The 72,089-nt window shown below is 44.6% G+C and overlaps 1 protein-coding gene across 1 annotated transcript; it reads left to right on the top strand.

Moving 5' to 3' along the window:
* The first annotated feature begins 30,093 nt into the window (after window positions 1-30,093).
* Window positions 30,094-69,240, top strand: PSMB2 (proteasome 20S subunit beta 2). Its single transcript, XM_069756833.1, has 6 exons — window positions 30,094-30,306; window positions 33,028-33,150; window positions 34,392-34,462; window positions 60,295-60,457; window positions 66,679-66,728; window positions 69,037-69,240. Exons 1-6 carry the CDS (start codon window positions 30,216-30,218, stop codon window positions 69,136-69,138), a joined length of 600 nt encoding a protein of 199 aa, XP_069612934.1. The 5' UTR covers window positions 30,094-30,215; the 3' UTR covers window positions 69,139-69,240.
* Window positions 69,241-72,089: the final 2,849 nt, after the last annotated feature.

Genomic DNA, 72,089 nt, shown 5'->3' with positions numbered 1-72,089 from the left:
GGGGGCAAAGTTTGTAGGACCTTTCAAAGTGGTTCACATTGTTAACTCGGCAGTGGTGAGATTAGACATTCCTTCATCCAGAAAAATTAATTCAGTTTTTTATGTATCTGTATCTGAAGCTGTGGACGTCTCAGCCTCAAGGTTCATTAAGGCTTTTCACAGGAGATTTCCGAATAAAGCCCAGCCTAGAGTACCCGGGGGATCCTCATTAAAGAGAAGGTACTGTTAGAATCTGTTTAGTTTGTTACTATCTGGCTGCTGGTCTTTTTCCTCTGGTGCTGAGTTTGTTTTGGGTCAGGTGTTTGTATCACTCTTTATTAACCAGCACCTGCCTCCCATTCCTTGCTGGACAACAGTGTTAATCTGCTTGAGCTCTAGCTTGGTGCTTTGCTTTGTGTTCTGTGTGTGTCATTTGTGCAGAGCTGGTACCTCTAGTTCAGCTAGCCTTAGTTTCTGTTTTCTATTGGTTTCTGCAGCCTTCCCTGTGCTTTTTTTACTAGGAGGTGACCCGTTTTTGTACCCAGTCCTTAGTTCTTTTAGGGAACCCCTTCCCCTTATCTATAGGTCTTCGCTTGAGATTAACCTAGGATTGTCAGTGGGTCTATTCGCAAGAAATGGGTCGCCCACTCCATCGTAGGGTTTCAGCCTAGTCATAGTGCAGGGTCAGTTTTCCCCCTTCTACCTTAGTCCTTTGTTCCAGATCCGTAACAGTATCCACAGATAAGAAGATTTTAGACAGGCATTCAGCTCATCCGCTGGTGTTGCTCCCTTAAGAACAGGTAATGCCTGGCAGAAGTCACCTGCAAAAATTACAACAATTCCCCGCATTAAACGATCAGTTCCCCACAGATCTTTCAAGGTGCGATCAAGGGCCTCGACCGCTTTCTTGTATGCCATGGTACATTCATCCCAAATAATTACTTTGAAAGTTTGTAATGCCTTACCTTTCCCAGAGCCCTTAGTGATCTTACAGACAGGAGTTTCTGACAGCGCTAGATTAAAGGGCAATCCTAGTGCTGAAAGAGACATGCGCCCTCCATCTACAAGAGTGGCCGCAATCCCAGATGATGCAACAGCCAAGGCAATGTCATTGTTTAAGCGAATTTCTACAAGCAGCAAATTAATTAAAAATATTTTACCAGTACCTCGTGATGCATCTAGGAAAAAGAGTCATAATTGCCATATAGGCCAATCTTTCGTCATCAACCAAAAGAGGCTTATTTAATATGACAAATTATTTACATTTTTCCAAATCATAGCTTTTTTCTTGCAGAATATCTCTGTTCATAATATCAAAGTCTGGTCGATTTGGTGCTGGTAAACCTAATTCTATTAGAGTTTTACTATTGATAGATATGCACCTTTCTAACATCCAGAAGGCTTTGTTGAATATGTCAGCAGTGAAATTGAAGTCTGAATCTGGATTAACTCTCCTTTGCACTCTAAGAATATCTTCACTAAGATATTCTTTGTATTTGTCCCAAAGCGCACATGGATTGGAAGGTAATAATAAACAGGAAAACACATAAAACTATGGGACATCATATTAGTATGGCGTATCGTAAGTATACACATAGCCCATAGTGTATCATAGGACATACACGGACACACTGAAGTCCATAGAAAGAGCACCACAAACACAAATCAGTGTACAAGCGTCCAGAGACTAACACCAAAGTCAAATGCAAAAGTTTATTAATCATACACAAAAAGACCTACAGACAGAACATATGGTAAAAGAGTGACAAATCCTCCTACAACAAAGACCGGCGGTGAGGGAGCGTGTGAAATAACCTGGGAAACCAGGGATTCAAGCTTCAGGAGGCTAATTTGCATATTCCAGGTGCCTTCTGGGAGAAGCGAAGTCTCCCTAAGCTAGAAGATCGTTGGGTGCAGCCGGGACCAGCTGCTTCGAAAGCATCACCAAACCGCGCGCCGTAATTTTTGCCTGTAGGACATTATTGCAAGAGAGCTTGGCTGAGTAGATTACACAAGAAGGAAAACACACAGCAAGTCAGCAGGATCTAGGAGCAACATGGCAGATGTGACAACCTACATGGTGAGCTGCAGCATGTGCTACATGTTCACAGATCGACCAGAAGAAGAATCCAATTTCACCTGTCAGAAGTGTAGACTAGTGGCCCTTTTAGAAGAAAAGGTGCGGGGTCTGGAAGAAAGAATAGCAACTTTGAAACTCATCAAAGAGAATGAAGACTTTCTAGACAGAACAGAAGCATCTCTACTGGTCACAGAAGGTGCAAAAAGTGTCAGAGAACCTCCAAAAGCAGATGAGTGGAAGCATGTGACCAAAAGAAGCAAGAAGACCGTGGAGAAATCACCAACCACACAACTGAAGAACCGATATCAAATCTTTGTAGAGGATGAAGATGGCACACCTAAGAATGAAGCAATACCAGCAAGCAAAAAAGAAAAGGGCACACAGCAACAAGTGACAGCAAAAAGTACAGCCAAGAAGCAACGAAGAGTGGTGGTGGTGGGAGACTCACTACTGAGAGGCACAGAAGCAGCCATCTGCAGACCGGACATAACTGCAAGAGAAGTATGCTGCCTTCCAGGTGCGATGATCAAGGATGTGACCGATAGGATACCAAAGCTCTTCAGCTCCAAGGACGTCCACCCATTTCTTCTGATACATGTTGGCACCAATGACACGGCAAGGAAGGACCTACCGACAATCTACAAGGACTTTGAAGAGTTGGGGAAGAAAGTAAAGGAACTGGATGCACAGGTAGTTTTTTCTTCTATCCTTCCAGTAGATGGGCATGGCACCAGGAGATGGAACAGGATCCTTGATGCAAACAACTGGCTAAGACGATGGTGCAGACAACAAGGATTTGGATTCCTGGACCACGGTGTGAATTACTGGTATGATGGACTCCTTGCCAGAGACGGACTACACCTCAACAAACCTGGGAAACACACATTCGCCAGAAGACTCGCTACACTCATCAGGAGGGCGTTAAACTAGAAGAAGAGGGGACGGGAAGAAAAACATTAGACTCGAACAAAGACAACCCAGGAAAACATACTCAGAAGGGAGGTAAGAACATTTCTAAAACAATCCACAGTGAGGAGATTGGAACAAAAAAAAATCCTCTAAACTGCATGCTCGCAAACGCCAGAAGCCTGACAAACAAGATGGAAGAACTAGAAGCAGAAATATCTACAGGTAACTTTGACATAGTGGGAATAACCGAGACATGGTTAGATGAAAGCTATGACTGGGCAGTTAACTTACAGGGTTACAGTCTGTTTAGAAAGGATCGTAAAAATCGGAGAGGAGGAGGGGTTTGTCTCTATGTAAAGTCTTGTCTAAAGTCCACTTTAAGGGACGATATTAGCGAAGGGAATGAGGATGTCGAGTCCATATGGGTTGAAATTCATGGAGGGAAAAATGGTAACAAAATTCTCATTGGGGTCTGTTACAAACCCCCAAATATAACAGAAAGCATGGAAAGTCTACTTCTAAAGCAGATAGATGAAGCTGCAACCCATAATGAGGTCCTGGTTATGGGGGACTTTAACTACCCGGATATTAACTGGGAAACAGAAACCTGTGAAACCCATAAAGGCAACAGGTTTCTGCTAATAACCAAGAAAAATTATCTTTCACAATTGGTGCAGAATCCAACCAGAGGAGCAGCACTTTTAGACCTAATACTATCTAATAGACCTGACAGAATAACAAATCTGCAGGTGGTTGGGCATTTAGGAAATAGCGACCACAATATTGTGCAGTTTCACCTGTCTTTCACTAGGGGGACTTGTCAGGGAGTCACAAAAACATTGAACTTTAGGAAGGCAAAGTTTGAACAGCTTAGAGATGCCCTTAATCTGGTAGACTGGGACAATATCCTCAGAAATGAGAATACAGATAATAAATGGGAAATGTTTAAGAACATCCTAAATAGGCAGTGTAAGCGGTTTATACCTTGTGGGAATAAAAGGACTAGAAATAGGAAAAACCCAATGTGGCTAAACGAAGAAGTAAGACAGGCAATTAACAGTAAAAAGAAAGCATTTGCACTACTAAAGCAGGATGGCACCATTGAAGCTCTAAAAAACTATAGGGAGAAAAATACTTTATCTGAAAAACTAATTAAAGCTGCCAAAAAGGAAACAGAGAAGCACATTGCTAAGGAGAGTAAAACTAATCCCAAACTGTTCTTCAACTATATCAATAGTAAAAGAATAAAAACTGAAAATGTAGGCCCGTTAAAAAATAGTGAGGAAAGAATGGTTGTAGATGACGAGGAAAAAGCTAACATATTAAACACCTTCTTCTCCACGGTATTCACGGTGGAAAATGAAATGCTAGGTGAAATCCCAAGAAACAATGAAAACCCTATATTAAGGGTCACCAATCTAACCCAAGAAGAGGTGCGAAACCGGCTAAATAAGATTAAAATAGATAAATCTCCGGGTCCGGATGGCATACACCCACGAGTACTAAGAGAACTAAGTAATGTAATAGATAAACCATTATTTCTTATTTTTAGGGACTCTATAGCAACAGGGTCTGTTCCGCAGGACTGGCGCATAGCAAATGTGGTGCCAATATTCAAAAAGGGCTCTAAAAGTGAACCTGGAAATTATAGGCCAGTAAGTCTAACCTCTATTGTTGGTAAAATATTTGAAGGGTTTCTGAGGGATGTTATTCTGGATTATCTCAATGAGAATAACTGTTTAACTCCATATCAGCATGGGTTTATGAGAAATCGCTCCTGTCAAACCAATCTAATCAGTTTTTATGAAGAGGTAAGCTATAGACTGGACCACGGTGAGTCATTGGACGTGGTATATCTCGATTTTTCCAAAGCGTTTGATACCGTGCCGCACAAGAGGTTGGTACACAAAATGAGAATGCTTGGTCTGGGGGAAAATGTGTGTAAATGGGTTAGTAACTGGCTTAGTGATAGAAAGCAGAGGGTGGTTATAAATGGTATAGTCTCTAACTGGGTCGCTGTGACCAGTGGGGTACCGCAGGGGTCAGTATTGGGACCTGTTCTCTTCAACATATTCATTAATGATCTGGTAGAAGGTTTACACAGTAAAATATCGATATTTGCAGATGATACAAAACTATGTAAAGCAGTTAATACAAGAGAAGATAGTATTCTGCTACAGATGGATCTGGATAAGTTGGAAACTTGGGCTGAAAGGTGGCAGATGAGGCTTAACAATGATAAATGTAAGGTTATACACATGGGAAGAGGGAATCAATATCACCATTACACACTGAACGGGAAACCACTGGGTAAATCTGACAGGGAGAAGGACTTGGGGATCCTAGTTAATGATAAACTTACCTGGAGCAGCCAGTGCCAGGCAGCAGCTGCCAAGGCAAACAGGATCATGGGGTGCATTAAAAGAGGTCTGGATACACATGATGAGAGCATTATACTGCCTCTGTACAAATCCCTAGTTAGACCGCACATGGAGTACTGTGTCCAGTTTTGGGCACCGGTGCTCAGGAAGGATATAATGGAACTAGAGAGAGTACAAAGGAGGGCAACAAAATTAATAAAGGGGATGGGAGAACTACAATACCCAGATAGATTAGCGAAATTAGGATTATTTAGTCTAGAAAAAAGACGACTGAGGGGCGATCTAATAACCATGTATAAGTATATAAGGGGACAATACAAATATCTCGCTGAGGATCTGTTTATACCAAGGAAGGTGACGGGCACAAGGGGGCATTCTTTGCGTCTGGAGGAGAGAAGGTTTTTCCACCAACATAGAAGAGGATTCTTTACTGTTAGGGCAGTGAGAATCTGGAATTGCTTGCCTGAGGAGGTGGTGATGGCGAACTCAGTCGAGGGGTTCAAGAGAGGCCTGGATGTCTTCCTGGAGCAGAACAATATTGTATCATACAATTATTAGGTTCTGTAGAAGGACGTAGATCTGGGGATTTATTATGATGGAATATAGGCTGAACTGGATGGACAAATGTCTTTTTTCGGCCTTACTAACTATGTTACTATGTTACAACACATGATCATATATACTTGTAAATAGTAACCATACTGCACAGTGGCCGTGTCTCAGATAGCATACCTGTAAGTACAGCAGGGTCACACACTTACACTCCCGCCCACCCCGACGCGCATTTCGGAAGTGCTGTACTTACAGGTATGCTATCTGAGACACGGCCACTGTGCAGTATGGTTACTATTTACAAGTATATATGATCATGTGTTGTCTCCCAGGTTGTTTCACACGCTCCCTCACCGCCGGTCTTTGTTGTGGGAGGATTTGTCACTCTTTTACCATATGTTCTGTCTGTAGGTCTTTTTGTGTATTATTAATAAACTTTTGCATTTCACTTTGGTGTTAGTCTCTGGACACTTGTACACTGATTTGTGTTTGTGGTGCTCTTTCTATGGATTGGAAGGTGCGCAGGTTGTAATTATTATAGCGAACAGGTCTCTTAGTTGAGGTGGAAAGCGAGTGAGATGCTTCCTGCAATGCCATGTCCCACTGTTGATCATCTTTGATCAGACCACACTTTTGGCATGCTTTCCTATAAGTTTGACACAGCTCTCCATCAACTATTTTCAAATCTATGAAAGAAATTGGCCCACGGACAGTGTGAAGCAGTAATCGGAGGTAGTAACACTCTGTGTTGTTTGGATGCACTGTTATACGCACATCCAAGAGCATCACTAGAACATCCGTCCCATCCTGGGACCCTTGCACCTTGTTTCCTCTTGCAAAATACATTTCTCGATTTATACCATGTATAATATTTTGGAACATCTGAATATAATAAAGTCCTTACAAATGGATCTGCTTTACATAGGAGAAAGATAGCTGTCAATGTTGTATTGGGTGGTCGAGCAGCTCTTTCCTCTGCATTGTTGGGAGTAAAATAAACTCGTAAATTTTCAAGATGGACAGAGATGAACTACAGTCAGATGTATTTCATGGATGGGAAAATTTAGAAATCGCCACACAGCTTCATTACGACTTATATACCTTCCCATCTGATACAGCATAATCTCATCAGATGTACATTTTGGATTCACTAGCTCAGTGTTTCCCAAACTCCAGACCTCACAGGTCATGTTTTCAGGATTTCTTTAGTATTGCGCAAGTAGTGGAAGTATCATCAAGGCATCAGGAATTGTCTCACCTGTGCAACACTATGGAAATCCTGAAAACATGACCCGTGGGGTCCGTGAGGACTGGAGTTTGGGAAATACTGTTCTAGCTGGAAAACTGCCATATCACTGCCCTTGTTAACATATTTGCAAATGTATTTAATTGACTTAACAGAGTTTCAATATTGTCAAATCAACAAATGTCTATCACTCGTATCAGGGCACTTCACCTTACTACCAATACCTAATCCCATATAATTGCATATGGGAAGAAGAAGCGGTCCCATAAGATTAAAACCAGTGTTTATTAAATAAATTTAAAAATAACACAATACAAAAGCAAAATAGACCGTTGGGGTTTATCTATTTCAATATCTGAGTTTTGTTAACCCTTTTAAATCTGATTCTTGCAGTATATCCTCCCTGTTCAGGTGTACTGTTGTGAATTCTGTGGCAGAGCTCCCTCCTGTGGTCACAAGTGGTACTTCGGCTGATTCTCTCTGTGAGCTTCCGTTGGTGGAGGAGAGTGGTACTGCGGCTTCTGAGTTTCCTTCCTCAGGTGATGTGGTGAAGTCATTAGGTGCTGCTCTATTTAACTCCACCTAGTGCTTTGATCCTGGCCTCCAGTCAATGTTCTAGTATTGGACCTGTTTCCTCCTGGATCGTTCCTGTGGCCTGCTGCTCTGCATAGCTAAGTTCTGCTTTGCTATTTTGTTTGCTGTTTTTTTCTGTCCAGCTTGTCTATTTGTTTTTCTTGCTTGCTGGAAGCTCTGGGACGCAGAGGGTGTACCTCCGTGCCGTTAGTTCGGTACGGAGGGTCTTTTTGCCCCCTTTGCGTGGTTGTTTGTAGGGTTTTGTGTTGACCGCAAAGTTACCTTTCCTATCCTCGCTCTGTTTAGTAAGTCGGGCCTCACTTTGCTAAATCTATATCATCTCTACGTTTGTCTTTTCATCTTAACTCACAGTCATTATATGTGGGGGCTGCCTTTTCCTTTGGGGTATTTCTCTGAGGCAAGGTAGGCTTATTTTCTATCTTCAGGCTAGCTAGTTTCTCAGGCTGTGCCGAGTTGCATAGGGAGCGTTAGGCGCAATCCACGGCTGCCTCTAGTGTGGTTGGAGAGGATTAGGGATTGCGGTCAGCAGAGTTCCCACGTCTCAGAGCTCGTTCTATGTTTTTGGGTTATTGTCAGATCACTGTATGTGCTCTGACTTCTACGTCCATTGTGGTACTGAATTACCTCATCATAACAGTACTGGAGGCCCAAAGTACTAATGATTCTCAATAGAGGGAAAAAAGAAGTTCTGAGACCATTTTTTTTTTCTCTGCACTGTGTTTTGCCTTTTTTTTCCCCTAGACATTTGGGTGGTTCAGTACACAGGTGTAGCGATGGAAATTAAAGGTCTGTCTTCATGTGTGGATCAGCTCTCAGCAAGAGTACAAAAGATTCAAGACACTATTGATCAGAAATCTATGTTAGAACCAAGAATTCCTATTCCTGATTTGTTTTTTGGAGATAGAACTAAATTTCTGAGTTTCAAAAATAATTGTAAACTATTTCTGGCCTTGAAACCTCGCTCCTCTGGTGACCCAGTTCAACAAGTTAGGATCATTATTTCTTTTTTGCGTGGCGACCCTCAGGACTGGGCATTTTCTCTTGCGCCAGGAGATCCTGCATTAAGTAATATTGATGCGTTTTTCCTGGCGCTCGGATTGCTGTACGATGAACCTAATTCAGTGGATCAGGCAGAGAAGAATTTGCTGGCTCTGTGTCAGGCTCAGGATGATATAGAGGTATATTGTCAGAAATTTAGAAAGTGGTCCGTACTCACTCAATGGAATGAAGGTGCGCTCGCAGCTATTTTCAGAAAGGGTCTCTCTGAAGCCCTTAAGGATGTCATGGTGGGATTTCCTATGCCTGCTGGTTTGAATGAGTCTATGTCTTTGGCTATTCAGATCGGTCGACGCTTGCGTGAGCGTAAATCTGTGCACCATTTGGCGGTATTACCTGAGCTTAAACCTGAGCCTATCCAGTGCGATAGGACTTTGACCAGAGTTGAACGGCAAGAACACAGACGTCTGAATGGGCTGTGTTTCTACTGTGGTGATTCCACTCATGCTATCTCTGATTGTCCTAAGCGCACTAAGCGGTTCGCTAGGTCTGCCACCATTGGTACGGTACAGTCAAAATCTCTTTTGTCCGTTACCTTGATCTGCTCTTTGTCATCGTATTCTGTCATGGCATTTGTGGATTCAGGCGCTGCCCTGAATTTGATGGACTTGGAGTATGCTAGGCGTTGTGGGTTTTTCTTGGAGCCCTTGCAGTGTCCTATTCCATTGAGAGGAATTGATGCTACGCCTTTGGCCAAGAATAAGCCTCAGTACTGGACCCAGCTGACCATGTGCATGGCTCCTGCACATCAGGAGGTTATTCGCTTTCTGGTGTTGCATAATCTGCATGATGTGGTCGTGTTGGGGTTGCCATGGCTACAAGCCCATAATCCAGTATTAGATTGGAAATCCATGTCTGTGTCCAGCTGGGGTTGTAAGGGGGTACATGGTGATGTCCCATTTCTGACTATTTCGTCATCCACCCCTTCTGAGGTTCCAGAGTTCTTGTTTGACTACCGGGATGTATTTGATGAGCCCAAGTCCGATACCCTACCTCCGCATAGGGATTGTGATTGTGCTATCGATTTGATTCCTGGTAGTAAATTCCCAAAAAGGTCGACTGTTTAATATGTCTGTGCCTGAGCACGCCGCTATGTGGAGTTATGTGAAGGAGTCCTTGGAGAAGGGGCATATTCGCCCATCATCGTCGCCATTAGGAGCAGGGTTCTTTTTTGTAGCCAAGAAGGATGGTTCGCTGAGACCTTGTATAGATTACCGCCTTCTAAATAAGATCACGGTTAAATTTCAGTACCCCTTGCCGTTGTTATCTGATTTGTTTGCTCGGATTAAGGGGGCCAGTTGGTTCACCAAGATAGATCTCCGTGGTGCGTATAATCTTGTGCGTATTAAGCGAGGCGATGAATGGAAAACTGCATTTAATACGCCCGAGGGCCATTTTGAGTATCTAGTAATGCCTTTCGGACTTGCCAATGCTCCATCAGTGTTTCAGTCCTTTATGCATGACATCTTCCGAGAGTACCTGGATAAATTCCTGATTGTGTACTTGGATGACATTTTGATCTTCTCGGATGACTGGAAGTCTCATGTGAAGCAGGTCAGAACGGTGTTTCAGGTCCTGCGTGCTAATTCTTTGTTTGTGAAGGGATCAAAGTGTCTCTTTGGTGTTCAGAAGGTTTCATTTTTGGGGTTCATCTTTTCCCCTTCTACTATCGAGATGGACCCTGTTAAGGTCCAAGCCATCCATGATTGGACTCAGCCGACATCTCTGAAAAGTCTGCAAAAGTTCCTGGGCTTTGCTAATTTTTATCGTCGCTTCATCTGCAATTTTTCTAGTATTGCTAAACCATTGACCGATTTGACCAAGAAGGGTGCTGATGTGGTCAATTGGTCTTCTGCTGCTGTGGAAGCTTTTCAAGAGTTGAAGCGTCGTTTTTCTTCTGCCCCTGTGTTGTGTCAACCAGATGTTTCGCTTCCATTCCAGGTCGAGGTTGATGCTTCTGAGATTGGAGCAGGGGCTGTTTTGTCACAGAGAAGTTCTGATTGCTCGGTGATGAAACCATGCGCCTTCTTTTCCAGGAAGTTTTCGCCTGCTGAGCGAAATTATGATGTGGGCAATCGAGAGTTGCTGGCCATGAAGTGGGCATTCGAGGAGTGGCGTCATTGGCTTGAAGGAGCTAAGCATCGCGTGGTGGTCTTGACTGATCATAAGAACTTGACTTATCTCGAGTCTGCCAAGCGGTTGAATCCTAGACAGGCTCGTTGGTCGCTGTTTTTTGCCCGTTTTGACTTAGTGATTTCGTACCTTCCGGGCTCTAAAAATGTGAAGGCGGATGCCCTGTCTAGGAGTTTTGTGCCCAACTCTCCGGGTTTATCTGAGCCGGCGGGTATCCTCAAAGAGGGAGTAATTGTGTCTGCCATATCCCCTGATTTGCGGCGGGTGCTGCAAAAATTTCAGGCTAATAAACCTGATCGTTGCCCAGCGGAGAAACTGTTTGTCCCTGATAGGTGGACGAATAAAGTTATCTCTGAGGTTCATTGTTCGGTGTTGGCTGGTCATCCTGGAATCTTTGGTACCAGAGAGTTGGTGGCTAGATCCTTTTGGTGGCCATCTCTGTCGCGGGATGTGCGTTCTTTTGTGCAGTCCTGTGGGATTTGTGCTCGGGCTAAGCCCTGCTGTTCTCGTGCCAGTGGGTTGCTTTTGCCCTTGCCGGTCCCGAAGAGGCCTTGGACACATATCTTTATGGATTTTATTTCAGATCTTCCCGTCTCTCAAAAGATGTCAGTCATTTGGGTGGTCTGTGATCGCTTCTCTAAGATGGTCCATTTGGTACCCTTGTCTAAATTACCTTCCTCCTCTGATTTGGTGCCATTGTTCTTCCAGCATGTGGTTCGTTTACATGGCATTCCAGAGAATATTGTTTCTGACAGAGGTTCCCAGTTTGTTTCGAGGTTTTGGCGAGCCTTTTGTGGTAGGATGGGCATTGACTTGTCTTTTTCCTCGGCTTTCCATCCTCAGACTAATGGCCAGACCGAACGAACCAATCAGACCTTGGAAACATATCTGAGATGCTTTGTTTCTGCTGATCAGGATGACTGGGTGTCCTTTTTGCCTTTGGCTGAGTTCGCCCTTAATAATCGGGCCAGCTCGGCTACCTTGGTTTCGCCGTTTTTCTGCAACTCTGGGTTCCATCCTCGTTTCTCTTCAGGGCAGGTTGAGTCTTCGGACTGTCCTGGTGTGGATACTGTGGTGGACAGGTTGCAGCAGATTTGGACTCATGTAGTGGACAATTTGACCTTGTCCCAGGAGAAGGCTCAACGTTTCGCTAATCGCAGACGCTGTGTGGGTCCCCGACTTCGTGTTGGGGATTTGGTTTGGTTATCTTCTCGTCATATTCCTATGAAGGTTTCCTCTCCTAAGTTTAAACCTCGTTTCATTGGTCCGTATAGGATTTCTGAGGTTCTTAATCCTGTGTCTTTTCGTCTGACCCTTCCAGATTCTTTTTCCATACATAACGTATTCCATAGGTCATTGTTGCGGAGATACGTGGCACCTATGGTTCCATCTGTTGATCCTCCTGCCCCGGTTTTGGTGGAGGGGGAGTTGGAGTATATTGTGGAGAAGATTTTGGATTCTCGTCTTTCAAGACGGAAACTCCAGTATCTGGTTAAGTGGAAGGGTTATGCTCAGGAAGATAATTCCTGGGTCTTTGCCTCTGATGTCCATGCTACCGATCTTGTTCGTGCCTTTCATATGGCTCATCCTGGTCGTCCTGGGGGCTCTGGTGAGGGTTCGGTGACCCCTCCTCAAGGGGGGGTACTGTTGTGAATTCTGTGGCAGAGCTCCCTCCTGTGGTCACAAGTGGTACTTCGGCTGATTCTCTCTGTGAGCTTCCGTTGGTGGAGGAGAGTGGTACTGCGGCTTCTGAGTTTCCTTCCTCAGGTGATGTGGTGAAGTCGTTAGGTGCTGCTCTATTTAACTCCACCTAGTGCTTTGATCCTGGCCTCCAGTCAATGTTCTAGTATTGGACCTGTTTCCTCCTGGATCGTTCCTGTGGCCTGCTGCTCTGCATAACTAAGTTCTGCTTTGCTATTTTGTTTGCTGTTTTTTTCTGTCCAGCTTGTCTATTTGTTTTTCTTGCTTGCTGGAAGCTCTGGGACGCAGAGGGTGTACCTCCGTGCCGTTAGTTCGGTACGGAGGGTCTTTTTGCCCCCTTTGCGTGGTTGTCTGTAGGGTTTTGTGTTGACCGCAAAGTTACCTTTCCTATCCTCGCTCTGTTTAGTAAGTCGGGCCTCACTTTGCTAAATCTATTTCATCTCTACGTTTGTCTTTTCATCTTAACTCACAGTCATTATATGTGGGGGCTGCCTTTTCCTTTGGGGTATTTCTCTGAGGCAAGGTAGGCTTATTTTCTATCTTCAGGCTAGCTAGTTTCTCAGGCTGTGCCGAGTTGCATAGGGAGCGTTAGGCGCAATCCACGGCTGCCTCTAGTGTGGTTGGAGAGGATTAGGGATTGCGGTCAGCAGAGTTCCCACGTCTCAGAGCTCGTTCTATGTTTTTGGGTTATTGTCAGATCACTGTATGTGCTCTGACTTCTACGTCCATTGTGGTACTGAATTACCTCATCATAACAGTGTACATCTTCTGTAAAGAGGATAACCATCATGTCCTGTTTATGTTTCTATAATCAAGTTGTGAGGATACTTTTTAGTACATTTCCCTTCCTTCATACATGGCGATCTTGGGTTTAGTGGCCCACATGGGTCATGGATCATATTTTTAGAAATAGTTTCAAAAAGTACCGAGTCCTCTTCTGGATTTGGAAGCTCAGCAGAAATAACACTGTCAATTTGATCAGGGCGTATCTTATCCTTTAGCCATATCAGTAAATTAGCATGTGGAAGACCTCTTTTTTGCCAATCAATTGAATACATCCAACACTGACTTTCACCAAAGATGTAACACTTTGTAATTACGTCCATGAGCTTGATCAGTTTTTGTTTAAAAACCCTTGCTGTTAAATCATGTCGATCAGAGGGGTCCTGACCATTCAGGAGCTCTTCCCTTATCTCTGGCCAAGTTGGATTACATGTAACTGCAATAAACAAATCAGGACGACCATATATCCGAACATATGTCATGGCGTCCTGAGCATACTCATGCATATGTCTGGGGCTTCCAGTAAATGTAGCTGGTAAAATAAACATACGCCCAATGTCACAACATGAAGAGCAGACTCACCAAAAACCTTGTCAGATGACAAATGCACTCGCAGGGTGCAGCAGGCCCCCGATTATAAATGCTAAAGCAGCACAGGTGCAAGCTACTGATGAGAGCAACCACCCACTCACCCAAACATTGGAGGGGTTGGCTACCTAGTAGCAAAAATGCACACAGGTAAGGCTTACATAAGACACTATTCACACAGAGAATAGAATAGAGTGATGCACAGTGTCTGGACAACCTATTGATCACGCCCAAAGTATTAGCAGGTGGGCTGTCCAGCACTATATATATATATACATGCAACACACAAGAAACAACATAAAGGGGCCCTGCCGCACCCTGCAAAAAGATGATAAAAAGTGCAAAAAATATGAAAAATTAAATAATGTATATAATACATTAGATGAGGTATTAGTTACAATTTTGGCCAAAATGGATAAGCTTGCAACCCAACATCAAGGGTCCTCATAAACTTGCAAGTCCTACTCTAATATCAAAAACAGTTAACATAGAAAAACTTAAAAAAACACAACATGAAGAGCAGACTCACCAAAACTTTGTCAGATGACAAATGCACTCGCAGGGTGCAGCAGGCCCCCGATAATAAATGCTAAAGCAGCACAGGTGCAAGCTACTGATGAGAGCAACCATCCACTCGCCCAAACATTAGAGGGGTTGGCTGCCTAGTAGCAAAAATGCACACAGGTAAGGCTTGCATAAGACACTATTCACACAGATAAATGTGATGCACAGTGTCTGGACAACCTATTGATCACACCCATAGTATTAGCAGGCGGGCTGTCCAGCACTATATATATACAGTGGGGCAAAAAAGTATTTAGTCAGTCAGCAATAGTGCAAGTTCCACCACTTAAAAAGATGAGAGGCGTCTGTAATTTACATCATAGGTAGACCTCAACTATGGGAGACAAACTGAGAAAAAAAAATCCAGAAAATCACATTGTCTGTTTTTTTAACATTTTATTTGCATATTATGGTGGAAAATAAGTATTTGGTCAGAAACAAAATTTCATCTCAATACTTGGTAATATATCCTTTGTTGGCAATGACAGAGGTCAAACGTTTTCTGTAAGTCTTCACAAGGTTGCCACACACTGTTGTTGGTATGTTGGCCCATTCCTCCATGCAGATCTCCTCTAGAGCAGTGATGTTTTTGGCTTTTCGCTTGGCAACACGGACTTTCATCTCCCTGCAAAGGTTTTCTATAGGGTTGAGATCTGGAGACTGGCTAGGCCACTCCAGGACCTTGAAATGCTTCTTACGAAGCCACTCCTTCGTTGCCCTGGCGGTGTGCTTTGGATCATTGTCATGTTGAAAGACCCAGCCACGTTTCATCTTCAATGCCCTTGCTGATGGAAGGAGGTTTGCACTCAAAATCTCATGATACATGGCCCCATTCATTCTTTCATGTACCCGGATCAGTCGTCCTGGCCCCTTTGCAGAGAAACAGCCCCAAAGCATGATGTTTCCACCAACATGCTTTACAGTAGGTATGGTGTTTGATGGATGCAACTCAGTATTCTTTTTCCTCCAAACACGACAAGTTGTGTTTCTACCAAACAGTTCCAGTTTGGTTTCATCAGACCATAGGACATTCTCCCAAAACTCCTCTGGATCATCCAAATGCTCTCTAGCAAACTTCAGACGGGCCCGGACATGTACTGGCTTAAGCAGTGGGACACGTCTGGCACTGCAGGATTTGAGTCCATGGTGGCGTAGTGTGTTACTTATGGTAGGCCTTGTTACATTGGTCCCAGCTCTCTGCAGTTCATTCACTAGGTCCCCCCGCGTGGTTCTGGGATTTTTGCTCACCGTTCTTGTGATCATTCTGACCCCACGGGGTGGGATTTTGCATGGAGCCCCAGATCGAGGGAGATTATCAGTGGTCTTGTATGTCTTCCATTTTCTAATTATTGCTCCCACTGTTGATTTCTTCACTCCAAGCTGGTTGGCTATTGCAGATTCAGTCTTCCCAGCCTGGTGCAGGGCTACAATTTTGTTTCTGGTGTCCTTTGACAGCTCTTTGGTCTTCACCATAGTGGAGTTTGGAGTCAGACTGTTTGAGGGTGTGCACAGGTGTCTTTTTATACTGATAACAAGTTTAAACAGGTGCCATTATTACAGGTAATGAGTGGAGGAAAGAGGAGACTCTTAAAGAAGAAGTTATAGGTCTGTGAGAGCCAGAAATCTTGATTGTTTGTTTCTGACCAAATACTTATTTTCCACCATAATATGCAAATAAATTGTTAAAAAAACAGACAATGTGATTTTCTGGATTTTTTTTTTCTCAGTTTGTCTCCCATAGTTGAGGTCTACCTATGATGTAAATTACAGACGCCTCTCATCTTTTTAAGTGGTGGAACTTGCACTATTGCTGACTGACTAAATACTTTTTTGCCCCACTGTATATATATATATACATGCAACACACAAGAAACAACATAAAGCGGCCCTGCCGCACCCTGCAAAAAGATGATACAAAGTGCAAAAAAGATGAAAAATTAAATAAGGTACATAATACATTAGATGAGGTATTAGTTACAATTTTGGCCAAAATGGATAAGCTTGCAACGCAACGTCAAGGGTCCTTATAAACTTGCAAGTCCTACTCTAATATCAAAAACAGCTAACATAGAAAAACTCAAAAAAACACAACATGAAGAGCAGACTCACCAAACGCCCAATGTCAGCCACGTTGCCATTATTAGCAACAGCATCCCTTAAATGAATGTATTTGTCCACTCTAAGTTTTTGTTGGTTCAATCGTATGTACAAAAGACGCTCACTTTCCACCTTGGCATACATATCAACTATAAATTGATGAAAAAGTTACCTACATTGTAAAATGTGGTTAGAAGACCCATGTCTGATCATTATTTGGTAGGCATAAAAGTCCATAGCTGATATTTTTTATTGGTTGGCCTAGCAGTCTTGGGATCAGCCTGTGTTAGATTAAAGTGATAGCCATCTTGGCCATTCCAAAATATTATCGGATATTGCAGAGCATCATATGATCTATGTGTTTTTGCAATATGTTGAAGATTGTCACTTCGTTGCTGAATAATTATATCTCGGCTTTGAAAGTCCTGTCCAACCATTACAATAGCTACATCGTTAAGAGTGGGAGAATAAAATTGCCTTTTATGCTCGCCAACCGGTGTCCTGTTTGCTCTTATTACAACTTGATATTCATCAATTGACATTCTTTCTAAGGCTATTTTGAAAAAGGTTTACTAACTGATTGTGCTGATGGAAAATTCTTTGCAAATTCAACACAATCTCTTTTTTGTCTCAAGTATAGCTTCACGTCTATCAGCTTGCATTTGTTCGTCTCCCAAAAAATACATTTGTAAAAACTTTGGATCTTCATTTGCTACATAAAGCTTTGAACAGATTTTGTGATACTGTATATGTAGGGATTCGGACAGAAATCCGAGAGTGGACCCTCTGGGTCGTGACTCCAGAGCCCCCGGGGTCGAGCGGACCAGATGGAATCACCCCCTATACAGGGAGTGTTAGGAGCAGGACCTCGGGGAAATGGAGACACAACAGCTAGAGCCAAAGGGACGACCCAAGATAAGATGGAGACTACAGAGCTATTAGAGTGGCGGGGAATAATAGAAAACAGGACTTAACTGATAATGACAGGAACACAGACGATGTAGGACAAGGCAGGACCACAGGACTTGGCAGGAGACGGCAGGAACACGGAACTTGGAAGGACACAGCAGGAACACGGACCTTGGCAGGAGACAGCAGGAACACGGAACTTGGTAGGAAACAGCAGGAACACGGTACTAGGCAGGACACAGCTGGAAGACGGAACTTGGCAGGACACAGCAGGTACACGGAACTTGGCTGGACACAGCAGGAAGACGGAACTTGGCAGGACACAGCAGGAAGACGGAACTTGGCAGGACACAGCAGGTACACGGAACTTGGCGGGACACAGCAGGAAGACGGAACTTGGTAGGACACAGCAGGTACACGGAACTTGGCGGGACACAGCAGGAAGACGGAACTGAGTAGGACACAGCACTGAAACAAAGCGAAGACTAAGCAGGGAAACGAGACTGGAATAAGGGAGCCTAGGACATAGGGACACTGACGGCAGACAGTGCACCTACAAAGCAAAGGCGTCTTACCTAGGGAGACGCCGGGAAGAAATACCCGATGGGCGCCGCCATGTTGGGGCGGAGCCACCGGGTCGCGACCTCCCAGAAGGCTCTGCGATGGAGGAGATGCGACCGCGCATGCGCAGAGAGACCGGACGCCGTGAGCCAGTGAAGGAGGAAGCAGAGCGGCGCTGGACAGGATCGCGAGTGCGCCGAGGGATGGGAGAAGCCGGGTAAGTATGCGCAGCGGTCGTAACAGTATATTTGGCCCTGGACTTTAAAAGTTGGCATAAATGCTGTTTCCTGGAGTACATCTGTCGTACCAAAGGATGTCATCTGGAAAGATGAATTGTATCTCCTAATATTTTGCAGAAAATGCTTGGACTTGGGAGTTGTTCTTGACATGTATGAAAAAAGTCGTTCAGGAGGTAGATCTAAAGGTAGCAAACTGATTTTGCCATTTGAGCAGGACATACCAGGCGATGTCAAGTTAAACTTCTTTGCTTGACAATGTTTGTATATTATGTCCATTTTTCCAATTATGACTTTCTGATGTGACCTATAGTCTTCAATTGGATTGTAGTGAAGTGCTTCCAAATTTAAATCAGCCTGCCTACATCTTTGCACACGTTGCATATATCGTATGCTGTCATTTTCATAATGTTCATCCTTTTGTTCAGATGTTTCCATATTCCTTGCTTCAGCCTGCCTTATCTGATTCTTGTGAAGACGACATTCCCGTTGCTCTGATGTCTCAGCTGCCTTACATTTAGCCTGTCTCATCCGTTTCTTTTCAAGCTGCGAGTCACGTTGTTCACTTATCTCAGTTCTTTGACACAATTTTGCTTTCTTAGCTTTTAGATGAAGTTGCCCAATAGATGGTCGTTTTTTTGGCGGCATTTTAAAAAACAGTCCTTAGTATTATGACCCTTTAGTATTCACCTGACACTGATAAGAGATGTAAAAGGATGAACCTTGTAGATTGTGAGCCCTCGTGGGCAGGGTCCTCTCTCCTCCTGTACCAGTTGTGACTTGTATTGTTCAAGATAATTGTACCTGTTTTTATTATGTATACCCCTCCTCACATGTAAAGTGCCATGGAATAAATGGCGCTATAATAATAAATAATAATAGTATAAACAGTTAAAGGGTTGATTGTGACTTGTAGGATCGCTACTTCCAACCGGTGGTGCTATAGAGTTTAAGTCCTCTTTTTCTCTGAAGAGGCAATTTGCATATTATATTTTTCAGAGGAGCATTGCACGGCAAATAAGCCTCCTTACCTTGACAAGCCAGAGCTGGTATGTCACTCTCCATAAGGAGAAGCGTTGCCCCTTAAACCCCAGTCCAGAGCCTCTCATCTAGCCAAATTAGTTCTCATGCTTCGCACTGACGAGGGCCAACAGCCCGAAACACTGTGTCTGAGAATTGAGATACTGATTTGGCTTTCATCCTAAGGCCTCTTTCACACTTCAGTTGTTTGGCGTCAGTCTAAAACCGCCATTTTCCTCAAATAACGGATCAGTCATTTTTTTTTTTTATTCTCCCATAGACTTGCATTAGCTGCGGATTGTGACGGATGGTTGTCCGTTCTATCCGCCATGCGACGGATCCGTCGAAATTTGGCGGACGTTGTCTAGACATAGACGGACATTGAAATTGATTTTTGTCAACGCCGAAATGGCGGATCGCGACATATCCGTTGCGTCCGCCATTCCATAGAATGGCCGCCTATGGGCGACGGATCCGTCGCGACCGTCATTTCGGCGGATCCGTCGCCCCAATCCGCTTTTTCAATTGCGCATGCTCAAAAAAGTAGATACTTTTCCCAGACAACCCCCAAGTAATGGATCTGTCAAAAAAATGGATCCGTTTGAACCGTTTTCTCAACAATTGTGACGGATCCGTCGATCCGTCACTATGTCGGAAGTGACTGACGCCAAACAACTGAAGTGTGAAAGAAGCCTAAATCATATTGCACGACTCGTTAAAGGGTTGATTGTGACTTGTAGGATCTCAGTAATGAAAACCGCCTCACAGGCAGACTTGTCTAGCTGCCCATAGCAACCAATCAGAGTTCAGCTTTCACTTTACCTCAGCAGCTTCAGTGATGAAAGCTCCCTGTATAATAAGCAATCATGAGAATCTTACTATCAGGCATTTTTCGCCTGACCAATATTGCTGCTCAGTAATGTTCGTCCGTGTGCATAGGGTGCATCCATCTGAGTGTGTTTGCATGCGTGTGTGGTCCTTGCGTGCATGTGTGTGTGATGTGCATGTGGTATTTATGGGGTGGTGTTGTGGTATTTGTGGGGTGGTGTTTGTGTTGTGTGTGTCTAGAGTGGTCTGGTGTTTGTGTTGTGTGGTGTTGTGCTTGTGGGTTGGTGTATGTGTGCTGTCTGTTTGATGTTTGTGTTTGTGAAATGTTTGTGTGTTGTGTGTGGTGGTGCAGCCCCTTTAGTAGCGACTCTTTGGCGCCATCGCTATAATCTGTCCCTGTCAGTCACAACTGTTGTTTTCCCCTCAGCACTTTTACTTTCACTTAAACATTTCTCCATTATATGTATAGGACCCAACTTCGGAGGCCCCAATCTCATGACAGGGGGGAAACTAGTGAGATTTAACATGCACAGTATTCTGCTCCTGTGGGTGGAGAGGGGGCATGCCAAATTTCACCCAAATCAGGCGAGAACTGTGGATTTGTATAGAGCGGGCTACTAAAGATTTCACATTTCCCCATTATACGTGTAGGGCCTAACTTTAGGGGCCCCAATCTCATGATGGGGGGACGCTAGTGAGATGTAACGTGCGCAGTATTCTGCTCCCATGGGTGGAGAGCGGGTGTGCCAAATTTCACCCAAATCAGGTGAGAACTGGGGATTTGTATAGAGCGGGCTACTACAGATTTTGAGTTTTATACATATATATATATATATATTCAGGAGTCCTTAGCTGTGGAACAGGATATCTTCTAAAGACATCACGGATAAAAAAGAATCCCAAAGGCGGGGCCTCAGTAAAGAGACCGAAATCCCAGTCTCAACGTGTTTCATCCTGCCGATATGTGGCTTCATCAGGAGTAAAGGTACCGTCACACTAAGCGACGCTGCAGCGATACCGACAACGATCCGGATCGCTGCAGCGTCGCTGTTTGGTCGCTGGAGAGCTGTTGTAATGACCAGAGGTCCGAATAAGATCCAGTGAGTCACAAACCAAGACCAAGGCAGAAATCTCCAACGGTATTTACTCAAAGGCAAAATAATCAAGGTAATATGGAGAATATTAAGGCAGATGCACCCCAAAGATACACTAGCTCAGCAGCAGCTGAAATCACTGTGCCACTCCAAGGTCTCCTGAGAACTGTATACTACAACAGACTAGTAAGAAATTTACCTAACAGGCAACTAAAAACAGGAACAAGTGTAAATTGAATGTAGTGTTATCAAGGGAGCCCCTGGAATGGCACACTGAGTATAACTTACACAACTCTAATATAAGATACACCTCTAAAGTAACAATTTAACACTCTGAGCAGAGATACCCGGGTATCTATAACTATGGTACCGTATCCTGAGATAGATTTCCTCTCAGGCAGGAATCCGCACAGGCTGCAGCCAGTCCATATCTTCAGCGCCAATAAGTTACAGCAAGCTCCTCTTGTCTTGTCGGCCGATGCCGAGCCCAAACGCCGGGGACTTAGTTAGTGGTCTCACGATGTTGTCTCTGCTTCTGTAGCTCCTAGGAATGCTTCCACGACAATCCGTCCGTCTCTGTATCAGCAGTCTGTCCAGACTTGTTTCTCCACTCAATGCACAGGGAATCCACAGACTTCCAAATTCGCACTGGGTTCTTAGTAAAGTCTCAGTCTTTTCTTAGATAAAGGGTTAGCTCCTCTCCAGGAAACGTTAGCAACACAAGTCTCTCACAGAGTTAAACAAAAGGTTAGCTCTTCTCCAGGGGAACGTTAGCAACAAAAAGTCTCTCAAAAGCTTCTTTTCCTCCAAAAACACTTGCAGTAAATCCACACACAGTCTCTTTTTAAGATCTCACAGCAGCTTCTCCTTTGCCTCCCGCCTTTTCTCTCTCAGCTCTCACTTCCTAGTTTCACTTTACACACGAGACACTAGACCCCACCCCCCAGCACACATTGTCTCTGGGAGTTTTGCACGGTCTGTCTTCTGCTGCAACAGGCAAAAACCACAGGGTCCTAGTGCCCTCTCAGTGGGACTACAGTTCACCCTCTTACACTGTCACACAGACAGCTCTCCAGCGACCAACGATGCCGTAACCAGGGTAAACATCGGGTTACTAAGCGCAGGGCCGCGCTTAGTAACCCGATGTTTACCCTGGTTACCATCGTTAAAGTAAAAAAAACAACCACTACATACTTACCTACCGCTGTCTGTCCCCGGCGCTGTGCTTCTCTGCTCTGGCTGTGAGCACCGGTCAGCCGGAAAGCAGAACGGTGACGTCACCGCTCTGCTTTCCGGCCGCTGTGCTCACAGCCAGTACAGGAGGAGTGCAGAGAAGCCCAGCGCCGGGGACAGACAGGGGTGGGGTCTAGTGTCTCGTGTGTAAAGTGAAAAAAACGTAATTTTGGTATTTCAAATTTTTTTCTCGCTACCCCATTTAGCGATCAGGTTAATCCTTTTTTATTGATAGATCGAGTGATTCTGAATGCGGCGATACCAAATTTGGTAATATTTGATTTTTTTATTGTTTTATTTTGATTGTGGCTAAAGGGGGGTGATTTATACTTTTTATATTTTAATTTTATTTTTTTTATCGCGATTCCTCTTGCCACTATTGCGGACACATGTCAGCTGTACAAAACAGCTGACATGTCCCAGCCAGGGCCGCCATCAGGGCATTAAAGCCGTGACTGGCATATGGGGCCTGGTGGGCAGAACGCTGGACACGGGCAGAATGCTGGACACAGGGGCAGAACGCTGGACACAGGGGCAGAACGCTGGACACAGGGGCAGAAAGCTGGACACAGGGGCAGAAAGCTGGACACAGGGGCAGAATCGAGATATGGGGTATGATTGGAGACACAGGGGGCAGGATGAAAGACATGGCAGCATGACTGGAGACACTGGGGCATGACTGGAGACAGATGGGGCAGGATTGGAAACAGGGCAGAATGGAGACACAGGGGGCAGGATGAAAGACATAGCGGCATGACTGGAGACACTGGGGCATGACTGGAGACAGATGGGGCAGGATTGGAAACAGATGGGGCAGAATGGAGACACAGGGGGCATGATTGCAGACATGGGGGCATGATTGGAGACACGGGGCAGGATGAATGACATGGCGGCATGACTAGAGACACTGGGGCATGACTGGACACAGATGGGGCAGGATTGGAAACAGATGGGGCAGAATGGAGACACAGGGGGCATGATTGCAGACATGGGGACATGATTGGAGATGCGGCAGAATGGAGATACGGGCATGATTGGAAACACTGGGGGCAGGATTGGAGACAGATGGGGCAGGATCATGGGGCATGATGGATACGATGGAGACAGATGGGGCAGGATCATGGGGCAAGATGGATACGATGGAGACAGATGGGGCAGCATGGGGAGATCATATGGGGCAGAATGAATACTCATGAGGGCAGGATGGGAGAACATATGGCTGACGCCAGGAATGAGACACACGGGGGCTAGGATGGCGAATATTATTACCATAGGGGCTAATTAAGGGATATTATTACTGCAGTGATGTATTTATTTTATTTTTTGAGTATACTGTTTTAAATGGGGGGACAGTCCTGTTACTGTGTAGAGTGATACTATGTTGCCTTCTTCATGTGGTGTAATGTAGAAGTTGGGAAAATTAAGTAATGTGTTCTGCAAGCGGAACTCGAGATAACGGTGTTATTTCCTGCAGAGACGAGTCCTGGCTGCATGAAGTGATGGCGGTCTGTGCTGGATGAAAGATGAAAAACAAAGATGAAGGACTTCACCTAGAAGCGTCACTGGTGAGTCAGTGTGTTACCTATACACTGACACTATACACTGTAGGAGTAGCGAGGAGAGAGATGAATTAGTCGGGCAGCAGAGTTAAGAATGGACTGGAGAGGTGCAAGGGTGTTTAGGGAAGCCGCAGAAAAGGATGTTGCAGTAGTCAAGGCAGGAGATGATGAGGGCATACACAAGCATTTTAGTAGACTGACAGTTGAGGAAAGGACGGGTGAAAGCATGATGTCATTGATTGCGATAGGTCAGGTAAGGAAGATCTATGGGATGGAGAAAAGATGATGAGTTCAGATTTTTCCACATTGAGTTTGAGGAAGCGAGAGGAGAAGAAGGAGGATATTGCTGATAGGCACTCTGGGATTCTGGACAGCAGAGCGGTGACGTCTGGACCAGAGAGGTAGATCTGAGTGTCATCAGCATAGAGGTGGTACTGGAGTCCATGGGACTTTATGAGTTGTCCCAAGCCAAGTGTATAGAGTGAGCAGAGTAGGGGTCCTAGAACAGAGCCTTGGGGGACTCCAACAGAGAGAGGGTGGGATGAGGAGGTAGTGTGGGAGTGGGAGACGCTGAATGTGCGGTTGGAAAGGTACGAGGAGATCCAGGATAGGGCGAGGTCTTTGATGCCAAAGGAGGAGAGGATCTGTAGTAAGAGGCAGTGATCAACTGTGTCAAAAGCAGAGGACAGGTCTAGAAGGAGGAGTACAGAGTATTGTCCATTAGCTTTCGCGGTAAGTAGGTCGTTAGTGATTTTGGTCAGGGCTGTCTCAGTTGAGTGATGGGGGCGGAAACCAGATTGTAGATTGTCAAAGAACAAGTTAGATGAGAGGTGGGAGGAAAGTTCAGAGTGGACGTGCTGCTTCAGGAGTTTGGAAGCGAATGGGAGCAGTGATATTGGGCGATAGCTGGACATAGCAGTTGGATCGAGGGTTGGCTTTTTAAGGATAGGCGTGATTGTGGCATGTTTGAAAGCAGAAGGGAAGGTGCCAGAAGATAGTGATAGGTTGAAGAGGTGGGTTAGGGATGGGATAAGTGTAGTGGTGAGGTTGGGGAGCAGGTGGGATGGGATGGGGTCGAGCGCACAGGTGGTGAGGTGCGATTTGGAGAGGAGACAATTAAGCCCCCCTTCAGTGATGTTGGATAGGGAGGTTATGGGGTTTGGCCATTGGCATGGTATACAAAGGGGTTGGGGTGGTTGAACAATGAAGACTTGCCTTGTCTGGTCGATCTTATTTTTAAAGTGTGTGGCAAAGTCCTCAGCAGAGATGAGGGAGGTTGGAGGGGGCAGTGGGGGGTGGAGGAGGGAGTTAAAGGTTTTGAATAACTGTTTGGGGTTGTAGGATAGGGAAGATACAAGGGTTGTGAAGTAGACCTGTTTAGCAGAGGTGAGAGCAGATTTAAAAGCGAGTGTTGCCTGTTTGAATGCAGTGAAGTCGTCTTGCAGGTGTGTTTTCTTCCAATGCCGCTTCGCAACCCTGGACACTTGCCGGAGCTTTTTAGTGGTGTTATTGTGCCAAGGTTATCTATTGATACGTCGCACTCTGCCATGGACGAGAGGGGCAACTGTGTCAATAGCTGATGCGAGAGTGGCATTGTAGAAAGCAGTGGTACTGTCTGTGTCGTGGAGTGAGGATATGGATGCTAGTGATAGGATAGTCAGAGAGTTTGTGGGTGTCTAGGTGTGCAAGGTTTCTGCGGGGGTGCGCATTTTGCTGGACATGGATGACCGGTGGGGAGGACAGGGATGAGAAGGTGAGCAGATGGTGGTCGGATAGAGGGAGAGGGGAGGTGGTGAAGTTAGACAGAGAGCAGAGACGGTGTGAAAAAAAAAACAAGAAAAAAGAAAACTATGTAAACAGAGCGCACACCCAGAAAAATACAATAAAGTTACAAAAATACAAAAATTTATTGAATGCAAAACAGAGAACACAATAAAGATAAAAACATATTAAAATTCAACCAACACACCACTGGTCCCATAGTGAATAATTATATAAAGACGACTCAAATTACAATATTATATAACACAAGACAAAAATACACCACTCAGTTATTGATGAAAACACCAAAATTACTGCGCATGTATGGGTGAGAAATGGCTCAATTTATATATAGGCAAAATATAACAATATGTAAAGGTTATATAAACAAGTTAAATCTGGGCGTCCCCAGAAAACCATAAATTAAACAGAGTGCCCCTGTATAAATAAAGAGGCTAGTATTTGTTATGGGGCCCCAATAAGCCCATTAAAGGTAATAAGAAATAAGTATAGTACTCCCAAAGAAGCAAATATACAGGGGAGCGTCTGCAAATGAAGAAGTAGCGCTAACAAAACGGCAAAGAGACAAGCCTGTTAAGCGATGTGAGAGACATATGGAAATATATGCACCCACATATGCCGGTGAAATGAAGGCCTAGAGTAAAAAAAAAAAAAAAAGGGGGGGCCAAAGAGCCAAAATATATCACCCAGTTAGGTCAACCAATGAGAGCAGAGACGGGTGAATACCAGGTCTAATGTATGTCCGTCTATGTGGGTGGCTGCGGAGGACCACTGAGTAAGTCCAAAGGATAAGGTAAGGGACAGAAGTTTGAAGGCTGTTGACTGAAGAGTATCGATGGGGATGTTGAAGGGAGAGTAGATGCGGACAGAATGGACTTCAAAAGAGGGGAGGATAAGGGAGGGTAGAGGTGGGATTGGGTTAAAGGTGCAGTTAGGAGAAAGGAGAAGACCCACTCCTCCACCATGTTTGTTGCCGAGTCGAGGGGTGTGGGTGAAGTGGAGGCCTCCGTAACACAGCGCAGCAGGGGAGGCGGTGTCAGAGGGTGTTAGCCATGTTTCTGTGAGGCCAAGGAAGGCAAGATTGTACAGAAAGGGTCTTGGATTCCGGTGCCGTCGGTGGTCCTGGGATGTCCGTCGCAGGTACTGCATCCAGAAGGAGATCCTTTAGAAGGAAAACAGTCCTTTCTTTTAAGCGTCGACAGAGCACAGGAGTATGCGGGAGCGGGTAAGTCAGGCAGCCTCCCTCTGACTGAGACCTGGTCGTCCCATCTGGAAAAGTGCCCTCTGCGGTCTGGCCACAAGGAGGAATCACTCACGCTCAGTGGTGTCATGGGAGTCAGCACTGTCAGCGATCTCTGTAAGCGTCTCCGCCTGAAGTCTCCTGTAAGCTTACATAGGCCACTCTGGCTTGGGCCTACTTTTTCCTGACTGTGCATCGCAGAAGAACTTACACCCAGCCCTTGCGCACTACAGCTTCCCACCACTTCTGACTCTTTATGTTCATACCCTTTTATGTTCTCCATTCACCCTGGTCGCAAGTTCAAAGGTCTGTCCGGAGAACTAAACTCTCCCCCCTGCAACTCGTGTGACAGCACCGGTGGTTCCGGACTGGTCCCAGACAAGGCACCTCGAGGCCTCTCTTCCTTACACAGTCATGCTCTGAGTGTACAGAGCGACGTCTATAACCGCACCCCTGGCATGGACTAACACTGGCTCTGCATTGAGGTCAGCTGTCAGTCAGGGCCAGGGGTGCGGTTACAGCCGCCGCTCTGTCTGTATAGTACCCAGTTGTGAGCTGATATTAATAGCCTGGGATGATCCATGGATATTACCCCATTCCCAGGCTATAAACATCTGCCCCCAGCCATCAGCTTGCCCTCTGCTGGATAAGAAAATTGCATGGGACCCCACGCCATTCTTTTTAGAAAAATAATCTTTTATTAATTAAATACATGTACAGTAAGCTGCACAAACTTTACTAATTTTAAATTTCACCGACATCTATATATCTACCTATTCTATGTGTATTTACAGTATGCAATCCATCTCTTCTATCTTGTCAGCTCCTGGAGTGATTTTACAGTATACGGCAGATGAATTGCTGGATATATATATATACACACACACACGCACACACACACACACTCAGTGGTTAGCACTGCAGCGCTGGAGTCCTGGGTTCAAATCCCACCAAGGACAACATCTGCAAAGAGTTTGTATGTTCTCTCCGTGTTTGCGTGGGTTTCCTCCGGGCACTCCGGTTTCCTCCCACATTCCAAAGACATACTGATAGGGAATTTAGATTGTGAGCCCCAACGGGGACAGTGATGATAATGTGTGTAAACTGCAAAGCACTGCGGAATATGTTAGCGCTATATAAAAATATATATATATATATATATATATAAATATATATATATATTTATATATATAAAAATAAAGATTGTGAGGCAGTGACCCCTGTTAGGCTACTTTCACACTAGCGTCGGAATCTCCCCGTCGAAATGCGTCGGGCAGACATTCCGACGCTAGCGTTTAACGCACTGCACAACGGAGGCAGCGGATGCATTTCTCCGGCGCATCCGCTGCCCCATTGTGAGGAGCGGGGAGGTGGGGGCGGAGTTCCGGCCGCGCATGCGTGGTCGGAAAAAGGGGTCCGTCAGGAGCAAAAAACATTACATGTAGCGTTTTTTGCTCCCGACGATCCGCCAAAGCACGACGCATCCGTCGCACGACGGATGCGACGTGTGGCAATCCGTCACAATGCGTCGTCAATACAAGTCTATGGGGAAAAAACGCATCCTGCAAGCACTTTTGCAGGATGCGTTTTTTCTGCAAAACGACGCATTGTGACGGATTGCAGTTAACGCAAGTGTGAAAGTAGCCTTACAGCTAGGGATAAATACACAAGGTGGATGAACGGAAGGTCACCAACATTATTACAAAAACCCATTCAATCCACCAAACATTATAGGTAATGCAGAAAATAGCCAAATATAGCTACATATACTAAGACTCATGAGGTACAAACAGTAGAGTCAATGCATAATACCACATATACATACCGGGTAGAGCACAGAGGTCACAAGTATCGGAAGGCACCACACACCTGTCCCCCCCGACGCGCGTTTCGGCTACTGCCTTTTTCAAGGGGTGTGCTCTACCCGGTATGTATATGTGGTATTATGCATTGACTCTACTGTTTGTACCTCATGAGTCTTAGTATATGTAGCTATATTTGGCTATTTTCTGCATTACCTATAATGTTTGGTGGATTGTATCCACAGGGTAGTAGTGTGTATATTCTTTATACTACTGGCACCTACCACTTGCCCATTTTTTGTGCATGCTATGTGTAGTACGGGGATTGCTATATCCCCCCGTTATGTTTTTACCTGTTGTCATTATCAATAAAGTTTTTTGTACTTTTTTCATTATTTTGGGCTAGTTGCTGCTTTTTTCCTTCTCTTGATTTTGGTTACAGCTAGGGATGCTGTTTGGGCTCCCCAGAATGCGCAGATGTAGTGAGGCCAAGATGGGTTATTGCAGTCGCAGGTGTAGCTGTGATTGCAATGGTGAAGCAGTGACTGATGTCACAGGTAGGGGTCGCTGTGTGTTCTCCGAAGGTTGTGCATGGAGACGTATGAAGTCCATAGGTGTGCATGGCAGTCACCGGCATACAGGTGACTGCAATGCAGGTATAATATAATATTAAGTAAGGTTAGTCTTGGAGATACTGTTTGGGGGGGTTTTGGGCAACACCTGTTTTCAGCTGATTTGTGGGAGTGTTGGGCCCCACCTGATGTCCTAAAGTATGACAGGCCATGGAGCCTTTAGTTTGTGACAGCCACAATTATTCAGTAAACTTTTTGATCACTTGTACCATTTTTATTAGTTTATTAGCATAATAATAAGAGTTTCCACGCAGAAACATTGGCGGGAAAATTAGTTACAGCTCTAAGAAAATAAACTAAAGTTAAAAAATGAGTAGGGGCCTTTGGAAGCAGGGTGGGTAAGATAAGCCTGGTTGTGTGGAGCCATGTAAAGCTTTCGCTGTGGTAGGCACAATTTAAAGCCAGTCGCCGCTGCTAATGATGACAATGACAAACGTAGTAGTGGCGTCCACCACAGCAGGGCCACACATAGCTACTTCCGGTCTCACTACACAGGACTACACATCCCGGCATGCATTGCTGTGGATGGAGCGGCGGACAGTGATGACGTACGTGATTGAGCCACGGCCTAGGCCTTGCAGTTATTTGCTGTGTAACGTCTAGAGGCCGGGCTTAGCAGGGGGACTACCGGGGAAAGAAAGGACGGTAGCGAAAGCATGGAGTACCTGATCGGCATCCGGGGCTGCGACTATGTGCTGGTGGCGGCAGATACTGTGTGCGCCAACAGCATCATCCAGATGAAGCACGGTGAGAGGCGGGGAGCCCGGTGTACCGGGACTACGGCAGAAATGACGTCCCCGGCCAGACACTGGGTCACGGCAGTGTGTGTCTGACCCTGGTGACATGGGAAGGAGCCCAGAGTGCAGCACCCAAGGGGAGAGCTCTTCAGGACCCCTGTGCACTCTGCTGTTACTATGAGAGCTGCTGGGGTTGGCACTTCCCATCATAGAGGGTCTACCTCTCGTGCCATGTATCTGCCAATGTGCCAGGGGGCTTCTTTCTGCTTATTTAGGTGGTGTTGATCAGTGTGGACCACCCCAGACAGACTGTGCCACACACCGATCCACCCCCAAGAGACGTGTCCTCCGTGCTCACCCCAATACCTGTGTATGGGGAGAGGGGAGTGAGCCGCTGTTAGACCCCTCTGGTGGCGGACATCAGCTGTTGGGCGGCCTTTATGCCCGGCTCACCTTGGGCATTTTTTCCCCTTTAATGGGAAATGAATTAATAATTAGGGAACTCTGAAAGATTTCAGTAGAGTCGAGCGATGCAAAGTGACCAGATCTTGTGCCTCAGTCAGCCCTTCCCCAGTAATCCGTGGTCACAGGACGGGATTGTGAGACCCCCTCCTACCTGATGGTATGCCAGCTTACTGCGACATCATCATTGTGGCGTGTGCCATTTTTCCGGGCTGGCAGTGAATAGTAGAGCCATGGATGCTTGCAGTTAGGAGGCAGTTCTCAGGGCTCTGACGGTCACACATTACTGACCGGGCCATAGGACCAGCTCCTGTGAATGGATATGCACCAACTCCAGCATTCAGTAATCCTTTTTTTTTTAACACCAAATCTCACATTATTTATGTTCTAGTAGATACTTCTATAAGGTCTTGGAAACTGTTGTTGTATCCATATTTAGGTGATGTGGATTATGTACCCATCCATTAGCGCCATTTTTGTCCTAGCTTGTAGGACCCTAAGCTGGCCTTACACATTAGATAGTGCGCGTTCAGATTGGTTATCTCTCCCCACCCCCATACACATGCACGCTCAGCTCGCCGGGGCATGCAGCTGTTCTCAGCAGCAAGAATGGAGGAATCGGCTGTCAGTCGTCTCTGGGTAAATATGTGCCAGACTCGTGTGTAAATCTAGCTGCCTGGATATAATCTCCCGACAGCAGTTTGCTTCCCCCAAATGATCAGCTCACCCTCCCGTAATCATCGGGCTCGGCTGATATAGGTCTAGCATGTATTGCCAGCCTGAGGGTGTTTTCATGTAGGACTATAAAAAAAACACATACAAATAAATGCAGGTTTTTGCCTCCACCTTTCTGCTTTTTCACATCCCACTGTCTAGACTGCATCATACCTTGTTTTTTGGGGGTTGCTTTATATTTTTTTATACAAAAAAGTGTATCTTGGTCAGCAGGGCCTGTGGATAGATGTAGTGTATGCGCTGACTGCTTTCCTGGCACATACACTGTGCACATATGCTACAAACGCGTGAATAATCTCATGTCCACAGGTTATAATTGTGTCGGCGGTGGCACCGGACTACCAGCTGGGGAGCGTAGTTCAGAGGCAGACAGCTTGGGTTGTGGCCGGAGCAGTGACTCGTCTAAATCTGTCACATCACGGTGTTAGTGTGAGCGGCTTCGAAATGAAAGTGAAAGAAACTAGAACTGTTCCTGGCTTCCTGCCTTGCCTTCACATCCGTCATTTGAAAAATCCCATAACTTCCCCTCCTATTTACATAGTCCTTTTTATTGTATGCTTCTCCTACCTGTATGTTCAGACTACCCGGTGGCATACAAGACGTCAGGCATACAAGACGTCAGCCATACATGCAGCTCGCTATATACCAGTGATTCTGCCATGGATGCATCGCAATATACATGTACTATGTGCCTGTATAAGTGGGTAACTCTCGACTCTGCCCTGTCCTTCAAACCGCGCGTCCAAACTCTTGCCACCTCCTGTCGCCTCCAACTCAAAAATATTGCCAGAATCCATCCCTTCCTCAGCCCACAATCGACCAAAACTCTTGTGCATGCCCTCATCATCTCCCGCCTCAATTACTGCAACACCCTCCTCTGTGGCCTCCCAGCTAACTCTCTTGCACCGCTCCAGTCTGTCCTCAACTCTGCTGCCCGGCTAATCCACCTCTCTCCTCGCTACTCCCCTGCTTCTCCCCTCTGCAAATCCCTCCACTGGCTCCCAATTCCCCAACGAATCCAGTTCAAACTACTAACACTGATCTACAAAGCCATTCACAACCTGTCCCCTCCCTATATCTCTGAACTAATCTCCCAATATCTTCCATCACATATTCTCCGATCCTCCCATGACCTTCTACTCTCCTCCACACTTATTCGTTCCTCACACAACCGCCTCCAAGATTTCTCCCGAATATCCCCCATCCTCTGGAATTCCATGCCTCAACACGTTCGACTATCCACCACCATTGGCTCCTTCAGATGGAACCTGAAAACCCATCTCTTCAAGAAAGCCTACAGCCTGCAATAACCATTCTGCCGCCTCGCCATCACCAGAGCCACCGCCTCGCCCCTACCTTCTGCCTCTTCCCCACTATCCCATAGAATGTAAGTCCCCAAGGACAGGGTCCTCTCCCCTCTGTACCAGTCTGTCACTGTAAACGATATCTATAACTCTGTATTTAACCCCTTTCTCATGTACAGCACCTTGGAATTAATGGTGGTAAATAAATAATAATATGTTTCCTTCAACAGATGCAGACAAAATGTTCAAGATGAGTGAGAAGATCCTCCTCTTGTGTGTGGGAGAGGCTGGCGACACCGTGCAGTTTGCAGAATACATTCAGAAGAATGTCCAGCTATACAAAATGAGGAACGGTAAGTTGGTGAACAGCAAATTTTAGGAGTTGTGATGGAGAATAATGAATTTTGGTCAGTGATGTGACACATCGTACAGAACCTCGTGGTATGAGTAGTCCCAATGCCCGGCATGTAAAGTAAAGGTAGCTGGCCCGATGCTAGCATGGCTTATAGTAGCAATCGTGGCAGCCACAGGCGACGATAGTTAACAGGTTTGAGCAGATTACGTAGATGACACTAGACCATCGTCATATACAGGTATTCTTCTCTAAATCTACTGTGGTGGATTCACATTTAGGGAAAGCCTTCTATTAAACACGGCTAGCTGAGCCTGCAATCATTGGAGGGAATTACTTAGACTACACCAGAGTACAGGTGGAGGAAAATGGGAAAGCTTAAAGGGACACTGTCACCTGAATTTGGAGGGAGCAATCTTCAGCCATGGAGGCGGGGTTTTTGGGTGTTTGATTCACCCTTTCCTTACCCGCTGGCTGCAATATTGGATTGAAGTTCATTCTCTGTCCTCCATAGTACACACCTGCGCTGTGCAAGATTGCCTTTTGCAGGCATGTACTACGGAGGACAGAGAATGAACTTCAATCCAATTTTGCAGCCAGCATGCAGCCAGCGGGTAAGGAAAGGGTGAATCAAAAACCCCAAAACCCCGCCTCCATGGCTGAAGATTGTTCCCTCCAAATTCAGGTGACAGTGTCCCTTTAAGAAGCCTAGGAGAATTAATGCATTTGTTGTATCTTTGTCTCTGTGCTCCAGAAAAAAATCCATCAGATGACCGGTGGCCCAAGTTCCTTCTACTAAGGCTCGCCCACTCTTTTTGAAAAGTGGAGAGAATGGGAAAAAAAAGCTGCAACATTTTGCAAATTATTCCCTGCAAGAAACTGTCTTAACTTTATAACTTTTTTGAAAAAACAAACATTTCTTACCAATCCACCCACAGAATAGTTAATACCTTTGCTAGGATTTCCCCATGAATCTTTAGAGCTGTGTCAGTTGATCACGGCACCACTACTCCATTCATTGTCTACAGGGCTGGTGGAGAGAGCGCAACGTCTGGTAATCTTGTAGACGATGAATGCAGTGGAGGTGCTACAGAGGCCTGTGGAGTATAGGTGCGCTTGCTCCACTTCCACTCCATTCATTGGTAATGGGACTGCCGGAGAAAGCAGACTCTATTGAAGATGGGACTCTGCAGAGTGGGGTCATTACTAGTCACATAAAACATGTTTTCTTTCTGTTTTTAGGCTATGAATTGTCTCCTTCAGCAGCTGCAAACTTCACACGTAGAAACCTAGCTGACTATCTGAGAAGTAGGGTGAGTTATTAACGGTAGTGTGACATGTCAGAGTGTCTCGATACATTCTAAAATGTACCGAGTGTGTTAAAGGCTTTTTGAAAAACCTTTGAGCTGCCACAAAACCTTCTAAGTACGCTCATATAACAAAACTTATTTCATAGGTTCTGGCATGACTGGCGCCTAATGAATGTTTTGTGAGTGTATGTGGGTCACTTAGTGAGTAGTCGCTGGGGTACATTGCACTTTCCTGTATTCTTTTCCGTCTCCCCTCCATAGGCAGGCTGCTGCATAAGCACGGCGTGCCTCTCGTATGCCCTCTCCCCAGTGTTCTCTTGCTACAGTGACATGTTATTGTGGTGCTCTCGTGACCCCATATAACAGATGGTGCAGGTAAAGCTGTGATTTTTAAATATCCTGTCTCCCAAGTGCTGAAATCCATTTGCTACACACACCGAAAGTTAATATCGCTAACGAGGGTAATTGAACACGCGTTTTGGCAAACACATTTAGCAGGATGTGACATGGTGCCACGTTCCATCTCCTCTCCTTTATTCATAGTCAGGGCCACCCTCCCCCTGCCCCCTTAGAAGCTCTGCTTTGCCCTCCGCTCTCCACGATGCCCACTCTCACCCCACCTGCTCCAGATGGGCAGCTCAGTAGGGGGACACTGGCAGAGGCAGATGTGTTTGCGTGCCGGAGATGCAGGTTTTTGCCACTGCAGATGGTGATGCCTGGGGGGGAGTGGGGTGTGTAAACTATTGTTCATGGATCCTGCTGTTTAGTCTATCCACTCGCTGACACAGCACAATGTAGCTGCTTACAGTACAGCGAACTCTCCTCCTCGCTACACAAGTATGTAACCGCACCATAGTGCAATCGGTGTCACGGGATAGTGTAACTGGGCCTCTGAAATGATCGTGTCTGTGTATAAGTCTGGCTAAAATATGTGTATCTGTTTATCTTCTGGCGTCTCAACATTTGGTGCAAGTGGTATCTGCTCAAAAATGACTTTGCCTGTTTCTTATTATTTTGGAACACTTGGTAAACAGGGCAAAACCATAGCGGGAAATTTTTCCCAGCTCATGGCTGCCATAGATTTAGTCTTCCACTGCACCCATAGGCCAAAGATGACCAAGAGGCATGCACACCTTGCTCCTGCAGGCTTCAGGTTTGACTGTGTATGGAACAAAGTTTTAGATAGATCACAGTTGTTCCTGGCCATCATCTTGCGTACTGAAGTAGAATGGCGGTATTGCCCACACAATCCGCTGTGTTGGCTCGTTCTCATTGAGCTTGGCTCCAGCTCCCACCACAAATGTTTCTCTAGTCAATGCTGACACGGTTGCAGGATTGCAGGTGTAAATTCCCCAGCCCGTACGTCTCTGGGGGATCTGAGACAGCGTTGCTATCTCACTCCTCGGCAGAGACGCGAGGACCCGCTGAGTGCAGAGGAATCATCGGATCAGCAGAATACACCGGAGTTCAGACTTTCAGGTGTAGGTATCTAAAGTTCAGAGCTCCTACAATAAGCAGTGTACAATGCGAGTGATGGTTTAATTATTGGCCGCACTTATCTGCATAATTACAAGAGGCAATGGAGTGGAAACCATTCTTTTTTGTGGGAATGAACACATTTGTCAAGGTGCTCTTCTACAAAGTGTAATTTAATGCTGGGTATTGCAGTGGGCACGTTGTGTTTTAGTGCTGTCACCTTTGGTGCCTGGAGCATGCCACTTCCTAGAGATTGTCAGTGACAGACGCTGTTCTGCACCAATAACCCATAGCTTTACGGAAATTATGGGCAGGCTGTCGACGCTAGTCTATCTTCTGCTATCTCTAAAGTAAGTGATCGGCTTGGCCAAGCTAGTAATGGGGGAGATAAAGGAATGTCCGTGGCAGTGACTCCTTCATCTACCCTGAAAAACAAGAGGATCGGGCATTCCACCTGCCTGTATCGTCTCTCCCCGGCATCATCTATCATGGAAGATCCAGGAGGTCCTCCTGTACACGTCAGATTGTTGCCTGGTCCTGCTGACTTTAATCCAAGGCTAGAGCTTTACCACTACATGTCGCTTTGCAACATTACATTTAATGACTTTCTATATAGTTTCCAAATGAGTCTTGGTTTTCTGTCGCTGTTCTCGTCATATGCAACTGTGTTGCCGTAGACTTCAATGCAAGTGACCTGCGATTGCTACTTCTGTGACTTCTCTGCAATTTTTCCTCTTTATTTTTACAACAAAATCAAAGCGACACGTTACACAGATATTTTAGCTGTGCCCCCTTTCTGAGGAACACATGTATCCGCGGTCTAATATGTATGGAGGTCTAAAGAACTATATTATTCAATTGCATCTTAAGACGCCATACCCATTAGATGGCTGTCGGCAAGGAGCCATCTTAGATGCCTCTCCCATACACTGGACCACACGTTATTTCGAGCTCTCCTGTGTTCACTGTATGAAAACTATTGGCAGACATTTCTAGTGGTGGCTCATCTTTGGCAGTCTGAAATCGGACATGACCTCTCCTGCAACAATCTGTTCTCCGGGCCCCCTACACACATTAAACTGTTTGAACCCCTCGGTATCAGTGGGTTTGGCTGATGTCAGTCTAATGTGGACCGGGGGGGGGTCTTTAGGTCAGGTTGTATGTATAATATATATCTATCAGGATAGCTGTCTGGGGCTGATCTTTTATTTCTCCATCTTCTGCACTTACCATTTAATAACGTTTCTGTTCAGTGAATTTCGCATGATTTATGGAACTTGTTCATTTTCTAATAATGAGATGCCATGTATTTTTTGTGTTGCCTCTACGCTATCTGCATATGCAGAAAGCACCCTGAAACGCGATGCATTTTACATTGTATTAGCAATGAGGCGGGATGTGCCAACTTTTGACCTGGGTTGAATATCGTTATTGTGACTGCGCCCGCCCTTGTGTCACTCGCCCTGCGCTCGCTTCCTGCTGTGCTGGTTTCTTCCTGTTCTCTTTCCCCGCCTTTGTTACTGTTATTTTGCCTTCCGCCAGATGTCTCACCACTGTCAATCACCACCCCTGTGCCGTCTCACCGTACGGCATGTCTTAGTGTCTCTTGTCACCACTGCACCCCTGGAGCTGTGGAGTCGGAGGAATTTCACGCTCTGCTAAATCCCAAATGCAGCTTATTGTTTTATAGCTTGTTTATATTATATTCTCATTGTCGGGGTGATTTCCAGAGGTCTATTAAACATGGCCTGTTTCTCCCTGTTTTGGAGAATTTGATCCATACGGTTGACGACTGCATTGGCATGATGTGTAGTACGTGCGTTACAATAAGATTTTAAAAAGCTATGCACTTTTAGATATAGCTGAAAAACTTCAAAGGACTCTCCCCCAAATTATATCCATTCGATAAACCGTTTCCTAAGGGGTCAGCAGCCTATTGCTCCAACTCTTTCTGGTTTAGAATGGGTAAAACTCACAGCTCATCCCTTGTGCCGGAGCGTGTCAGGAGGAAGTCTGACATGGTAACTGGCACAGATGTATTGGTTTAATTAAAGCTGCCTCACACCCTTTTATTTATGCCTGAGCTTCTCACACATGCAGAAAGCTGGCATCTTGAGAGTCGCACAATCCTTTAGCGAGACCTCTCCTGCTCCGCTCTTTAAACACTGAGAGATTTCCCCCCTCCTCCCTATTCCTCCTCCTGTTAATTGTGACTGCGTCTCGGATGTGTAGGCATAAATAAATGTTAGAGCGGCTAATTAAATTAAAGTATCTGTGGAGCAGTGGCTAGAACTGCACACAATCCGTGGCTGGCCTGGCTACTGGGGGTATCTACCAACACTCAGAGCCTTGTATTGTTTCACATTATTTAGTTTTTTTTAATTCGACCGTTTCAAACTATGGGCTTATTTCAAAAGTTCTGCCATTATAACTGCCCTCGATGGCCTTGTATTGGGCAGATTCCTGGGGACCACAGTGCTTGAGCCAGCAGCTGTATTTTGCCGGCCCATTAATCTCTTCTTGCTCTGTGAGCACACTCAGTGTTAATCGTTCATTGCACGCTCCTCGGCATTCAGTAGTTAGGTCCTGACACCAGTGCCAGCGTCAGGATGTACTTAGTGGGTGGAGTTAGGGCGTAATTTGTACGGCCCCTGAAGAATCGTATAAATATGCAAATGAGTCTTGGCAGAAAAAATATTCCTCACCTGTGACTTACAGGAAAGGAGCTCAAATACAGCTAAAATAAATTGGCAATGTTTTCATTAGTTTGACAGACCTGGCCTGTTCACCAGTTACATGGCTGGCCCTCACTGACCCTGTTCCTGCAGAGTCGGCATTCTCCCGGGGCTTCCGTGCTGCTGCTGTTGTGATGCCGGTGCCCAGTCAGCACTGACGCCATTGTCCCCCGCATGAGGACAAATGGCTGCAGCTGATCTTGGACTTCTTCTTCATGCTCAATTTGACAGGAGGCGAGGACAGTGACTCTGGCGCTGATTGGGAGCCAGTGTCACAATAACAGCACGGGAGCCCCTGGACAGCAAGTGCCAGCACGGGAGACGAATATAAGCTTTATTTTATGGGGGCCATGAGAGGTATGACAAAAAGGTGTCCAAGTACTTTAAAGACGCACTCCCATCAAAATGTTTATCCTGTTAATATATTGCAGTCATCATATTATATTGCACTATGTACTTACAGTTGCTCATTTGGCCCTTCTCTACCCAATTAAAGGGAACCTGTCAGGTCCTCCATGCCCTGTAACCCAGCAATATTCACTTATGTTTCAGTAAATTCCCTGCCAAACCATCCCTGTGTAACGTTTTTAGGTAAAAAGCTAGGTTTAAAAAAAAATAATTTACGGTATATTGTCCCCATTTGCTCAATTTTCAAACTTTGAATTTTGATGCCCTTAAACCAGAGTTATACCACACATAGCTAATAAATAACACTTCCCACATACCTACTTTACATCAGCATCATTTTTGAATTTTTTGGAAGTCAGAAGGGTTTAAAAGTTCATCAACAATTTCTCATTTTTCCAACAAAATTTACAAAACCATTTTTTTTTTTTAATTTAGGGACCACATCCCAGTTGAAGTGAATTTGAGAGGCGTATGTGACAGGCGCTACCCAAAAGTGACAATTTTAAAAACTCCACCCCTCAAAGCGCTCAAAACCAGATTCAAGAAGTTTATTAACTCTTTAGGTGCTTCACTGAAATTAAAGCGGTGTGTAAGAAAAATCGAAAATTTTCCCACAAAAAAAAAATGTTGCTTCAGCCCCATATTTTGCATTTTCACAAGGGTAACGAGAAAATGGACTGTACAGTTTGTGGTGCAATTTCTCCCGAGTACGCTGATACCCCGATATGTGGTGGAAAACTAGTGTTTGCTCACAGGGTTTGGAAGGGAAGGAGCACCATTTGACTTTTGGAGCACAAAATTGGCTGGAATAGATGGACGCCATGTTATGTTTGCAGAGCCCTTGATGTGTCTAAACAGTGGAAACACCCCACAAGTGACTTATCTAGAGGTATGTTGCACACCTTGCACCCACAGCTCCTTCACAAAATTTTATAAACTTGTGTCGTGAAAATGGAAAGAATTACATTTTTACCACTGAAAGGATGTTTTAGGCCACCCTCTCATAGGTAACTCATTTTATAAACTACACCTATTAATGAATTAATCTAGGAGTGCAGTGATCATATTGGCACCATGGCTGTGTCACAGAAGTTTATACCATTGTGTGAAAAATAAAAATTATGTTTTTACCACATAAGTCTTGTTTTTAGCCCCAAATTTTACATTTTCACACAGGGACATGGTTAAAAATAGCGCCATAATTTGTCACACAATTTCTTCTGAACCTGACAAGACCCCATATGTGGCTGTACAGCCGCACGGCCAGACTTAGAAGGGACGTAACGCTATTTGACTCTTGGAGAACAAATTATTATAGACTAGTTTCCAGACTCCATATTCCGAGCCCCTAAGTGCCAGTAGAGCAAAATTCCCCCCTCAAGTAACCCCATTTCGGAAATTACAGCCCTCTAAGAATTTATCTATAGCTGTAGTGATCATTTCAACTCCATGGGTGTTTTCCAGGAACAAGCAGTAGTGGATGTTACTGAGTGAAAATTGCAAACTACCATTGTAGTGACCAGTACGTTGTGCCCAGTTCATGCTTCTGCAAATATGGACCCGTAAATTAAGCGGGTTCTCGTCATTACAGAAATGCCAAACGTGAACGCTAACTGTGGTTTAGGCACACCGTTGGACTCGGAAGGAAGGGGCTATTCGAAGTGGGAGCGCACAATTTGTTGCATTTTTAACCCCTTCCCGACCTTTGACTCATACGCTGCGTCATGAAAGTCGGTGCCATTCCGACCCATGACGCAGCGTATGCGTCATGGCGGAATCGCGTTCCTGCAGGCCGGGTGAAAGGGTTAACTGTAATTTCACCCGGCCTGCAAGGACAGGAGGAGTTGTACTTTAGCCCAGGGGGGGTGGCTTCACCCCCCCCCCCGTGGCTACGATCGCTCTGATTGGCTGTTGAAAGTGAAACTGCCAATCAGCGATTTGTAATATTTCACCTAAAAAACTGGTGAAATATTACAATCCAGCCATGCCCGATGCTGCAATATCATCGGCCATGGCTGGAAACACTTATGTGCCCCCACCCCACCGATCGCCCCCCCAGCCCTCCGATCTGTGGTCCGCTCCCCTCCGTCCTGTGCTCCGCTCCCCCGTCCTCCTGTCCACCCCCCGTGCCCCGACGCCCCCCCCCCCCCGTGCCTTGATCTCCCCCCCCCCCCCCCGTGCCTTGATCTCCCCCCCCCCCCCCCCCCTTATACTTACCGAGCCTCCCGGGGTCCATCCGTCTTCTTTCCTGGGCGCCGCCATCTTCCAAAATGGCGGGCGCATGCGCAGTGCGCCCGCCGAATCGGCCGGCAGATTCGTTCCAGAGTGAATTTTGATCACTGTGATAAAACCACACAGTGATCAAAATAAAAAAAACAGTAAATGACCCCCCCCCCCTTTGTCACCCCCATAGGTAGGGACAATAATAAAATAAAGACATTTTTTTTTCCCCCCCCCCACTAAGGTTGGAGTTAGGGTTAGGGGTAGGGTTAGGGTTAGGAATGTGCACACGTATTCTGGTCCTCTGCGGACATTTCCGCAGCGGATTTCATAAATCCGCAGTGCTAAACCGCTGTGGATTTATCGCAGATTTACCGTGGTTTTTCTGCGCATTTCACTGCGGTTTTACAACTGCGATTTTCTATTGGAGCAGTTGTAAAACTGCTGCAGAATCCGCAGAAAGAAGTGACATGCTGCGGAATGTAAACCCCTGCGTTTCCGTGCAGTTTTTCCGCAGCATGTGCACAGCGATTTTTGTTTCCCATAGGTTTACATTGAACTGTAAACTCATGGGAAACTGCTGCGGATCCGCAGCGTTTTCCGCAGCGTGTGCACATACCTTTAGAATTAGGCTATGTGCACACGGTGCGGATTTGGCTACCATGTAAACCTATGGAAAACCAAATTCGCTGTGCCCATGGTGCGGAAAATACCACGCGGAAACGCTGCGTTGTATTTTCCGTAGCATGTCAATTCTTTGTGCGGATTCCGCAGCGTTTTACACCTGTTCCTCAATAGGAATCCGCATGTGAAATCCGCACAAAAAACACTGGCAATCCGCGGTAAATCCGCAGGTAAAACGCAGTGCCTTTTACCCGCGGATTTTTCAAAAATGTTGCGGAAAAATCTCACACGAATCCGCAACGTGGGCACATAGCCTTAGGGTTGGGTTGGAATTAGGGTTGTGGTTAGGGTTAGGGGTGTGTTAGGGTTGTGATTAAGGTTACGGCTACAGTTGGGATAAGGGTTAGGGGTGTGTTGGAGGTAGAATTGAGGGGTTTCCACTGTTTAGGCACATCAGGGGTCTCCAAACGCAACATGGCGCCACCATTGATTCCAGCCAATCTTGTATTCAAAAAGTCAAATGGTGCTCCCTCACTTCCGAGCCCCGACGTGTGCCCAAACAGTGGTTTACCCCCACATATGTGGTACCAGCATACTCAGGACAAACTGCGCAACAATTACTGGGGTCCAATTTCTCCTGTTACCCTTGAGAAAATAAAAAATTGCTTGCTAAAACATCATTTTTGAGGAAAGAAAAATGATTTTTTATTTTCACGGCTCTGCGTTATAAACTTCTGTGAAGCACCTGGGGGTTCAAAGTGCTCAGTATGCATCTAGATAAGTTCCTTGGGGGGTCTAGTTTCCAAAATGGGGTCACTTGTGGGGGAGCTCCAATGCATAGGCACACAGGGGCTCTCCAAACGCGACATGGTGTCCGCTAACAATTGGAGCTAATTTTCCATTCAAAAAGTAAAAAGGCGCGCCTTCCCTTCCGAGCCCTGCCGTGTGCCCAAACAGTGGTTTACCCCCACATATGAGGTATCGGCGTTCTCGGGAGAAATCGCCCAACAAATTTTAGGATCTATTTAATCCTATTGCCCATGTGAAAATGAAAAAATTGTGGCGAAAATAAATTTTTTTGTGAAAAAAAAGTACTTTTTCATTTTTACGGATCAATTTGTGAAGCACCTGGGGGTTTAAAGTGCTCACTATGCATCTAGATAAGTTCCTTGGGGCGTCTAGTTTCCAAAATGGGGCCACTTGTGGGGGAGCTCCAATTTTTAGGCACATTGGGGCTCTCCAAATGTGACATGGTGTCCGCTAAAGAGTGCAGCCAATTTTTCATTCAAAAAGTCAAATGGCGCTCCTTCCCTTCCAAGCCCTGCCGTGCGCCCAAACAGTGGTTTACCCCCACATATGAGGTATCAGCGTACTCAGGACAAATTGGACAACAACTTTCGTGGTTCAGTTTCTCCTTTTACCATTGGGAAAATAAAAAAATTGTTGCTGAAAGATCATTTTTGTGACTACAAAGTTAAATGTTCATTTTTTCCTTCCATGTTGCTTCTGCTGCTGTGAAGCACCTGAAGGGTTAATAAACTTCTGGAATGTGGTTTTGTGCACCTTGAGGGGTGCAGTTTTTAGAATGGTGTCACTTTTGGGTATTTTCAGCCATATAGACCCCTCAAACTGACTTCAAATGTGAGGTGGTCCCTAAAAAAATGGTTTTGTAAATTTCGTTGTAAAAATGAGAAATCGCTGGTCAAATTTTAACCCTTATAACTTCCTAGCAAAAAAAAAATGTTGTTTCCAAAATTGTGCTGATGTAAAGTAGACGTGTGGGAAATGTTATTTATTAACTATTTTGTCTCACATAACTCTCTGGTTTAACAGAATAAAAATTAAAAATGTGAAAATTGCAAAATTTTCAAAATTTCCGCCAAATTTCTGTTTTTATCACAAATAAACACAGAATTTATTGACCTAAATTTACCACTAACATGAAGACCTATATGTCACGAGAAAAAACAATCTCAGAACCGCTAGGATCCGTTGAAGCGTTCCTGAGTTATTACCTCATAAAGGGACACTGGTCAGAATTGCAAAAAATGGCAAGGTCTTTAAGGTCAAAATAGGCTGGGTCATGAAGGGGTTAATGTTTTTTTTTGTTGCCTTTACCGAGCCTTTGTGCTACCAGTAATGTGGAAGCCCCCTATATTTCCATTAATAGATGACAGACCTGAGTGGGGACTTGTTTTTTTTTTTGTGGACTGAGTTTAAGTTTTTGTGTAAAATGTTCCTAACATTTTGGATCACATTTATCCAGCGTTCTACGCTGAGCACTTACTTTGGGATTTCCATCTAAGTTTGAATGATATGATTCAGGTGAAACCCACAATGAGAACAACATTAACAAAGGTCATTAGTTTCAGAATTTCCCTTCCTCTCTTCCCCTCCCCCTCCCCCCAGTACATACAAGAGCAGCGACTAACGCATGGTATAACCTAAGTTCAGGCTCATCTTCTCTCCACCCAAGGTGTCCATGGTGTCTCAAATGTTCTTATGCCTTTTCTCCCCCAATGTATCCCCCCAGGGCCCCTAATGAATTTTGTGAATACCGTCTGTTGCCGTTTTAGCCTGTGAGTGGCGCTATGCGGCTGAGTCCAGGGCACGTGACCCCCAGACTGCAGCCGCCGCTAATTTCTGCCGACGTCACATCAATTTCCAAACTCTGGAAATCGACGTGACGTCATCAGCAGGCGTGACTCTGCCTCCACAGACAGTGGTCACTCGTCAAGAGTGATTGGGCTGTGGACGGTGCTGGGATCTGCGGGCGGAGCCGTCTGCTGGCCGTGCTGGGATGTACGGCTGGTGCTGGGATGTGCATGCGCTGCGCGGGGGGGTCTGCGTCGTGGATCTGCTGGCGGTGCGGGTGGGTCTGCGGGCGGTGCTGGGATGTGCGGCCGGTGCTGGGATCTGCGTGCGGGGGGGGGAGGGTTTGCGTGGTGGATCTGCTGGCGGTGCTGGGGGGTCTGCCCGGTGGGTCTGCAGGCGGTGCTGGGATGTGCGGTGCTGGGATCTGTTGGTGGTACTGGGGTGTGCGGGCGGGACTGCGGGGCTGTGCACTGGGTCTGCTTCGGGAGGGGTGGGGGTCATTGGTGTGTGAGTCTCTGTGTGCAGGCATACAAGTCCCATCCAGCTATGCCTGCTATAGTGACAGTGAGTGGCACATTGGCCAATGATGAAACAGTAGTAGTCCCATCATCGGGCTAATGTGTTGAATGTAAAAAAAAACCCACATATACAGTACATATATTACACACAGAGTACATACAACATACATACTACATACATACAGACATACAACATAAATTACACTCAGTACATACAACATAAATTACACTCAGTACAAACAGGATCATGGGGTGCATTAAAAGAGGTCTGGATACACGTGATGAGAGCATTATACTGCCTCTGTACAAATCCCTAGTTAGACACATGGAGTACTGTGTCCACTTTTGGGCACTGGTGCTCAGGAAGGATATAATGGAACTAGAGAGGGTACAAAGGAGGGCAACAAAATTAATAAAGGGGGTGGGAGAACTACAATACCCAGATAGATTAGCGAAATTAGGATTATTTAGTCTAGAAAAAAGACGACTGAGGGGCGATCTAATAACCATGTATAAGTATATAAGGGGACAATACAAATATCTCGCTGAGGATCTGTTTACACCAAGGAAGGTGATGGGCACAAGGGGGTATTCTTTGCGTCTGGAGGAGAGAAGGTTTTTCCACCAACATAGAAGAGGATTCTTTACTGTTAGGGCAGTGAGAAACTGGAATTGCTTGCCTGAGGAGGTGGTGATGGCGAACTCAGTTGAGGGGTTCAAGAGAGGCCTGGATGTCTTCCTGGAGCAGAACAATATTGTATCATACAATTATTAGGTTCTGTAGAAGGACGTAGATCTGGGTATTTATTATGATGGAATATAGGCTGAACTGGATGGACAAATGTCTTTTTTCGGCCTTACTATGTTACTATGTTACATACAACATGCATGCAGTACATACAACATGCATATAGACATACAGTACATACAACATAGAGTACATACTCACCATCACCATGTCACCTTAATAACCGAAGCCATTGCTCACCTTTTAAAAAAAAAAAAAAAAATAATAAACAATATACTCCCTGATCCGCAGATATCCAATTAAAACGAGTGTCCCACGACGTTCTCCCATGGAGAGCAGCATCATCAGCTGATGCGACCGCTCTCCAGGGGCTCCAGGAATACAATAACGGAAGGTATCCTTTCACACTGTATTCTGCTGCCGCTGTGAGAAATGGTCCCCACTCTCACTTGTGGCACTGCTGTGTGGGAAAATTCCCACACAGCTTTGCCATAAAGTGAGTATCTGTACTGAGGTAACCTCTTCAGTGATGCACTGCAGGAGCCATTGTCTCCTATAGTGTGTCACTGAAGGCCATATAGAGCAGTGACATCACCCGATGTCACTGTTCTATAGGGGAGATCGTCGTGGGACATTCGTTATTAATTGGACTACGGCGGACAGGTTATATACGGTTGGTTTATTTTAAATTTTTTGCAGGTGATCGAGTATGGTGAAATTAAGAATATTAAAATACTTTTTTCTGGCTGTGTCTTTTTTTTTTTTTTTTTAACTTCTTCACTACTATAGGATTAATAATGGAGAGGCGTCTTATTGACACCTCTTCATTATTAACCAGGCTTAATGTCACCTTACAATAGCAGGGTGACATTAACCCCTTATTACCCCTTATCCCACCACTACAGGGGAGTGGGAAGAGGGGCTAAGTGCTGGAATTGGTGCATCTTACAGATGCGCCATTTCTGGGGCGGCTGCGGGCTGGTATTTGTAGCCGGGGGGGGAGGGCAATATCCATGGCCCCTCTCTAGGCTATGAATATCAGCCCGCAGCTGTCTGCGTAGCCTTTCTGGCTATAAAATATAGGGGGACCCGACGTTTTTTGGGGGGGTCCCCCTATTTTAATAGCCAGTAAAGGCCACGCAGACAGCTGCGGACTGATATTCATAGACTGGGAGGGGCCATGGGTATTACCCCCTTCCCAGGCTACAAATATTGGCCGTCGGCTTTCCCCCTCTGGCGCAGAAAATTTTTCATTTTTTTCTTAACTGAAACATATTGTTCATTAACCCCTTAGTGACAGAGCCAATTTGGTACTTAATGACCAGGCCAATTTTTGCAATTCTGACCACTGTCAGCGGAGGGACACCAGTGTCCGAACGTTTCTTTCCATTAGTGTGGGGTGGCGGAGGTTCCGCCCACCAGTTCGTGGGATACTGTTCCTGGGGTTTTCTTTGCTATTAGCTATGCGGTTGGGACTCTGGTGGATCTCTTTTTTCACCAGATAGAGTGCATAGGTGTTATTGGTTCTTAGCTTCCTCCAGCGCGGCATGTATTGTTTTTATAGTTATATAGTGTTACAGGGGGGCACCACCCTGATTGATTCCTGCGGCTGAGGATCTACAGCTTTGTGGGTGAGCGCCAGTGTTATTGTTTTGTATTATTGTTTGATTTAGTGCCTGCACACTTGGGCAGCCCCCTATAGGATTATATTCAGAATACTCATTGGTACAATGGCCATAAATGTATTATGGCAGGATAGGGACCACCGGATTTCTTTTATCAGAGAGCGTTTCTCATTCAATGAACCATTGCCAGTTGAAGTGAATAAAGCCAGAGAGTTATTAAAGACGTTAGAGAAATTGTTGTTCATTGAAATGAGAGATATGTGGGAGATAGCCACATTGGAGAAATATATTCAAGCACGCACAGCCCCAAAAGGTTTGACGGTTTATAAAACACTTGCAGGTGATTTTGGTAACTCCAGCATCCAGGAGGAATGGGACTGCATGTTCAGGGATTTTTTCTTGAGGGCAGTCCAATTCATTATTGATAAAAGGTCTTTTAATATGAGAAAAACAAGTGAGTCCATTATTGGGATATTTGAGCAACTTAAATCTTGTGCCAATACGAACGAGGTTGGAGAGCTGGTTGATAATATTCTATATAGACTTAAAGAGAAGGAAAAAGATATAATAGCAAGAAAGATTAAGAAATTTAAACGTGATCATATACCGGACGAGCTATATATGGGATGTTCCAATTATACTGACACCACCAACTTATCCCCTATGAACTCACCATGTGTATCCAAGGAATTGGTAATATTGGATGAATATAACGGAACACCTACACACGAAGAGATTGATATTTCCATTGAATTCTCAGTTTATGACAACTCTAATTCAACTCAGTATACACCTGTTTCGGCTCGCCGGGAGAATCCCCCCTTAGAGCTAGATTCCCCGTTTGTCGCTAAACATATTGACCAGGCGGATATTACGGTATTTCCAATCACTCCACTACCTGGTGGATCCAGCTCACAAGCAGGACCGAGCGGACCACCCGGGTACCCAGTGAGTACATCTAACAGATTCTCACCTCTTGTTTTTGAGGGAGAAATCAATGAGAACAACGAGGACAATATACCCTACAGTCCAGTGGATTGTAGGGTAAAGGAGCCATGTAGGAGTAACACGAATAATGGAAGGCCTAGGGGTACATTAAGTAAGAGGGGTCAGGATAAGGATTCCACAGTGAGCACCCCCCGCCAACTTTCTACCAGCATAAAGACCAGATCAATGAAAGGTCCGTCTGCTAATAAACCAACTGGAAGGAGCCTAAGAGGATCTAAACCCCCTCTATTCCGTCCCGCTATAAATCGGGATTTTTTTTCAGGTCAGATCCGCAAAACCAAAAGAGGTAAAAGGGGTGGGAAACGCACCAAAAATAAAATGAAGGAAAAGCAAACCACACAGGCAAAGAACAATATACAAGAAATATTTAATTTGAGTGAGCATGTGCTATCGCATAGTGAAATATCTTTATTACAAAAGTGACTGAAATTTGCACCCACGTCCGTAACTAACCCTTTTAAGCTGTATATCTGTATGAAAAAATTCCTACGTAACCTGGCTCTGAAAAAATATTTTCTGAAAAAAGAAATGGCAATCGTACAAAATAGTAATCAAAATAGTAATCAAACAAGATGTGAATTTATCCACACTACATTATCTAATCCTTCGAGATTTACTCCCATGCAGGAATTTTCGAACGCTTTCCGCACATTCGAGACATTGGTCACGGCGGATATAAGGAGGATGGGCAGCCAAAGACCAAAATTCATACCCCACAATTTATCCATGCAGGAAAGAATGGCAATAAGGGAACTACAGGAGAACAATGAGATCATAATCCGACCAGCAGACAAGGGGGGAGGAATAGTGGTTCTGAAACAGTCCATGTATCGAGAAGAGTCAATGAGGCTCCTGAGTGACACCTGTACGTATCAAAAATTAAAAAGTGACCCCACTACATATTTTGTTAAAAAACTTAATATTCTTTGCTCCAAGGGGAAATCCATGGGTATTCTAAATAGAAAAGAATTTGAGTTCGTTATGAACCGCACCCCAAGCACAGCGTTGTTCTATCATATTCCGAAACTGCACAAAAACCCCATATGCCCACCCGGAAGAACGATTATCTCAGGCATTAATAGTCTTACAGCAAACCTATCTAGGTATGTAGACGTCCACTTGCAAAAGTGTATGCCTTTTAATACCCGCCTACCTCAAAGATACAGGGCATGTACTGCAAATTTTAGAAAAAGTCAAGTGGAAACCTAGTTATATTCTAGGTACACTTGACATCAAGTCCCTGTATACAGTGATTGATCAGGATCGGGGCTGTCAAGTAGCAGGCCACTATCTCAGATCATTGGATATGTATACTCCAACTCAGGTTGAATTCATTCAGTAATGTATACAATTCATCCTAAAACACAATTATTTTTTATATGAGGACCAATTCTTTCTGCAAAGGTGGGGTACAGCTATGGGGACGCGTTTTGCCCCTAGCTATGCCAACCTATATGTAGCCAAGTGGGAGGAGTCTAAAATCTTCATAGCAGAGAAACTTCACGGAAACTTGAGACTTTGGCGGCGATTCATCGACGATGTTTTATTCATCTGGGAGGGACCACAGCAGGACCTGGAGGTGTTTTTATCCGGGCTAAATGGAAACGATTATGGTTTGGAGTTTACCCCAACTATAAGTACTATAAGTGTGAACTTTTTAGACCTGAACATTTATGTGGAAGACAACCAGTTATGCACAAAATGCTACCGCAAAGAAGTAGATGCAAATAGTTATATTCACATCACAAGTTGCCACCTCCCAGTGTGGCTTACAAATATCCCTAAGAGCCAATTTACATGGATCAAGCGCAACTGCACTAAAGAAGAGGATTACCGTATAGAGGCAGAATTTCTGTCCCAGCAGTTCTTAGATAAAGGATATCCGCAACATGTGGTGGATCAAGCTAGAGGCGACATGGAACATATACCAAGAAATGAGCTGGTATACCCTGTAAGAGAGACCACTACGCAAGGATCCAGTGTTAGGGAGCAAATTGGTCTACTTCCACTCATATCCCAATTTCATACGGGACATAAACAATTTGGGAAAATTATAGCCAAACATTGGGCAGTCCTACAAGGGGACAAAACGGTAGGGGAGTATTTACCTAAAGTCCCAAGGTTTATATACAAAAAAGCCCAATCTCTGGGCCTCATTATAGCCCCTACTACCAGACTAGCTATGAAGTATGGAAACACGAGACCTAAAATGTCTGTTCAACCAAATGCGGGTTTCACACCATGCGGTAGTTGCTTCAATTGCATTAACACTAGTTTTAAGAAAGTAGTACAGACCACATTTAAAGACGCAAGCGGGGAGAAGGATAAGATCTCATGCTTCTCTATGGGGGTCATCTATGTGATCCGTTGCCCGTGTGACAAAATATATGTGGGGCGTACAAAGAGGTGCCTCATGACTCGGGTGAAAGAGCATTTTAAAAACATTCAGAAGGGCCACTTGGGACACCCTCTGTCGCGGCACTTTTTAACTAAACACAATAAATCTACTAAGGGAATATTCTTTACCGGGATCCAACGAGTTCACCAGAACCCTAGGGGCGGTGATTACATCAAAAGCATGTCCAGGGCGGAGACACAATGGATATTTACCCTGGACAGCTTGGCCCCTAAGGGCTTGAACCAGGAGGTGGAATTATTCGCTTTTTGAGGTACATAAGCTAGCCTACCTGAGTAGAGGGTGGCTAAGTAAGAATTAGGCGGAATACCTCAAAACAAGCAGTTGGAGGGTTGTCTATTAGCATTAATGGGGATCGTGTTAGGCCTACTACGTAGGTTCCAGAGGACCCAAGCCTTTCTTATTTCAGGAGACCCCTTGGAATAGACCAATTGAGAAATATCATTTTAATATAGTAGTGGAAGTGGAGGAGGGAGCGAATCATAATTATATTATATATAGAGGTTCGTATGAGGATGCATGTGTATGCTTACGTATGTATATATATATATATATATATATATATATATATATATATATATATATATATATATATATATATATATATATATTAATATATATATATATTTATATATATATATATATATATATATATATATATATATATATATATATATATATATATATATATATATATATATATATATATTTATATATATATTTATGTGTGTGTATCTAGGTGTGGATCCTCACGTTACCTCCAATTAAGCCCGGATTTGACCGTTTAAAGATATATGTGTATATATATTTTTTACTTCCATTATCTCCCTTTCCTTTTATGGGTTTGAGTTTTTATTAAATAATTTTAGAGGACTGTGTGAGAGATTCTCATTAAGATGTTTAGTAGAAATAGAAACAGTATAGCCGACAGATATCGGCATGACGCGCCTATTATTTGGCCACTAGCTGGTTTTTAATTTTGATTGTACTGATATTAGGATAATATGCAGATATTTTTTGCAATTTTTGGTATTTTTTAACATATGCATGATTTTAGAGATTTTACAAATAAATTATGGTTTTAATGTATATATACGTGTGTAGGGCAATTTACCCACTCACTTACCTATTTATCTATTTATTTATAGGTTGATATACTAATATGCTGCTAGATATCTGTGTGTCCCATTGCATCATGTCATATTGGAATAGATTAGAATATATGCCCTATGCCCTGGAACAGCACAGGGGCATGTAGGTAATGCATAGTGTGGATGGCTGCACACATGCCGGTAAACCTGGGGTTAAGCAATAGGGGACGGGGGGTAGAGATGGTAGTCCACTATATTAGGTACGGGGACCAGGGGAACGGTAACCCTGAAGAAGAAGAGGTCCACTCTTCGAAACGCGTTGGTTGTTTCCCTTCCCCCTTTTTGAGCGAGCTTGCGCTCCGTACTCCAGGTGACGTCACTAGGTAGGAGGGGCCTATCGGCCATCTTTTTGTTACACGCGGTAACTAGGGAACGCTACCGGCCGGGGCTTCCCTATACCGCACCCCGCCACCCGATCCACGCTGTGCTATAGCCCCAGGGGTACTGACCGGGCGGGTGAGGACTTCCGCAGCACAGGTCCACACGCAACGGCATTCACCTACGACTAGGTAAGCGGAGGGACACCAGTGTCCGAACGTTTCTTTCCATTAGTGTGAGGTGGCGGAGATTCCGCCCACCAGTTCGTGGGGTACTGTTCCTGGGGTTTTCTTTGCTATTAGCTATGCGGTTGGGACTCTGGTGGATCTCTTTTTTCACCAGATAGAGTGCATAGGTGTTATTGGTTCTTAGCTTCCTCCAGCGCGGCATCTATTGTTTTTATAGTTATAAAGTGAGAGTATCTGTACTGAGGTAACCTCTTCAGTGATGCACTGCAGGAGCCATTGTCTCCTATAGTGTGTCACTGAAGGCCATATAGAGCAGTGACATCACCCGATGTCACTGTTCTATAGGGGAGATCGTCGTGGGACATTCGTTATTAATTGGACTACGGCGGACAGGTTATATACGGTTGGTTTATTTTAAATTTTTTGCAGGTGATCGAGTATGGTGAAATTAAGAATATTAAAATACTTTTTTCTGGCTGTGTCTTTTTTTTTTTTTTTTTTTTTTTAACTACTTCACTACTATAGGATTAATAATGGAGAGGCGTCTTATTGACGCCTCTCCATTATTAACCGGGCTTAACGTCACCTTACAATAGCAGGGTGACATTAACCCCTTATTACCCCTTATCCCACCGCTACAGGGGAGTGGGAAGAGGGGCTAAGTGCTGGAATTGGTGCATCTTACAGATGCGCCATTTCTGGGGCGGCTGCGGGCTGGTATTTGTAGCCGGGGGGGGAGGGCAATATCCATGGCCCCTCTCTAGGCTATGAATATCAGCCCGCAGCTGTCTGTGTAGCCTTTCTGGCTATAAAATATAGGGGGACCCGACGTCATTTTTTTGGGGGGTCCCCCTATTTTAATAGCCAGTAAAGGCCACGCAGACAGCTGCGGACTGATTTTCATAGCCTGGGAGGGGCCATGGGTATTACCCCCTTCCCAGGCTACAAATATTGGCCGTCGGCTTTCCCCCTCTGGCGCAGAAAATTTTTCATTTTTTTCTTAACTGAAACATATTGTTCATTAACCCCTTTCTGCCAGCTGACGGAATAGTACGTCAGCTGGCAGTATCACCCGCTTTGAGGTGGGCTCCGGCGGTGAGCCCACTTCAAAGCCTCAACATGTCAGCTGTTTTCAATATAAAAAAAAAAGAATTAACCTGATCGCTAAATGGTGTAGCGAGAAAAAAATCAAAAGCCAAAATTGTTTTTTTTGGTCGTCGCGACATTGCATTAAAATGCAATAACAGGCGATCAAAAGAACGTAGCTGCACAAAAGTGGTATCATTAAAAACGTCAGCTCGGCACGCAAAAAATTAGCCGTCACCCAACCCGAGATCTCAGAAAATATAAACGTGTGTATATATAGGGTATCTAAAAACGGCGCAATTTTTTTTAGCAAAGTTTGGAATTTTTTTTCACCACTTAGATAAAAAATAACCTAGACATGTTTGGTGTCTATGAACTCGTAATGACCTGGAGAATAATAATGGAATGGATTCTAACGCATCGGGTATTCTAGAATATGCATGTCCACGCAGTATATTGCCCAGCCCACGCAGTATATTGCCCAGCCCACGCAGTATATTGCCCAGCCCACGCAGTATATTGCCCAGCCCACGCAGTATATTGCCCAGCCCACGCAGTATATTGCCCAGCCCACGCAGTATATTGCACAGCCCACGTAGTATATTGCACAGCCCACGCAGTATATTGCCCAGCCACGTAGTACAGTGGTGTTCAAAAGTCCTGCATAGGAAAATTGATTTTAAACATTTTCTGTCGAATATCTTCGATGATAATATGACATATTTATATATCGTTTTGTTCAGGATACAATTTTGCATTCTCTCCCTGTAATATTTTTTGCTTTTGAAGCAGTTTTGCCTGAAATTATTGCAACAATATGGGAATTGAAAGCAGAACTAAACATTGTATGGCTTCAGATCCAAAATTAGCCAATCATAGATGAGGTTCTTGTGACCAGTCATAACCTGGATATGGCAGCCAATCACATTGCATTTCATTGCATCACATCTGCTGCTGTGTTTGTTTATCTGTTGGTCTATCTAGTGAATCATACTGTAGAGTTTTATGATTGCAAATGCAACGCAAGTGCGACGCATGCGTTTATTTAAAAATTTTGGACGCAGAAAAAATGCAACATGTTGCGTTTGCCACGCCCTGCCAGGTGCGTCGAAACGACGCGTGCGTCGCGAAACGCACCAAAACGCATGACAACGCATGCCTATGCGTCCCCAATGTTAAAGATAGGGATGCATGACGCATGCGTTGTTTTGCGGCGACGACGCTGCGTCCAAAGACGCGAATGTGAACGTAGCCTTACTCAGCAGTGGAAATCTGCATAGCTCGAAATCCAGAGTAACACCTGAATGCCCAGGTATTTAAACTGTCGCACCACTGCCAGCCTACTACCCTCCCCCGATACTGGCAAATCAACAACACAATCATCTACAGCCAACTCTGACCCTAGCGGTTGGGGAAGTGTATAGCAACCGCATCCATGAAATAAAGGTCGGCCCAAAACCAAAGCGTTCCAACACCCTCCAAAGATACTGCCACTCAACATTATCAAACACTTTACACGTGTCCAATGATACCACAACCCTACTACCCCTATTGTCTGATGGCCGCTGCAAATTCAGAAAAAGTCTACACAAATTAATCGCCGTAGACTTATTTGACATAAATCCGGATTGGTCAGGATGAACAAGATCCTGAACCACAGTCGCCAAACGGCTAGCCAAAATTTTAGCAAAAATCTTTAAATCTTTACATCTGCTGTCAGCAACGAGATGGGCCTATAAGATTCAGATAACCCCAGATCTCTTCCCTCTTTCGGAATGACCACCACCACTGCCTCCCTCATGGACGCCGGTAATTCACCCCCCCCCCCCGAAGAGCCTCTTCAAAAACCTTTTGCAATCTGGGGGTTACCATCTCAATTAATTGTTTATAAATTTCACTTGGGATACAGTCTGCTCCCGGGGGCCCTATTATTAGCCATAGATATAATGGCCATTTCAATCTCTTCTTTTGTTATGGGCACCTCCAGTCTCCCCCATCACTGTCTTTAATACTCGGGAGCCCTGCTTCCTAAAGAAAACCCTCTGTCTTCCAATGAGTCCACCAATCCCGAAGAATATAACTGATTATAGAATCGTCTAAATTCCCCCAAAATACTCTGTCTCCCACCTCCCTTCCCTCATCAGTCTTCAATTTATATACATAAGACAATTCCCTCTGCGTCGCCACCACCACTGACAACAGATGCCCAACTTTTTCACTTTCATCATAAAATTGTGTTTTTTTTGGAAGGCCCTTCTCCTCCCTGCTTTCCTCAAATACACCTTATTAACCTCTTTCTGTGCACCCCTTAACCTACTCTGATTTTCTGCTGACGGGTCTAGTAATATATCCTCTCCACCTTCTCCAAGGTTTCTATTATTCCACTCCACAGACCAGTTGTCATTAGCTCATTTCCCAGTGCCTTATCTATTCGTGAGAGAGACCCATGTGTCGCAGAATAACTAACAAGAGTAGCACAGCGCATTCTCATTTCTCACTCTCCACAGGTCCATCATTACAATCTCTTTAATATAATTCCCAAATACCGTCAATTTCCTAATACTTTTACCTGCTCTCTGTCTGTCCCACCCCTCATCTATAACATTATTGAAATCACCAATGATCAGTAATGGTAATCCCGTACCTTTTTAAATAATTCCATAACCTCACATAACTTTTTCCCGCTGTATGGCGGTGGTATGTACATAGCTACTATACATAGTGATTGCCCATAGATTTTACAAACAACAAAAATATACTGTCCTTCACTATTAACATGGCTTTCAATTTCTTCAAATGGCGTAGACACTCCTATTAATAGAGACCCCTCTAGCATATGAAGAATATGTGGAATGATATGCTCTCCCAATCCACCTCCTCAACACCTCCACCTTTACCCGTAGTAAATGAGTCTCTTGGAGGCATAGAACATCCGGCCTCCTCTTCCTAGCATATTCCATCATCGCCGTTCTTCGTGTTCCCTCTGACAGTCCTCTTACATTCCAACTAAGGATTTTAATTCTATCACCCATCATACAATTCTATACATGCAAGTTCCCGACCCTTGAAAATATCTTGCAGCTCTCCGTATGCAATAAAACTCTTCCCTAAGCAATTAACTCCTCCCCCGTATACAGTAACTTAACAAACCATAACAGTTCTCCCGTTCTATTTTTCCCTCTCTTACCAGAGAGTGGGTACTCCAACGTCTAGCTACCCTATAAACGTTACCTCTGAACCACTATCTATCTAAGGCTACTTTCACACTAGCGTCGGAATTTCCCCGTCGCAATGCGTCGGGCAGAGATTCCGACGCTAGCGTTTAACGCACTGCACAACGGAGGCAGCGGATGCATTTCTCCGGCGCATCCGCTGCCCCATTGTGAGGTGGGGGTGGAGTTCCGGCCGCGCATGCGCGGTTGGAAAAAGCGGTCCGTCAGGAGCAAAAAACGTTACATGTAGCGTTTTTTGCTCCCGACGGTCCGCCAAAGCACGACGCATCCGTCGCACGACGGATGCGATGTGTGGCAATCCGTCACAATGCGTCGTCAATACAAGTCTATGGGGAAAAAACGCATCCTGCAAGCACTTTTGCAGGATGCGTTTTTTCTGCAAAACGACGCATTGTGACGGATTGCAGTTAATGCTAGTGTGAAAGTAGCCTAAAGCTCCACACCTCCTCCGCATATGCATATAGACATTCTTATTACAATCAGTCCCTTCATAGTCCATATCGATTAATGTGCAGGAACCAGAAACCTCCATATAACAGCATCATCTTTTAGTTTCTCCTTGTCAAACAACAACACGACACAGCAAGGCATTTCACTCCGCCACTTCACTCTGCCCTTTTCCGCCTGGAGCTGCTTGTTTAAGTCAAGCCATTTTGCGACCTCCTCCGGTGTTTGGAAAAAATGCACTGTTCCCAGGGCCACAACCCTGAGCTTTGCCGGATATAAGGTAGAATAAGGCAAAGCCAAGTCTCTGTCTTTTCTTTACTGTACCATATTGCATCCTCTGCTTTTGCACCTCGGCCGAGTAATCAAGATAAATGGAAATCTTTTGGCCATTAAAGCACAGATCGTTGGCCATTCTCGCTTTCCTTAATACAATGTCTCTGTCTCTATAATTAAGGATCCTAGCAAGGATAGTACGGGGGGGATCCCGGTGGGAGGGGTCTCATAGGAACACAGAGCACTCTCCACCGCCTAAAGTTTGATCAAGTTATCGGCGCCAATTTTAGTGCGGAGCCAGTCCTCAATAAACGCTGTAGGATCGGTCCCTTCCATCTTATCAGGGATGCCCAGTAATCTCACATTATTCCGCCTTTTAGCGGTTTTCCAAGTCATCATTTTTTAGCGGCCAGGGCACCACATCTCTGCAAACATTGAGTGTGAGACTTCTGCATTTTAGAGAGTTGGTCTTCCAGCACACTCACTCTCTCCTTCACTGCCCCCACTCTGGTATCAGTTTTATTTATGGCTACCTTCATGCTGGACCTTTCTTCTTTAGCCCCATCCACTCTTTGTAAAGGCTGTTAGTGCAGTCTTGCAGAATCTAACCAAGTCATATACATCCTTCAATGTGGGCTCCACTATAGCAGGCTCCTCAGTGTGTTCCTGTGCCACACTCTCCTTTTCCCGCCGTTCATCCTTACTCATTAACCTCTTTTGTACCGAATCAGCCTCGGAGTCTTCCTTCTCCTCGGTCTCCCCCTTCAGCCATCACCTTTGCTTCTCCTTCCAGCCTCGCAAACTTCTCCAATTTGGCTGCTATCTCCAGTCTCCGTGTGTAGGAGGCATTTGCAGCGTCTGTCTTCTCAGCTACCTCCATGCTCCCAGCGCCATCTTCAGCTTGGTTCCCAGCTCCTGTCCTCGCGGGCGTCTCCTCACCATGACCTTGGGTCACCTCAGCGCAGCGTGTCGAGGGTCTGCCTTCACTCCCTACCACCACCAGCACAGATCGTTATCAGCACTCTGGAGGGACTTTGAACAAGATAAATGAAGCAATGCGCGGAGAGGTCACAGGAGCCATCTGCTCACATTCAGTGCTAGGCCACGCCCCCTTCTACAAACTTAAACAACTGAATGAACATCCTCCAAGGTTGGTGATTCCATAATTTTTGCCAGGGGTTGTATAAGCCCCCAGCTGTCTGCTTTCCCTTATCTGGTTATTAACCACTCATTAGTCGGGCACTCGTACTACCTTTGTAAGAACGTCCCCTCAGATCACAGCAGCCAGGTCTCATGGAACGGAGCACATCGCGAGACCTGGCAGTGGCTGCTGCTCTAGTCTATGGCGCTACAGTCTCTGAATGGGACTCCATAGACTAGATGAAGAAGACTGAGATCATCGTGGGAACTCCATTTGGATTACGTCAGACTCTGTGGATGTGTTGTGTGTTTTGTTTTTTTTTGTTTTTTTTTTTTTAATTGTTTTTTAAATAGTGATAAAGAGGGAAATTGTTGGATTTTTTTTTTTTTCGGTGTGTGTATGTTCTTGTCTTTTTGCTTACTGGGTTAGTAGTGTGAATGGATGTGCCATTTATGGGGCGGCTGAGGGCTGGTCTTGTTAGGCTAGAAAGGAGTCAATATCCATGGCCTTTCCCAGCCTATTATTATCAGCCCCCAGTTTTCCGCTTTTCCTTAACTGGTTATCAAAAATAAAGGGACCCCACGCAGTTTTTCATTATTAATAAATAAATGGGGAAAAATGGCATAGAGTACGCCCCTTTTTTTTTTTTTTTTTTTTTTTTTTTTTTGGATAACCAGGACTTCAAGGTAAAGCAGACAGCCATTATTGACCGATAGTCTAGTGTGTATGGGGCTTTGGTCTGTTGGATTTCCAAAGGCTGATCCTTTAATTCTCTAGCCCAGCTATCTGCTTTGCCTGCACTTGTTATTAAATGTAAAGAGGAACCTCACACGTGTCTTTTTGTTTTTTATATACATGCTGTGTCGTCTAATCAGTCATGCCAATACTTGCATAGCTGTGATGCGGCCGAAAGTGCCCACACCGGAAAAGATTGTTGATTCACTGCTCCGCAGCTTTTCAACAAGCTTTGTCTGGGTTGCCGAACAGTTAACACAGACTTCTGTAAGAAGTCTGTGCATGGATACTAGGTGTCCGTTATTGACCCCGAACTTTACCTTTCAGGTTTGCTCATCACTAGTCATGATCCACTTATCCAACCATGACGTAAACTTATGTCAAAGGTCATGAAGGGTTTAATGCCCCCATACAATGATGGTTCTATCAACCTCTATCTGCCTGTGTCTCACATACAGTCGTGCTCAGCCTTTGTTGTCTGAGATAAGTTGCTGCCAGGAGTTTAGCAATGGCTATCTCCTGGAGAATTAAAGCTTCAACCATTGGAAATACGACAGGCCAGAGCCCTATACATACTAGACTATCGGTCGATGAGGTTCAACCAACTTTAGTCTGTGTATGAGGGCGTTTAGTTAAAGTTCACTAAGTTCTTGGCAATGTTCTTGTCTGCCAGGCTGAGCAATATCTATGTGTACTGGCAGCACTCCATGAGCTTGGTATGCTATTGGTTTCCTGCATGGTTGTCTAGCGGCAATGTGTTGGCAGCAGTCTATGACCAAGCCTTAGCGCTTTATTTATGATCCCGCTGTATTGAACTGGAATAATTTGTTTTCTTATTACAGTGAAAGAGATCTATATAGCATGTTTATAACGTCACTGTGTCTTTGCAGACCCCTTACCATGTTAACATGCTTCTGGCTGGTTACGACGAACATGATGGACCTTCCCTCTATTATATGGATTATCTGGCGTCTCTAGCAAAAGCACCTTTTGCAGCTCATGGCTATGGAGCCCACCTCACTCTCAGCATCCTTGACCGCTACTACAAGCCAGGTATGATGAGTTTTACACTTGGGTCGTACAATGTGCCTTTAAATATTAAAGTGATCTTGATCAAGATGTACGGTATAGGGCACATGACAGTGGGATACAGGGAATCAATATTTTGGCATTTAGTTTTTTGATATTTAGTTTTTATTGTCTTTAAAAGTCATATTGATTCCTGGAGTGCTATGAATGGCTCTGCAAATCTACATTCACTTGTCTATCTTTGTAGTAAAGTGACAAATTGGCACTACAAGACTTTAGCAAAATGTAGTAACTCTAAGGCTATGTTCACAGGTTGCATTTTTTTTAACAGATCACTAATTTTAATTAATCTGTACTAATCCTAACTGTCATTCCCAGGTGAGAACACCAAGACAATTTGGTTCAAACTTGATAAAATCTCAAAAATAAATGGGTTTCACATACTAAATAATAAATGTATGTTAATTAGGAGTACATGCATTAATATACTCACCGATCAATGCCTTTCCCGGTTTCCAACATCACTCCTGTCCTCTTCTGGGTCACATGAATTCTATTGGAGCTCACATAAACCCCCTGTGTGATCCAGAAAGTCACATGTGGGTTTTACAAAGTAAGTCTATGGAGCCGTATTCTGATATTCTGTATTATATTATACAGTGGCTTCCAGCTCACACAAATCCCTGTACGACACTTCAAAGTCAAAATAGTCATCCTGTGTCCTAGAAGAGGACAGGAGTGACACTGGAAAGCTGGGGAGAGAGCGATTCATGAGCATTTCAATGCCAATACCCTACAATCGCACAGGTTTAGCCAATGGAAAACGTCATGGGAGTGCTTCTTTAACCCCTTTCTGACCTCGGACGGGATAGTACGTCCGAGGTCAGATCCCCTGCTTTGATGCAGGGCTCCGCGGGGAGCCCGCATCAAAGCCGGGACATGTCAGCTGTTTTGAACAGCTGACATGTGCCCGTAATAGGCGCGGGCAGAATCGCGATCTGCCCGCACCTATTAACTAGTTAAATGCCGCTGTCAAACGCAGACAGCGGCATTTAACTACCGCTTCCGGCCGGGCGGCCGGAAATGACGTCATCGCCGACCCCCGTCACATGATCGGGGGTCGGCGATGCGTCAGGATGGTAACCATAGAGGTCCTAGAGACCTCTATGGTTGCTGATCACCGGTGGCTGTGAGCGCCACCCTGTGGTTGGCGCTCACAGCACACCTCCATTTCTGCTACATAGCAGCGATCAGCAGATCGCTGCTATGTAGCAGAGGCGATCGAGTTGTGCCTGCTTCTAGCCTCCCATGGAGGCTATTGAAGCATGGCAAAAGTAAAAAAAAAAAAGTTTAAAAAAATGTGAAAAAAATATAAAAGTTTAAATCGCCCCCCTTTCGCCCCAATCAAAATAAATCAATAAAAAAAAAATCAAATCTACACATATTTGGTATCGCCGCGCTCAGAATCGCCCGATCTATCAATTTAAAAAAAGCATTAACCTGATCGCTAAACGGCGTAGCGAGAAAAAAATTCGAACCGCCAGAATTACGTTTTTTAGGTCGCCGCGACATTGCATTAAAATGCAATAACGGGCGATCAAAAGAACGTATCTGCACCAAAATGCTATCATTAAAAACGTCATCTCGGCATGCAAAAAATAAGCCCTCAACCGACTCCAGATCAAGAAAAATGGAGACGCTATGGGTACCGGAAAATGGCGCAATTTTTTTTTAAGCAAAGTTTGGAATTTTTTTTCACCACTTAGATAAAAAATAACCTAGTCATGTTAGGTGTCTATGGACTCGTACTGACCTGGAGAATCATAATGGCAGGTCAGTTTTAGCATTTAGTGAACCTAGCAAAAAAGCCAAACAAAAAACAAGTGTGGGATTGCACTTTTTTTTGCAATTTCACCGCACTTGGAATTTTTTTCCCATTTTCTAGTACACGACATGCTAAAACCAATGATGTCGTTCAAAAGTACAACTCGTCCCGCAAAAAATTAGCCCTCACATGGCCAAATTGACGGAAAAATAAAAAAGTTATGGCTCTGGGAAGGAGGGGAGTGAAAAACGAACACTGAAAAACGAAAAATCCCAAGGTCATAAAGGGGTTAAGGACGCATGTGAAGTGGGCATGGTCTCGTATTGTAGTCAGATTGTTGAGCATTATCCACTTTTCCCAAAACATCTGGACATGTTGTAAAAATTGGAGCTTCTTAAACGTGGTGTTTAGGCCAAGAGTTATTTCATTTTTTTTTTTTTTGTGTGCCCCAAATACATTTATAAATGTGCATGGTTATGTCTTAAATGCATATCCTGTATTTCTATGGTGCAATTGACATTTAGGAGCACAGATAAAAATCATTCAGTCATTCGCCTGAACATATTTTTCTTTTTGCTGGTTTATCACTAGTTGTAGCAGAATGCAGTCAGTTTACAGACATGCGATCCCAGTGCTGAGAAGTTAGTGTGATAACACCCACACCTTTGCTGGGGCGCAGAGTGTAGGCTACCCCCTGGTGGGACCTGGTATCGCCTACACCCTCCTCCAGTGCCTCAGGTCTCTTTCTGTGTCATGCCATCAATCAATCATTGCTTGTCTTCTGCACCCTTTCATTGCTGGATGCAGACAGACAGGTCAGTCTTCAGAGAGCAGAGCTATGTACACTTCCTGCACTGACTGGTGGGTAAACCCTGCACTTGGGTATTATTAATATAAAAGAGTTCATAAAGACCACCCATTTACTGATATACTGTGCTATTTTCTATGCATTCACACCTTTTCCTTTTCATGTACCCTGCTCTAAGTCATGCCATTTCCATATTTATTATGTACGTGTCAGTCATAGACACATGAAGGAAGGGAATGTAAGGCTTCAAAGGCAAAAATGGCGTGTGGTAATTGTTCTTTTACATAAATTGACCGGTAATCTGTAAATATTAACTGATTAGCAGGCATTTAACCCCTTAATGACCGCCAATACATCTTTTTACTGACCTGAGATATGAGACTAGCCTCCCCAGGTGACAATCCAGCAGCTGTCGGCTGTCCACTATAGCTGACAACTTGCTGTATCAGCCACGATCTTTGACGGCACTGTCCATATCTGTTTGACCCCTTAGATGCTGCTGTCAATAGATCATAGAAAAGGGTTAACAGTGTGGGGGCTTTCTATTTATCCTCATCGGCACCCTGAGATCAGGATTGTGTGGTCGTGGTGTTTATGGCAATTCATGACCAAGTAGCGGCCTTAGTCTGCCGGCTGTAGTAACCTGTCCAGACTTAAGCGACATTTAGGTGGTAAAAATACACTTTTTCCTTCCTGTTATGTCACTTTGCATTAATTCCTGAAAAGCACCTGAAGGGTTAGTAAACTGCCTGACAGCAGTTTTCAATATGTCAGGGGGTGCTGTTTTCAAAATGGTATCACTTTTGAGGAGTTTCCCAATATTTAGGACCCCCAAAGTCACTTCAAACCTGGAAAGGTCCCTAAAAAATTTTTTTGTAAATTTCCTTGAAAAAATGAAAAATTGCTGCTACATTTTTTAAACCTCCTAAAATGCTAACAAAATAAATAACATTTTCCAAATGGTGCTGATGTAAAGCCGACATGTGGGAAATGTTAATTATTAATGTTTTTCTGTGGTGTGACTATTTGGATTAAAGGGATAATCATTCAAACTTGAAAACTGGTATTCTTTTGCAGTTTTGTCAAATTTCTGATTTTTTTTTTTTTTCTATATAAATTAACACAACATATTGACCTAAATTTACCATTATCATAAAGTATAATGTCACGAAAAAACAGTCTCAAAATCACTGGGATGTGTTGAAGCATTCCAGAGTTATTACCACAAAAAGTCACAATGGCCAGATTTCAATCATTTGGCTCCGTCACTATGGGGTTACTGGACTGTTTACACAGGCAGACCACGCTCTGCGATGCGCACTGAGCAGTCTATAGAGGATCGTAGTTCTCTGCAGCGCGAACGCTGTTTACACCAGACTGTGTGCTGCCGAGAACAATAATCTTTTGTTCGGCACAAATGATCATTTCACCGACAAACAAGCAAAACCAAGCCAGCTTGCACTGAAAGATTATCATGAAACGACCGTTCGGTCAAGATGGAGTTTAAGTTAACTTTTAGGGTTTAATGGGAAACTGTCACCATTTTGAGTTATTACTGTGGGCATACAGGTTGTGTACAGCTGCAGTTAACCATACCTGTATGCCTCCTTATGGCCTTGTTCAGTGAAAATCATCTTTATGGGTTCAATCTTCCAGGCTAAGGGACGTAGGCTGCCCAGAAGATGACTGCTTCCATCCTTCATTATACAAGATTTCTCTTCAGTTTCCCTTTGACTTCATGTGCGCGGCCAGAGGTCCCGTCCCGCGCCTGTGCATTCTGCCTACAAGTATCCCTTCTGTGGGCCCGGTCGCCGGAGAGTCACTCACTTTCGATCCCAGTGACCTCTGGTGCACGGTAAAGGTGGAATCCCCACAGTGCAGAGGAGTGACGGTAGGCAGTATGCGCGGGTTTTCTGTCCACGGACATGACAACCTAGGGAAACTGAAGAGAAAGGGAGGAGAAATCTTGTATAATCTGGAGGCAGTCTTATCTTCTGGGTGCCCTACGCCCCATAGCCTGTAAGATCGAAGCTATTAAAGATGTTTGTGTTTTTTATTTTTTTTACATCCAGTAGGCATGCAGGCATGACTAAAATGACTTCAGCTGCATACAACCTGGAGGCCATATTAATAGCTCAAAAGGGTGACGGTATTCCCTTTAAATGTCAGAAGATAACGGGCGGGGTTGTATAGTCTCAGACCCAGACAATTCCTTTAACTGCAACATTAAGTAAAGTGCCTGGATCCAAACAACAAAGCAAAGTTTCCATACTCAGTCACAGCTTCATCAACGGATTTCGAGAAGTTTCTGCTGATACTGTGAGCTTTGCTATGCTAGCATGAAAAGTACAAGTTAGTCATCCTACTTTATTAGTAGCTTTTCCAAAAACAAAGCATCTTAAACCAATACTACCCAGCATGAGGCTGATAGTAAAGTTGATTGACCCGCCTTAAAGCTCCTCACCATAGCCTGGGGTGTTGTATGGAGATTGCGGAGTAGTTTTCAGAAGGTGGTGCTTTCCTCCCAGACTCCGAGGACTGGAATTCCGTCATGCCTCCTTCACCAACATGACTAATTGATTATTGGGAGGATTTGTCTCATATGGAACATGTTTCTTTCCCATGAAAGTTATATTGCTTTCATTGCAAAAGTGTACACATAATTATGGGCACAAGCTTGCGGTTTCCTATGAAAGCTTGCTAGCTGTAACTGCCGTCCTTTCCTGCTCCTTGGAGAAGAATGCTTTTCCAAAGATCCCATCCCTGTACCTGTAGACCATCTCGTTGTTGTTCCTACAGGACCAACAGTCTTAGCCCACTTTGGGGATTACAGTAATGTTTGCAGGTACTAATATGACGTGCAGTATTTCAAGGTGTCATTGTTAAAGGGAAGTTCTCAAATTTTTAATTGGTTAATGTCTCATGATGCTTATGAAAACCAGCAACTTTGTAATTTACCTCTTATTAAAAATAATCTGCCCTCAAGAATAGAGGGTTTTCCATTCTGCAGTTTAATGATGGCTGCCTAGGTTACAGGCCACCCTGCAGTCTCAGAGCGGACAATTTCCTAGTTAAGAATCTTCACCGTTCAGGCTCTACACTTTAGATCCTGCTCTTGCCGCTCTGTTGCTGGCTTGATCAGACCAGCATTGTTCCCTTTGCACTTTTACCAAGCTGCAGAGGGAAACTGCTTCTACCAGCTCCATGCTGCCACCTGGCCTGACCATCTTTAGGAGCACACTACCTCCTGCAAAGTTGGAAGCCATGGACTGACTGTGAGCAGTGCGATCCTGCAAAAAGAACATCCTTTTTTAGGGTGACACAAACCAGATGCATTGCGATATTGTCATATTAGTTGGTAGAGGAACCAATACACACTTCTTCCTTTTTTGTGTGTTATATTTTTAAATGGTTATTCCCATCTTCAACATCTATGCGGCTTCCACATGAAAGTGACTTGGCAGAATAGGCAGCTTGGGCAGTTATCCATTACACACGTCTTCTGAATAATGTTTGTGTTACCAGCATTTTGTCCATAGGTTCACTTTATTGAGCATTATATACATGACGTACATCAATCCTTTTTATGTTTACATTCTGGTTTCATTGTAGATCTCACACGGGAAGAGGCTGTTGAGCTTCTAAAGAAATGTATTGCAGAGGTAAGAAAACTGCTTAGAATCTGTCACCAAATGTTGTTTCTTGTCGTCGATACGAATGGTTCTTAGTTCACTATAGAAAAAGTCATGCTGAAATAAGAGTCGGGGTTAATGACGTTATTTAAAGTATGAGCTTGCCATAGACCTTGATCGATGATGGTTAAGTGGTAAAGGACAAGCACACAAGCAGCATAACAGATGTTAAAACCCTTGTATGCCATACAAAAATAAAATGTGTTTGCCCTCTTTATATGGCGATCCACTGGTTTCTCAAAAATACAACCTGTTACTACATTCTGCTTTTCGAAAGCTGTCTAACTTTTAGACATTGCAAACCTAGACAAGACAGTCTTAAAGGTCATCCAACTCATCACAGTGACTTGTGACATCTGATCAATTTGGCATATCTTCAGAATGTCTAGTCTATGTTTACACCTTTTATTACCGTATATACTCGAGTATAAGCCGACCCCCTCTAATTTTGCCACAAAAAACTGGGAAAACTTAATGACTCGAGTATAAGCCTAGGGTGGGAAATGCAGCAGCTACCAGTGAATGTCAAAAGTAAAAATAGATACCAATAAAAGTAAAATTAATTGAGCCATCAGTAGGTTAAGTGTTTTTGAATATCCATATTGAATCAGGAGCCCCATATAATGCTCCATAAAGTTTGATTGCCCCATAAGATGCTCCATATTAAAATATGCCCCATATAATCCTGCATAAAGGTTAATAAAGGCCCCATAAGATGCTCCATAGACACATTTGCCCCCATATAATGCTGCACACATGCTGATTATGGCCCCATAAGATGTTCTATAAAGATAGTTGCCCCATATAGTGCTGCACAAACGTTATGGCCCCATAGATGCTCCATACAAACACTTGCCCCATATAGTGCTGCACAAACGTTATGGCCCCATAGATGCTCCATACAAACACTTGCCCCATATAGTACTGCAGAAACGTAATGGCCCCATATAGTGCTGCACAAACGTTATGGCCCCATATAGTGCTGCACAAATGTTATGGCCCCATATAATGCTGCACAAATGTTATGGCCCCATATAGTGCTGCACAAATGTTATGGCCCCATATAGTGCTGCACAAACGTTATGGCCCCATATAGTGCTGCACAAACGTTATGGCCCCATATAGTGCTGCACAAACGTTATGGCCCCATATAGTGCTGCACAAACGTTATGGCCCCATATAGTGCTGCACAAACGTTATGGCCCCATAGATGCTCCATACAGACACTTGCCCCATTTGCTGTTGCTGCTATAAAAAAAAAAAAATCACATACTCACCTCTCCGTCGCTCAGGCCCCAGGCACTTTCAATAGTCACCTTTCCTCGTTCCAGCCGCTGCTCTGTTTGTTTTCAGCACTGACGTTCAGCGGAGGGCGCGCACTAACCACGTCACCGCGCCCTCTGACCTGAGCGTCACTGCTGAAGACAGAGCGGCGCTGGAACGAGGAAAGGTCACTATCGCGCAGCGCTCCCCCTCCCCGATATACTCACCTGGTCCTGGCGCTGCACAGTCCCTGATTCCCCGACACCGCAGCTTCATCCTTTACTGAGCGGTCACCGTTACCGCTCATTACAGTAATGAATATGCGGCTCTACCTCTATGGGAGGTGGACTAGACAGCCCCCGCTCCCCCTCCCCTGCCGATCCCTGGGTATGACTCGAGTATAAGCCGAGAGGAGGACTTTCAGCCCAAAAAAGTGGGCTGAAAATCTCGGCTTATACTCCGAGTATATACGGTAGTTGGCTTATATTGATCTGTTAAGTTATGACGAATTGTGGCGCAGTTATGCCTCATGGGATCATATTTTAGCCCATGTCCAGTGGTCCGGTAGGTCCCTCACCATCCATAAAAATGTCTAAACATTAAAAATGTTATTGCTCAAATTAGGCCTCAATTCTGACTCTGGTAGCATGATAAATCCTCTCCTTTGTGTAATGTATTTTGACATTTTCGCTCTGAACTATCTTTTGATGAAAGACCCACATGCGCCCAACATTTACAGTGTACAAAGACTCTGTTCTCATCAGTCTGTTGTGACCGGCAAATACAAAGAGATCGGCTTTACAACACCTTCTTTGCTGACTGCCATCTGATGAGTTCAGCGTTCAAGCCTAGTCCTAATATTTGCTTTTACTAGCAGAATTCAATGGAAACATTCTGCTAAATTTAGCCATTCGACCCTGTTTCTGATTCTTTCACATTCATATTTCTTAGCACCTTTTGAAAGGAGTTGCTTGCTTACACACACCTTATTTTTATGATTATTTTTGTCTTCCAGCTCAAGAAGCGGTTTATCCTGAGCCTGCCGTCTTTCACTGTGCGGGTCATTGATAAGGATGGGATCCATGATTTAGAGTCTATTCCAGCATCAAGTGTATAAATCTTCATCCCCTGTTGTTAATTTTTTACTTTGATTTCTACCACTTTTGAAAACTTGTTTCAATAAAGTCACCCAGTTAAGTATGGGTCTATAAACACAAAATTGTCTGAATGATATGCTTAAAGAACGATTTCAGTATTAACCCAATAACAGCTAAGTACTGTAAATTTGACCCTCCACCATTGTAAATTACAGTTTATGGTTAAAGCTCCTGAGATCTTGCAGGATCGGCCACCGAGTCTCAAACACTGTCGGGGACCCTGAGGAAAAGGCAGAAACACTTTATTACTGCCTCTATCTTCTCCTTAGCCAACTACATTGCTCTCAGTGAACAGTATGCAATGAACAGGCATTGACATTGCTGATGCTTCTATAGGACCTGACGACCACATGATTAACTGGTGTCTGCCAGAAGTATCAGAGCTACTGGGTCCTAACAGACCCAGATCACGTCTGTCAGTGAATTTTGTCACTTTGGGGTGTTGTTTTCCACTATAACCAGTTGGACCTACCACCACGTCAGCTTCCAGGCTCCAATGTACAAGCGGTGCCGTATGTCCTTGTGGTAGATGAGGCCTTCCAGTTTACAAGGCATGTCATGAAGGATCTGAAAGCACCCTCTCAGGGTATGTGCACACGTTCAGGTTTTTACACTTTTAAAACTAATTAAAAACGCATACATTATGCATCCTATCATTTAGAATGCATTCTGCAATTTTTGTGCACATGATTCGTTTTTTTTCCGCGAAAAAAACACATCGCGGTAAAAAAAAGCAGCATGTTCATTAATTTTGCAGTTTTTTCGTGTTTTTCCCGCTATTCTATGCATTTGGAATAAACTAAAAAAAAAACGCATGCGGATTTCTGGCAGAAATTCTGACGTGTGCACATACCCTCACACGTAACCTCACCTCATGGGGTAGGGAACGGAGGTACCGGGCCAGGCTGTGGGAATATACCTCCTCACCCTCATCCTGGGCAGCCCTGGTCCTTGTTTCCTGTAGCTCTCTTCTTCTGCGGCCAAGGCGAGATATAACAGCCGGCTGGGGGGAGGCCTCCAGCGGGACAGTAGGGCTGCTGCTGTTCCCAGGATCTGACTGGAGCTGGTGCAGCTGTGGGTGCTGGTGCAGCATCTGGGCCTGTTGGCGTAGCTTCTGCTGCTGCAGAAGATGGACCTGGAGGGATGCAGCTGGAAGGATCAGAAGATGGACCAGCCACCTCTTCACCTTCCCCGACTGGATCAATGACGGCCTCTGTGTCGAACCCTGTCTCCCTCTCAGTGAGGTTGGACTGAGTTCTGTTATGAAAGTATGACCATAATACAATGTAATATATGAGCATAAAATACATATGTGTAATGTGGTGTGATGTTTGAACTTAACGGTCTCAGATCCATACTGGGATCAAGAAATGACAGCCGGTCGTAATAGATGTATTTCTGCTTTGTAGGTGCGGAAGCACCACTCCTGGCCCGCTGCTGTCTTTCCCTCCTGCACTGGTCCCTTATGCTGCACCATCGTCTCATAACATCTTCTACTGCAATGACAGAAAAGAAAATAATGTATAAGGCCATTGTGCACAGTGGTACAACAAGTTTACAGAGATTTTACATAGTTATGTGGCCTAGTAAGATGGATTTTTGAAAAATTCTCTTCATTACTAATTATTTTATTACAAATATCAGAATAGGATTTAAGGGGATGGTGTGAAAACACGTTAGTTACCGCAGTTTAGAATATTATTTGAGAAACATGAGTGAACTTACTTAGTTGCTGCTGGCCCTCACGTGGCCGCTGTCCAAAATCCTGAAAAATGAGGCCACATATGCTCCTCCATGCCGCCTTTTTTCTGGCCCGGTTAGAATAGTGGGCATCTGTCTGATCCCAGATTTCTGGCCTTTCTTGCACCAGGACCAGCAGCATTTCCACATTAATTAGGTAAGCCATGCTGCAGGAGACTCCGTGGAGGCGTGCAACGTTCTTCCGGGATGTGTGTCTCTTTTTAAGCTAATTAGCATGTCTAAGCTTCCTGATTTAAGGCTTGGCACATTTCCTGTCACCTGGAAAAGTCTAGCGTATTTCTCCCAAGTCACACGCATGGTCCATGTGTAATCCGTATTTTTCTTGCACCCAAAGACTTTCATTGGTGGAGTTTTTGTGCAATACGCTGACAAACGCAGCATGCTGCGATTTTCTCAGCCTCTAAAATAAGGCCGAGAAATATACGGCTGATGGAAGCTGCCCCATTGAGAAACATTGGTCCGTGTGCAATGCGTTGTTTTTGCGCCTCTCCCTTGTCCGTATTCCTCTCTAGTGTGACGCCGGCCTAAGAGAGACTAGCAGTCTCTCTACCTCTCCTAGACACAGCAAATGGTCTCTCACCCGTGTAGCAAGCCAGAATAGTACTCTGCAGCTCCGAACAGAATCCATACACTGCTCTGTTCCCCAGCACACAACTCTGCTTCATCCAGCAGACTTGACACCCAGTGAATATACTTTCTGGTTCTAGTAAAAGGGCTATGCAGGTACCCCCAATCAAACCCTGCAGAGCTGGTATTTAACCCTGTCCTACCTGGCTTTGCGATGGAGCTATGTATATATATAAAAAAAAATTGGTATTTATATTATAATTACACACATACAGTTGGGTGAAAGTGTTTGCCCCTTCCCAATTTCCTATTCTTTTTGTTTGTCACATTTACATGTTTCAGATCACAAAACAAATGCAAATATTAGACAAGGATAAAACAAGTAAGCAGAAAATTAAATTTTTAAATGAAGGTAATTTTTTATTAAGAGAAAAAGAAATCTAAACCTAGAGAGCCCTGTGTAGAAAAAGTGATTATCCCCTCTTCCCCCATTAAAACATAAATTATCTGTAATTTTTTACATCTTTGGGAAGCTGAGTTCAATCACCCTAGCAACACACAGGGCAAATTACTGCCACACCTG

Source organism: Ranitomeya imitator, chromosome 3, assembly GCF_032444005.1.
Source record: "Ranitomeya imitator isolate aRanImi1 chromosome 3, aRanImi1.pri, whole genome shotgun sequence".
Lineage (NCBI taxonomy): Eukaryota > Metazoa > Chordata > Amphibia > Anura > Dendrobatidae > Ranitomeya > Ranitomeya imitator.
This window is presented reverse-complemented; position numbering and strand designations above follow the sequence as displayed.

Bases quoted from the DNA above. Each gene is read 5' to 3' on its own strand.
- PSMB2 (XM_069756833.1), top strand. From the start codon at position 30,216: ATGGAGTACCTGATCGGCATCCGGGGCTGCGACTATGTGCTGGTGGCG. The intron at 33,151-34,391 runs GTAAGTTGGTGA...TTCTGTTTTTAG, and splicing joins GCTATACAAAATGAGGAACG to GCTATGAATTGTCTCCTTCA. The intron at 66,729-69,036 runs GTAAGAAAACTG...TTTGTCTTCCAG, and splicing joins TAAAGAAATGTATTGCAGAG to CTCAAGAAGCGGTTTATCCT.